The sequence below is a fragment of the Macrotis lagotis genome, chromosome 1 (genome assembly GCF_037893015.1).
Source record: "Macrotis lagotis isolate mMagLag1 chromosome 1, bilby.v1.9.chrom.fasta, whole genome shotgun sequence".
Taxonomy (NCBI): domain Eukaryota; kingdom Metazoa; phylum Chordata; class Mammalia; order Peramelemorphia; family Peramelidae; genus Macrotis; species Macrotis lagotis.
This window is the reverse complement of record NC_133658.1, coordinates 11,320,283-11,392,371: the sequence shown is the minus strand read 5'-3', so window position 1 is coordinate 11,392,371 and position 72,089 is coordinate 11,320,283. Positions and strand designations below refer to the sequence as shown.

Genomic DNA, 72,089 nt, shown 5'->3' with positions numbered 1-72,089 from the left:
ATTTTTATTAAAGATATTATTTGAGTTTACAGTTCCTCCCCATCTTACTTCCCCCCCCCCACAGAAAGCAATCTGTCAGTCTTTAATTTGTTTCCATGTTGTACCTTGATCTAAATTGGGTGTGATGAGAAAGAAATCATATCCTTAAAGAAGAGACAAGAAGTCTAAGAGGTAACAAGATCAGACAATAAGATATCTGGTTTTTTCTAAATTAAAGGGAATAGTCCTTGAACTTTGTTCAAACTCCACAGCTCCTTATCTGGATACAGATGGCACTCTCCTTTGCGGACAGCACAAAATTGTTCCTGATTGTTGCACTAATGGAATGAGCAAGTCCTTCAATTTTTAAAAGTTGTCTTATGCATCATGTCACCTTTTCTCTCTCTGCTTTATTTTCTTCTATTTGAATTTGATTCTTCTTTCATAACATGATTAATATGGATCTATGTTTAGCATAGTTACATATGTAGAACCTATTTCAGGTTACTTTTTTTTTTATCAGAGGGAGCAGAGAGGGAAGAGAGGGAGGGAGAAAATTATAAAACACAATAAAATAACCAAAAAATGATTGATGAAACATGATTGATGAAAAATGTCATTGCATGGAATTAGAAAACAAATAAATAAAAATATTTAAAATGAAAAAATAAAATAAAATACCTAAAACATCACCAAAGCAAACTAAAACAAAAAAGCAACTGATTTCTCCTCTGTGTATGTGGTTTTTTTTTTGTTTATTATCATTATCACCTTTCTAACAAAGGTAAGTGGAGATCTCTGAGATGGTTTAATTCATGTTAATTTTATTGGTGAATTGAACAATCTATCAATTGAAATAAATTATGATGGTTGTTTGAAGACCTAATTGTACATGTTCTTTCAGTGTTTATGTACTGGTCGTTCATAACTCTCTCTTTCAGATTCCTTTAAATGACTGTGCTTGTCTTATATATAACTAGTTACATATAGCTAGTACTATTTGACCTCCCCTCCCCTTCCCTTCTTCCCTTTCCCTTTCCTTTTCCCCTTTTCCTTTCCCTTTCCCCTTTCCTTTTCCCTTTCCCTTTCCCTTCCTTTCCCTTCCCTTCCTTAAACTCTTCAATTTCACATAATTAAAATCATCTATTTTGTCTTTCATGACAAGTTACTCAAGTAAGAAGGGAAGAAAGAGGAAGGGAAGGGAGGGAAGGGGATGGGAAGGGAGAGGATTTTCATATTAATTTCCATCTCCATTTGGAAATCCTAGAACCCTTTAAAAGAATTTTCCCTTTGTTTTCCTTTTCCCATAATATAATAGATCAGAAATCCAATCAATCAATTTCAAACCCTCACTCAATGGCAAGGAATTAATATAATGGCAATGAAATCAATCGGAATGTATCAAAATTCTTCTTGATCCTAAATTTTACTAGTTTGTGAATCATTCAGTAAAACTTTATACTTGGCAAAACTGCATTAGGTTCCTGGAGACATATGAGCCAATTGTTTTAATGTGGATTGTTAATTGAGCAAAAAGGAGCAATGAATTCAAGAAAAGTAGCTAACATTCAATTAAACCTGGTGGTGCACATCTAGATATGGTTGAACTTTTATACATTTTGCTTTTATGTGGTATAGAAATTATATTAGCTCAAATAATGTAACTCAAAAAAGAGAAAACCCAACTGCATTCAATGTAAGAATGAAGAGCCTTTCCTTTATGGAGAAGGAGATTGATTTGCTAAAAAGGGTGCTGTATTAAGACTCAAGAACTTTATCTCATATTTAAAAGAGATCATAAAACCTATATTGCCTCACCATAACTATCCAAAATTCTTTTTTTATAATCTTCCCTAATAAATAGTCACTCAGGCAAGGTTGAAGGTTTCCAGTAATAGGGAACACCTTGCCTTGTCTCAACCATCCCATTCATCATAGAGCTAATCTTTGCAATGTTTTCCCCTTCTACCCAGGCTTAAAGCTACTTCTATAGCTTCTACCTAGTGAACTTACTTTTGTCCTCTGGGACTGAATAGATAAATCTCATTGAGGTTCTCTCCTGTGTGGCCGCCTTTCAAATACACAGTCATTACTCTTGCCTCTTTTTATTTCCTCATTTTACAAACACCAATTCTTTCCAGTATTATACCATCCTGGTCAAATGGCAGAGGAGATGGGCAGGAAACTGGGCAATTAGGACACAGTGTTTGGCATATACATAAGATTTCCTGCTTAGTTCCAATCCACCTAGATACTTGTGGAGCCTGTTCCCATCTATGTGAAATAGAGGCGCACTTTGCTCCACTCCATGAATAAAGAAGTATTCTCCTTCTGACTCCTACTGGCTTCTTGTCTGGTGCCAAAAAAGTCTTTTTCTTTTAATTTTCCAATGAACTGAATGTGCATGCAAGAAGATTAAAATTGACAATCTGTGTGTGTGTGTGTGTCTTTCTTTGTCTCTGTCTCTTATCTCTCAACTCAATCTTTCTCTGTTTCTGTCTCTATTTCTTTCTTTCTCTCTGTTTCTCCGACTGTTTCTGCCTTTGTCTCTCTGTCTCATTCTCTCTCTCCTTTCAAGGAAAAACTAGTATAAGTTACCAGGAACAGGGAGAGAAAGACTGTCTTCCTACTCAGTAGTGTCGTGACTGGGGCAATGAGATTGGACAGTGGATAGAGCACTGGCCTTGGAGTCTGGAGGCTAGGAGTTCAATTCCAATCTCAGTTACATGACACTTACCAGCTGTATGACCTTGAACAAGTCACTTAACCCTAATCACATCCAGGGCTATCTCCTGTCATCATGATTCATATCTAACCACCGGACCCAGGTGGCTCTGGAGGAGAAAGTGAGGCTGGTGACTTGGCACAGCACCCCCCTCAATCAAATTCAATTCATGTGTTTCTCAGGGCATCCCCTCCTTGCTATCATAAATTTCTTTGATAATGAAGGGCAAAGCTCATCATCAAAAACATAATCAATCACGTGCCCATGAATACCTAGTGTCCCTATTATTTGTGTGTTTCTTTCTCCTAAACTCACGTGAAGCATATTTTGCTGTGGACCATCCAAAAAGACTAGTATATCTATTTAAAAAGGCTCTCAGGTGATCAGTGAGACAAGGGTATGCATCTAAGTCATCAGAACTTACCCTGATAATGAGACCTTTGATTCAATGACAACAGTAGCTGTGTCAAGTTAGGAATCAATTCATACCTCAGGAATAGTGACTAATTTGACTCAGCCCAGAAAGAAGTCAGTCTAAATCATCCTCAGATTTGTTTTCCTCTTTTAATAATCTAATAATAGAGTGCAGTGGGAGAAGCTATTAAAAATGACATCAAAAGCAAAATAAAGGATTGGACTGAAGGGGCCTTTGAGATCCCTTCCATCTCTGGATCTAAGACTCTTGTCTCTTACAATATCTCCAATGTTATATTGCTTATTCTCATATTTATTTCCCAGTGTGGAATTATTTTGAGCTTACATTCTAATGAATACCCTTGATCATTCTCAAATAAATTGTGTTTTTTTTTCTTCCTACATGATTTCACATCTTGGTGTTTTCACATTATTTCCTTGTTGGAAGGAAGGAAAACTTTAAATTCAAAACTTTTTTACCTCTCAAAGCCTTCATTATTTTTCACCTGGCTAAATCAAGGTAATACTATCTTCATAAGCTTTACCCAATAAAGTTGTTTTTAATTGCTTTATAAAGTTTATCATTATTACTTGATAAACTTTTACTACCATCATCATCAATCATTAGTAAAAGTATAGTATGTAAATTGAATTCCTAGTTGGAAGATATTAGGTTCATTATTTAAGGACCTGAATTTAAATCTTCAACTTGTCACTTATGCTTTGTTATTGAGTCATTTCATCTTTTGGGCCTCAGTTTCCTCCTTGTAAAGTTCCATGTTAGATTAGATTATCACAAAGTTCTCTTCCAAAGCTTAACAGAAGGTTTGGAACATACCGTTTTTAATAAGTGCATCTTGGTGATTAATTGATTCTAATTCTGAATTGACATTTAATTCTATCTCTAGAGTTTGTTGGTTCTGAATAGATGGAGCAAAGATTGGGTAAACAGTTGCATTTCAGTTGTCCACTGAAGGTCACCTGAGACCCAGAGATAAATATTCTAGACCAGACTGGAACTAACTCTTCTTTCTTTCAGATAGAACCAGCCACAACCAGTCTCTCAACTAAACCTCATTAAACTTGGGCAAAGGGATCTCCACCATGGTGTTATTATTTTCTATGAGTAAATAATACAATGAATAGAATGCTAGGCCTAGAGTCAGGAGAACTTGAGTTGCCCTCTGTTCTCAGCTATGTGCTAGCTATGTGATACATGGTAAACCACTTAACCCTCTTTACCTCAGTTTTTTCACCTGTAAAATAAGCTGGAGAAGGAAATAGCAAACTACTCCAGTATTTTTGCCAAAAAATTCCCAAATGGAGTTCCAAAGAGTCACACATGGCTAATCAACTTAAAAAAATAATGAATTGGTTGATGTGATACGGTAATTGATTTATGTGATTGGTTTATGGGAAGGAGACTTCTAAATCTAAAATTCCTCAACTTTATTTGTTGGAGCTAAAAAAATAAAATACGTAACTAAGAGAAAGAAGGTCAGACATCTTGTTTCCATAGACACTGATTCCAAAGTATTCTCTTTCATTAGTCACAGATCTGGTAGGACCAAGGACGGAGTGATGAACAGAGGACCACTACCACTCCCAATCATCAGAAAGAGGGATTGTAAGCTAAAGTTAGTGACAGCCAGATCCAAGCATCATCTTGGTAGAACACTAGAAAAATAAAAGATAAGGTACTATCAAGGAGATGGGAACATAATTTACTATAATGAATGGCATCAAAAGAAACTCAATGGATCTGGTTGCAGTAGCAGCCACAGCATCTGAATTTGTCTGTATTTGTTTTAGACTCAAGGAAAAAATAAAAAATAAAAACCTGGACAACTTGAGGTCTAAATGTAAAATGATCTGAAGTACAGAATGGGTAATTATAACATTGGGAATGTCTGGATACATGCTAAAAGAGAGGAAACTCTTGCTATCACACAGACATGCCATCAATATTCTCCATTTTCTACTCTGTTCCTTGAAACCTCTAATTTCCTTCAAAGTTTAACTAAAGTGTCACTATCTATATAAAACCTTAACTGATGAAACCCTCCATTTATTAGTCTTCTTTACCCACAAATCATTTTGAATTTACTTTGCACAGATTATATATTGATTTAAGGCATTCATAGAATGTAAGACCCTTCCAAGCAAGGACTTTGTATTTTTAGATTTCCCCATCATCACTAATAGTGGTTGGCACACAGAAAAGACATAAATGGTCTAGGCGGTAGAATTTGGGACTGGATATCAGGGAAAACTTGGACTTGGCCCTGCCTTAGAAGCCCACTAACTTTCTGATCCTGGGACTCCATTTCTTCCAGTTTCAACTTTGTCTTTGGTATTAGAAGAAAAGAAAAAAAAATGATGATCATAATAGTATCCAAGAGATGCTGCAACTGATGCTGATGGTGCTGATAATCAATCTGTATTGGACTTTTAGATTTGCAAAGTGTTTTGTATTTTAAGTTAACGTATGTAAAGCACCTTATGAGTCTGAAATTCTTCTAAAGATATAAGCCACTATTATTTGTTATTTAATGGAAATTGGCTGGATTGTCTTAGCTTAAAATGAACCAAATTTAATTGATTTTTAGATTCCAAGTTGTGGAGATTCTGGCATGTTAAGATTTGAGTCTAATGGGGTTGGAGTAGATACAGGAATCAACAATGGGGGTCATAGCATGAAGCAGAAACAAAAGATACCCCAAAAAATCCTTGAGCTACGTGGGGCTCAGTTACGGAAGACATTGTGCTTTGAAATGAGGGAAGATGTGTCCTGGCTGCCTATTGAGCAAGATATGTGGATGACTCAGACGACATTTATAATTGAATGACCCTCATTCAATTTGTTGTGCTCTTCTGTGACAATCTGCAGATTTGGCAGGGATGCTCACGTCTAGCTGGGAAAGGGTGAGGCAAAAGAAATTTTGCCCCACCCCAACCTCAAGTAAAATGGCAAACTGAGCAGATGGCAGCCAAAGAACTTATCTGTGGATTTATGTTTGTCTGAGTCAGGATTTAGGAACCCCGGATCTCTTTTCTGTTTTATTGCTGATCTGATCCTAGGTCACCAGAGAACAACCGTGAGATGAATGTGTCTGGGTTTGGAGCCAACCTTGAGAACTCCAGAGGTGAGGGATACTAAGGACCTCTGTCAGAGCTGAATGGAAACAGGGGAGTTTGTACATCAGAGAGAAAAACAGCTCAATTTTTTTAATCTAATTTGCCAAGAGAACTGAATCTGGAGGGAGTTGGTCACAAAGTCCAAAGCCAAGGGGAACTGTGAAATGCTAATTTTGTAGCCCCACAAACCATTTCAGTTTCTGGAGTTTAAATATCAAATTCCAAGGAAAAGAGAGTTGGAATCACACGTACCTAAATCTTGTTTGAAATCAATGTTAATGAGTGCATTTTTTTATGTATGCACTACCTATACCTGATTTATATTATAAAGTAAATCGCTTCCTATCCTGGCTTTAAACCTAGATTTCCTGATTTTTCTCAAGGACTATAAAGTTAGAGTTAAAATAGTCAACGCAATTGAGAAAAAGAAGCTGATCTTTCTCATTAGATGGCCCAGGAGATACTCAGTCTTTCATGTGGGTCTAGTACACAAGGGTTCTTGACCTAAAAGGGAGATGGAACAGAACTGAATCACACAGAAGCTGTTATTGTTCTCAGTAGGACTGGGATTCTAGGAGATTATGGTTGAGATCTCTGAGAAAACAGACTTTTAGTTACCTAGAATTTTCATTTTCCATTTAGCAATATGGATGTGGGATAATTCTCTTTGGGGGCTCTCAGCAAAAAGAACTGCACTTTTCATATATTGTTTAGCTCTGACCAACATGTGTCCTGGCCTCCAAAGAGATATTCCCTTTATTAAATATGAGCTTTGTTCTCAGTTTTTATTTAAATTTCTGTTTGTTTTGAAAATCTAAAAAAAAATCATACACAGTCCTGCTTCATTTTCTCTTTGGATGAAAAAAAAATACTTTTCAGAGTCAGGTAATGAAAAATGACAGGCTAAAGCCCATTCTTTCAGCTTGCAAAAGGAGGGAAGAGTGTCACTAGTCTCTATCAGGGAATCTCCACCTCATTCTCACATCCCCAGGCAGGTGTTTTATTTTTTCCCTGACCCCTCTGGACAAATGCAATTACTTCCCACAGCACCTACAATGTCAGCTTCATGGTCCACTAAGTATAATCCTCTGACTGAACTGACCCTTAGACTATCAGCTCCAAGACCTTTCTGTGATTGGATTTTTAATGAGCTTTAAGAAAAGCTGAGTATATAAGGAAAAGAAAGGGGAACAAAGATACCTTGGGGGCAGTGTTAATAATCTGAAGTTATGACAAGATTTCGTGAAACTGACAGTCTGTCCTTACTTCATCGCTTTAATTCTTTAACACAGAAATTGTTTAGTATTTTAGGAAAGATCAGGATTTTAATGTGGGCTTCCTATGTTCCTTACTCAGTCATTCCATCTCCCATTTCTGCGATGAGTACTAGGGATAGAAGGATGTAAGTGAAACCATTCCTATATTAGCAGAAATAAAATGACATCCATTTATATAAAAAGAAAATGGGTCATTTTGGGAAATGAGGGGGAAGTAGTTACAAGAATTCAGATAAGTCATGGATAGTGGCTACTATTCAAGGATCTTGGTGTTCAGAGGGTTGGAGGTGAAAGGGAAGATCACTATATGTGTATATATATATATATATATATATATATATATATATATATATATGTATGTATACAGAGAGAGAGAGAGAGAGAGAGAGAGAGAGAGAGAGAGAGAGAGAGAGAGAGAGAGAGAGAGAATGGGATCCTAACTGTTAAAAGCTATAATCCTATTGGGAGGGTTAATGTATGATGGTGTTAGAAAGGTAAGAAAGAATCCTAGGTTTAAAGGGTTTTAAATGCCAAATGATAGAATTTGTATTTGATCCTATCAGTGTTACTTTCTATAAGGACCAATAAATAATATTACAATATCGTGTCTTTGCTCCGGTGTGAACTGGATTTAGGTGAGAGAGAGTTTCACAAAGTGATCACTCTCTCATCTAGCATCATTGTAGTTTGGTGTCAAAACAGAAGTTTGGATGCTTAGCAATGACTTGGATTCAGTTGATGACCTTGGCATCTTCAAAGTTTGATCAAATTCTCAATTCTTCCCAGCACTGATTACAGCTGTACATGATCATTGGAACAAACTGTTGTCATGTTCCCATTCTGCCAGGTTATATGGCCCTTGGCTCATCGATGGGTTTGTCATCTATTGGTTACCTTCAACCTGGCTTATCCCCTCTGTCGAAGTGGCTTATCGGGGTTTGACCATTGTGCACACTTCAGTTCCTTGAAGCCACAGGGAAAAGTTGAGTACCAGACTGACACCAGTGATGAATCAGGTGCCCTAAAAAGGACAAAGGGATCCCTCAATCCAAAGGAGTCAGTCCTCCCCATACCCCATCCTAGAGGAAATAAGGAGTCTTTAAAACTAAAGGACCATATAAGTGACATAGTTGAAACTGTGCATCCAGAAGCGATCTCCCTCTATTTTATTTGATTCTACTCTGCTTGTATTAATTGAGGTCCCATGCTAGGAATATAGAGAGAAAGAAATGAGACAATATTTATAAATTCCTTTGTAAACTTTAAAGTCCTCTTTTAATTTTAGTTGGTAGAAGTAGTCACAGTCAGTCTCAGACACTGTCATCATCGTTGTCATTGTGGCTGTCTCTGTCCCTGCCCTTTATGTCTGTCCATGGTTTCAAACCTGTGTAGATGATTTAATCAGACTGGTCTCATACTATATCCATCACCCAGACCATTCTAAAAACCTTTCCAGCTTGAAGAGCACTGCCAATTCTCAAACACCACTGACAACTTTCTCCAAAGCAAGGCTGTGATCAGATGCCAGACAAGACTGCTGGAGAAAAAACTCCCCCATCACTTTGGAAATTCATATATTCTCCTGATATCTTTTCAGCTCAATAGCTCTGTCTCAATCAAGAAAAAAGGGAGGACTCTTTCCTAAATGCCACAGTGACCTTATTTCAAAAGTGACATTAGATTTTCAATGAAAGGCTGAGGATGTATAGGAATAAGTGATGCTCATTTTACTTGCCTCACTGTATGATATTAGTACACAGGCAGCATTCCAATTTAAATCAGTTTCTGTTCATGATCACTGCCATTCAGAGAGTGCAACCCAAATCATCCTCTTCATCAGCAGAAAAGAAATACTGCCCAAACTAAAGAAAAAAGTAATAAGGCTATAAAAGATGATGGGGAACTTTTCCAAAGTGCACTAAAGTAACCAAGTTCATGGTCATCTGCTATCTCCTAGAAAGTCAGAGGTCCAAAGATCTCTCTGAAGATTGTTAACTGAGTTTCATTGCTACTCACTATATGTCATACCCATTTAGATTGCTATGTTAGGATAACAGTTATAAATGCCGGCATTTTTTGCATTCAATAGGGACCAAAAGAGAAGTGGGAGATCATGAGATATGTGGGAATAGTGATTCTAACAGGTCATGGTAATTATGATATTGGATACTAATTTGAGTTTAAGACAAAGGCTTACCATACCCTCCAGTGGCCACTTGAAGTGGTCATTTCACCATGGACTATACCTTGCCCTAAGAATTTACCTGTTCCCAAACAGATAATGGTCTTCCTCCTCAGTTGTACTCCCTAAAGTTGGTATTTTTTTTCAAATAATTCAGGTTTTAATTTCTCCTTTCCTGAACTTTGTCATATAGAGTCAATAAATCATTTATTGTTAGTGGATGTTATTCAGATTCAGAATCTCAGGTTCAATGGTATTCCCATTGTACCTCATTCCCTCCAAAAAAAAAGAAAAGAAAAGAGAAAAGATGAGTTTCCCCCCAAAAAAATATATGCCTTGTTCATAGAATCTGTGTCACCATATGAAAGGCAGAATCCCAAGCTTCTAGACAGCAATCCCTGGAGACAAGTGTCTATCATTTCTGCTAAGGAAAGTGAACACTCCTGAACTATAAAACTCTCAGAATTTATCAGTAGAACAATAGTTTGTTGGGGCAGCTAGGTGTTGCAATGGATGGAGCATTGGCCCTGGAGTCTGGAATATCTGAGTGCAAATCCGGCCTCAGGCCCTTAATAAATGACCTAGCTGTGTGGCCTTGGGCAAGTCACTTCACCCCATTGCCTTGCAAAAACTTTAAAAAATAGTTTCTTGTAGGGCATGTTCAGTTTTTTGTTGTTTTTCAATACTAAGCACCTATCCCAGTGTCAAGTATAAAGTAACTATTTCTTAAATGTGCTGAATTAAATCCAGAGATAAGGGGAGATAGCTAATAGGAAGTCCAAAGCAGAGTTGCAAATCATGCCTCAGTCATGTAGTAGCAGGGTGACACTGAACAGGGTTTTAGTTTTTGCTAGACAATGGGGTGAAGTGGCTTGCCCAAGGCCACACAGCTAGGCCATTATTAAGTGTCTGAGGCCAGATTTGAACTCAGGTCCTCCTGACTCCAGGCTCAGTACTCTATCTATGCACCTGGACAATTTCTTAACATCTTCCAAACTCAGTTTTCTTTTCAGTAAAATGAGGGGTTTGGACTGAACAAACTCCTTTAAGTATCCTCATATCTCTGGAGCAGTTTCTTATGAGTTGAATTGAATTAACATAATGAAAAGAGTGTATGTGTGTTTATGTGTGATTGTGTGATTGTGTGTGTGTATGTGTGTAATATAAAAAGACCTACCTTTGGACTCCAAAAGAATTTTATTAACATTTATTAAAAAATGTTGAGTTCAAAGCCATTTCTCCTCATATTTTTGTCACTGAACTTCTCCCAACCTCAGTTTCCTCAGTCATAAAATGCACACAATAATAGCACCCTCTTTCTAAACTTAAGAGCATCAGTTGAGATAATATTTTTAAAAACACTTTGCAAATCTCAAAATCCTACTTAGATGTTTGGCATGAAATACTATTAAAGCTACTATAGTCATTTAAATATCCAATATCTAAAAAGTTTTTACAAACAAAAATAATCCTTTCTTAGTTGTCTCTTCCCTTCTGTTTCTGTTTCCTCAAATGTGTAATAAGGAGAAAGGAATAGATCGTCCCCAAGGTCTCTTTTCGCCTTTTATATTATGATCTTATTGTAGGATCCTTAAACTGTGTCCTTAAACTCTATGTAACCTACCATATCATTGGAAAATGCAAAAGATGGTTGAGGGGAAAAGTGCAGGATCTCCAGCACAGAAGCTCCAAGTTAGAACGGATAATTTCTCCTCTGTCTGTCTGAGATTGATTTGGAGTAAAGGAGAAAGAGATTTTGCTTTCCTTTGTCTTCCTTCCTCCCTTCCTTCCTGCCCTCTTTCCTTTATTTCTTTTTCCCCACCTTCCCTCTTTCTATTCCTTCTTGACTCCCTTCCTTTTTCCTTCTTTCCTCCCTTCTTTCTTCTCTCTCCCATACTTTTTTTACCTCCCTTTCTTCCTCCCTCCCTTTTCCCTTCCTTCTTTCCTCCCTTCCCTCCTTCCTTCATTCTGTCCTTTCTTCTTTTTTCTTTCTTCCATTTTCTTCCTTCCTTCTTTTCTATCTTTTTTCTGCCTTTTCTTTTCTTTCTCTCCCACTTCATCCTTTCCTCTCTTTTTCCCTCACACCTTCCTCCCTTTTCTTCATTTCTCTCTATTTTCCTTTCTCTCTCCCTCCCAATAGTCCTTCTTTTTTCCATTTTTAGGTCCTTTATTCCTTTCTTTATTCCCCTCTTCTCCTCAGCCCTCCATTCTTTCCTTCCTTTTGTTTCACCTGTTTTTCTTGTAGTGAGATAGATTTGTGATGTTTTTTGGCTGTTTGTTATTTGGGGATGGCAGATTTTGCGTTTTTATTTGTGTTTGACTTCTTTGTTTGAAGTAAAGCATTTAAGTATCTCTTCAAAATAGTATTTAAAAAGAAAAACCTGAGGTGGCTAGGTGGTGCAGTGGATAGAGCACCAGCCTTGGAGGCAGGAACAACTGAGTTCAAATCCAGCCTCAGACACTTAATAATTACCTAGCTGTGTGACCTTGGGCAAGTCACCTAACCCCATAGCCTTGCAAAAACCTAAAAAAAAAGACCCTGACAGACAGGTCTCAGTACCCAGTGTGTATATTTTTTTTAACAAATACATGACATTGAATCTCAACCAATGTGGGAGACAGCACTAACCAAAATCAGAAAATAAAATTGAAAGGATTATCTAGTGACTACAACAAATAATGAAACTGGAATTACAAAAGAGGGAATAACATTAAAAACGAATCCACTAATTCAAAAGGGAAAGAAGTTCCAGAAAATGTTTCCTAATTTTCCTTCTGGCAGGGGTTTCCATTGATATCAAGATCATTGATATCAAAATCATTTATTTTCAGACATTTGCTTCTTCCATTTGCTTCTTTGTTTTGTTTTCTTCTCTTTTTTTCAAAAGAAAAAAAAATAAATAGCATAAAGTTCATTTGATTTAATGATCCCGAGCACTATAGCTTCAGTGTACATCATCTGCTTGCCCCCACCCATTGTTTTCTGAGCTTGATGGTGTTGAAAGGAACCTTCACTGTTTAGAAAAGGGCTTTGAGGCAGAAAGTTAATCTTTCTTTTTTCACACTAAATTCAGGGATGAGAAGTGACACCTCTCTAGGTGTCAACAGCCTCTTCTGCTGATGAGGGGGCAGGGAGAGGAAAGAGGGTAGGCAAGCCTAGCAGGAATGGAGAGCAAAGGCAAGTCATGGAAAAAGAAAATAGGAGAAAAAGGAAAGCCAGAAGGGCAAGGAGAAAAGCACAACACATTAAGGCAGGGACAGAAGAAGGGGGAGAAAGAAAAGAGAAAGGGAAATTCTGGAGGCCCCCAAAATTCTTTGTCCTCTTGCTTTGTGTCAGTCATTGGACTGGAGGCAGAAAAGACCTGAGATACTCTAGGCCATCATTCTGATCTAAGAAAAAGGAAATCTTACTCAAAGGTGAAGAACTACTCCAGATTCAAGTTGAGGTTCTCTGGAGAGGAGAGACAGAGACAGAGACAGAGAGAGAGAGAGACAGAGACAGAGACAGAGACAGAGACAGAGACAGAGAGAAAGAGACAGAGACAGAAAGACCTAGACAGAGAGACAGAGAAACAGAGAAACAGAGACAGAAACAGAGAGAAACAGAGAGACAGACAGAGAGAATGGCAGGAAGGAAAAAGGAAGGAAGAAAAGAAGAAAGGAAGGAAAGGAAGGAGGAAGGAAGGAAAGGAGGGAAAGGGAGGGAGGAAAACAAATAAAAAGGATATAAACAAAACAATCAAGAAAATTTAGGGAGAAAAAATGATATAAAAGAGAGTAAAGTGAAAGATCATAGGATCAAAGATCTAAAGTGGGCAGAATCCTCAGAATCTGTCTCACCTAATTACTTCCTTCTGGGTAGGGAGTCAAAATATTCAAGAGTAGAGAGCCAGAGAGCAAGGACAGAAGTTGGATTTCAAGCACATCCTCTCTGAATTCTCAAAAGCTCACCTAGTCTTCCTCCCTCCTTCTCACTGTGCTGGAAATTGTATAGGAGAGAGAACCCACCATTGGGCCAGAGCATATTCCCTTCGCATTGAGTGTAACCATCCTAACTTCTTTATACTGGAGGTTCAGATGAGATCATCCCTATAAATCTCTTCACAAACTTTAAATCTTTATAAAATTTACTTCTTATTTTTGTTGCCAGGAAGATAATGGCTCATTCACTTTCTCTTCACTGCTAGTAAATTAAGCTTCCTGGAGTGGCAATGCTGTTTGGTGTTTCTTGAGCAGCATTAGACGCTGGTTCTAACCCTTCCCTTTCTTTCTTGATCTCTCTAGAGTCCGACCCAACTGGGGTCAGGTGAGTGGTGCCAGTGCATGGAGCAATGCATCTGGAGTCAAGAAGGTGAGCGAGACAATTGCTCATTGTATGACCTTGCTCAAGTCACTTAAGCATGGTTGCCTCAGCTTCCTCATCTGTTAAATGAATTGGAGAAAGGAATGGCAAACCACACCAGAATCTTAGCCAACAAAATCTCAAAAATGCTCATAAAGTGTCAAACATGGATGAAACAACTGAACTGGTCTAATTGACAGCTCCCTTAGCTGACCTCCTTCTGCTCTCTTTCACCCAAATAATCAAGCTATAAGCAGCTATTAAGCACCTACTGTATCCCAGATACTCTCCCAGGTATAGACAATACATATATATATATATATATATATATATATATATATATATATATATACACACACACACATATATGTATATAAAATTTTTGTCTCATTGAGGTCATTCATTACCTTTATTTTCACACTTGGTTGTCTTCAGTGTTTTATGTATTTAATTGCAAACCCTTAAAAACGATTCAGAGGAAGCATTCATAGGCTCCAGCAGTCTACTGAGTGGGTCAAGTACACAGGAAAAAAGAATTAAGAATCCCTCATCACAGGGCAGGTAGGTGTGCGATGGATAGAGCACTAGCCTTGGAATAATTGCCTAGCTGTGTAACCATGGACAAGTTACCTGACCCTGTAGCCTTAAATAAATATTTTTTTTAAAGTATCCCTGATCTTTATAAAACTATGGGTCTTGTGGCAGGGGGGCTAGATGGTGCAGTGGATAGAGCACCGGCCCTGGAGTCAGGAGTACCTGGGTTCAAATCCAGCCTCAGACACTTAATAATGACCTAGCTGTGTGGCCTTGGGCAAGCCACTTAGCCCCATTGCCTTGAAATCCTAAAAAAAACGAAAACTATGGGTCTTGTAGTCCCAAGACACAAACTCATTTCCAACCTCTACTTTTGTGTAAGTGGGATTATTCCTTGCCAATGCAGATGATACCAGCTCTGTAATGTCTAGTCTTTGAGAGACTTCCAGGATTCTAGAGGCAATGTGACTTAGTCAGGGTCACCTAGTCAATATGTATCAGAAGCAGGAATAAGAACAGCTCTTGACTCAAGGCTGGTTCCCTTTCCAAAACACCAATATCCACTGTATGACATTGGACTGGTCACTTGGTCTCTGGATCTAATGATCTCTAAGGTCACTTCTAGTTTGAAATATTATACATCTAAGAACCCAAAGACGTAGGGGAAGGGAGGACCTCCAGAATAAGTCACATGGAGAAAGGAATACCAACTCACAGTTTTGCAGTATGGGAAGATTTTTGAAATATTATTCTCATAGCAACGATGGAGTAAATAATAGGAAGGTTAACATCCTGTTGCTAAAGAAGAGAAAGCTGTCCTAGCCTAAGTGGTGGGTCCCTTTCCCCACTAAGTACAACTGTCAGGACCTGAACCCAGGTCTCCTGATGTCAGATCAGGTATGTTTCTCACTTTATTTTATTTATTCTTCTCTCAGTTTATTTGTTTTATGTTTAGTGGTGATCATTGGCACTATTCAAAGCTTTACAACTTATAAAGTGTTTTACATAGAGTATCGCATTTGATTTTACAGTAATACCCTTGTGATGTCAATGATACTATTATTCTTGTTTTACATATGAGAAACTGAGGCCCACATAGGGCAGATACTGTGACCTGCATCACATCGTTGCTAAGTTTCTGAAACAAGATTTGATCTCCACACCCAGTGTCCCAGTCACCACACATCTTGGCTATCTGCTTTTGCACATCCAGAGCAAGTAGGTTATTTTATAAGATCTATTTACAATACCGAGCATCAGATTCTTAATCTGTAAAATAAGGGCGGGTTCATAAGAGATTTAATTTTAATCTATGAGTGTATGACAGTATGAATGTATAATTAATACTTAAGAGGCTACATGGAATCAACCTCAATCAGAGAGTCTTTTGGAATTCTTCATTAGAAGAAAAAAAGAACTTTTAAACTAGCAGGTAAAATGGCTCAGACTCATCGAAGTGAGGCAAGAAGAAAGACTGAAAGAGACTGTGTCCCCAAGGTTACACACTGATTCAGTCCCAGAGCCAGGAAATGGAAAGGAAATGGTACTCTTCTGAAAGTATATTATAGCACAATCCCCTCTCATTTTGCCAAATATAAATGCATGGAATGGGGTAAAGAGTGGGGAGGAAAAAATGACTTAACTTCATTACGGGCAAAATTCATCTCTACGTATCATTGCAGGACCAAGAGCAAGCCCCATAAATAGGGCTGATTATTCTTTATGAGCCTTCCATTTTTCAGTTACTTATGTCCCCTTCATTTCGGAAAATCTCATAAATGTGCTCACCATGATCCGTCCAGACTCAAGGTTTTATACTTTCTCATACAAGGGAGGAATTTTGATGTTTGGTCCCAGTAACTGAGGTCTGAGTCAAAAATAAGGTATATATAAAAAAGCATGGACAAGGTGATTTATCTGTATGCAAATAGATTTTTAATATTCTTATTGGTAGCAGAATAATGCTAATTATGGCCTGCTCACCCAGTTTGTGAATGTGCTGGAAAAATCATGAACAAATTTACATAGAACATATAAAATGGGGGGTGGTCCTGAAGGCTTGCAACATTGTTTATGTTTTATGTTTATTGAGAAAAATTAAATTCTATATCTGGGTTAAAAAGTTAATTTCACAAATATGGAATAAAATGTTCAAAATTACACATCAGGTTATGTTGAAAGAAACGTCACTATGAATTAACAATGAGAAAATTGTCTCAAAAATTAATTCAAAGTTAGACTTTAGTATAAATCACAGAATATAAGAGTAAGAGGGGCCTTTGTAACTATCTGGTTCAAAATTTATTTTAAAAAATTCCTTCTAGGATATTTGATAAATGACCATCCAGATTTTACTTAAACACATCAGAAAAATATGAACCCATTCCATTGAGGGCAGTTGTCATTTTAAGGAAGCTGTGCTTGTTTGTTTGTTTTCCTAATAACAAATCTGTATGATTACTGGTTCTGCCTCATGGGACTAAGTTTCTGACTTTGAATCACCCTTTAATATAAATGGTCTTTAAATTGTTAAAGATTGAAGACAGGGTCCTCTTAAGATTTCTTTCCTTCAGGCTCAATTCTTTGAGGGTTTCACTATATTCATCCTCCTTAGTTGGCCCCCTATGAGTTTTCTTCCTTTTATTAATGTATTTTCTAAAGTGAGGGTCCAGGAAGTGATCCAAGCTCCAGGAATAATACCGCCATAGCTCTAAAGACTAAATTCTTCTTAATGAAGATGAAAATGGACTTTGCTTTCATGGTTGCCCATATCACATGGAGGCGTAGCCTTGGTGAGGTCTATATGATCACTTGCCCTGGTCAGACCAATTCTGAGTTATTTTTTTCTGGGACTAGAAATCGCAATTTGGAAAGGATGCTATCTCCTTGTTCACTCTTAACTTAGCTGAAATGATACTTCATCTTACCAATGCCAACCCCTATAGTCCTTGCTCATGGTCTCCAGTTGATCACCCCCACTCTTTATAATCTCCCAGTAGAGGCTGGCTCCTCTCTGTTGCCAACATGTCCATGACTATGGCCCTCCATCTCTCTCTCTCTCTCACACGCATATTCACATATATGGAAATACATGCATATTTATACACATATTCATATATATTTAGGAAAAGATTAAGTATATATAGCAAGATGCTAAATTCTGTACAACTATTATCTCCATTGATCTTCACACAACCCTCCAAGGAAGGTGCTGTCACCAGCCCTATTTGAGAGATGAGGAAATTGAGACAAAGATGAATTAAATTTCCCATGATGACCCAGGTAGTAAGCATTTGAGACTGGATTTTAACTTAGGTCTTCCTGTCTCTATGTGTCTAAGGTATGTACAGTTATGTACCACACATGTCCCTTTAGGAAGGAATTTTTTATAAACTTTGAAGTCTATGTTGATGCAAGCAATTGTTTGTTAAGTCACCTCAGTCTCCCCGGAACTGAGACCATTAGACCCAGACTCTAGATGAAGGCCTCCTGAGGTCAAATCTGGATTCTGACATTGGCTGTATATATGATAGGTTATTAGACTGCTGGACTTGGGGGTCAGGAAAACCTGAGTTCAAATCTTGCCCCAGACCCTAAGTAGTAGCGTGACCTTGGGCAAGTCATTTAGCCTTTCCTCAATTGTAAAAATGATACTCTTGAAAGATTATTGTGAAGATCAACTGAGATAACATTTGTAATGGAGTAACACAGTATCTGGCACATAGTAGGTGCTGTATCACACTTTGTCCTTTAATTTCAGTTTCCCCAGCAATAAAATGTGTATTTTATATTTTAAAAGGTTGATTTTATTGTTCAGGCACATCAATTAATGTCTAACTCTTTGTGACCCGATTTGGAATTTTCTTGGAGAAGATACCGGTATGGTTTGCTATTTCATTCTCTAGACATAAGGTTGTTAAGAGTTTCAAAGTAGATCATATTAAAAAAATATTCTTTCTAAAATTTAGCTTTCTAGAGATCTGTCAGTTATTGTTATTATTTTATTATTATTTTCAAGATTCTTTCTAGAGGTAAAAGGAGAAAAGATGAGGCACTTCAGATAATAAGCAGATGGCTCAGTAGCATCCAGACCAAGCTTTATCTGAACAAGACTGCTGTGACCGCATCCCCCGCAAGTCGCTGTACACTTTTTGTCTGGATATTGCTAATGAAGAATTGGTGGGGGATTTGGGGCCCCTATCTTGCATGCAGGTTGTCGTGACTCCTGAATAGTCTTTCTGTAAGTTTTGTTTTCTTGAAACTTCCCTAATAGTTTGCTTCTCTCTCTCTCTCTCTCTCTCTCTGCCTATTCCAGTGTCCTCTATGGAATGCTACAGACTTATTTTCTAAGGAGGAAGACTGCATATGTGCATGTCATAATTATGTTTGTCCTTCATTCTCAAAGAAGACCATGACATCAGGGAGGTGATGTCATGACAAGCACATGAAGTGGATTTGTGTGAGGGGGAGCTGTGCTAAGTCACCAGCCTCACTTTCTCCTCCAGAACCATCTGGGTCCAGTGGCCAGACAAGGATCAGGATGACTGGAGATGGCCCTGTCCTTCTGACTCCAAGGCCAGTGCTCTATTCACTGTGCCACCTTGCGGCCCATATATATGTGAATGTATATTAGAACATGTAGAAAATGAATATCAGATACTCTGAAGAAGCCCTAACACAGAATGGATTAAGAAATTCTTTTGGAGGAACAGTTAGCTAGCCCTGGGGTCAGGAGGACCTGAGTTCAAATCCATATTCAGACATTTACTGATTACCTAGCTGTGTGGCCTTGGACAAATCCCTTAACCCCATTGCCTTCCAAAAAGCCAAAAAGATAAAAGAAAGAAATTCTTTTTTCTCTCTTTAGAATAATGTTTACCCTATGTTACACATTTAATAAAATATCTTCCTTCCTTCCTTCCTTCCTTCCTTCCTTCCTTCTACCTTGATAGATTCAGGTTTCTGAGGACATACATTTATTAAACAATGTAGTACAATTGCATAACAAATTGGGCCCGGACTTTCCCACTTGGTACTGGACCCTGAATATAGGAGGACACTTATTTTGTGCATTAAAATAAGACAATGAATAGCATACAAACCATAATACAAGTTTAGATCATCTGATTTCTATTTGGAGAAAAGATCTGGAGTTTTCTAAGCTTTTTCGGGGCAGGGCATGGGAATGAGTAAATTTTGAGGGCTGGGAGGAAGAAGTGTACACAAGTACCACTCCCTGAAGTCAGAAAAATGAGGTTTTCCACTCTTCCTACATATCTGTGTTCAATCCAAAGTAATTGATTGAACAGCACGGGGCCAGTTTTCAGTTGGGACACGAGTTGTTTTAGATGTATAATTGTGAGGAAGCTCCTTGTATTAATCTTTAAATCTGACTGGGTTTCTGCTCTGCATAACCTAAGTTACAGCCTTAGTGTAGGCTCTCTAAACAGCAGATAGAGACGGTCCACCTTCCCAGCTTCACAAGGTTAGTTTCAAAAAGTATTTTCACAATCCTCTTAATTAGATAATATTTTCTCAGGGGCAGAAATTGGATTAGACCCAAAGTTGAATAGAAAGCAAATTGAGCTAGCTAGAGAACTGAGTAACAAAATGTAGTCAAGTCCCTCAGTATAGAAACATCTCTGTATGTGTGTTGAAATCCTTCCCTTCCTTCAGGGTGAAGTGCAGATGCTTCTGGTTCCTGCTTGTCTAATACCCTCATCCCTGCTCTCAGTGAATGACTTCATTATCCTATACCTCTTTGCCTTTCCTATGCATTTATCATATTATTCTTTTGTTTTAGGTTTTTGCAAGGCAAATGGGGTTAAGTGGCTTGCCCAAGGCCACACAGCTACGTAATTACTTTAGTGTCTGAGACCGGATTTGAACCCAGGTACTCCTGACTCCAAGGCCGGTGCTTTATCCACTGTGCCACTTAGCCACCCCTCATATTATTCTTTTATCAGTTTTAAAAGCAGCATAGGGTACAGTGGATAGAACACCAACCCTTGAGTCAGAAGGACCTAAGTTCAAATCCTGCCTCACACACTTAATCATTGCCTAGTTGTGTGACCTTGGGCAAGTCACTTAACCTCATTACCTTGCAAAAACAAAAAATTAAAGCAGCATGCCATAGGGACAAAAATACCAGGGTATTCTATCTCTGATACCTGCTGTTTGTATGATCCTGCACCAGTCACTTATCCTCTTCAAACTCTGTTTCTCCATTTCTAAAATTTTGACATTAATCCCTAAAGTGTCTACCCCAGGGCTATCGTAGGGTTAAAATGAAATTTAAAAATCCAAAGCACCTAGAAATTTAAAACCATCAAATTACATTTGGAAGAGGCACTGAGATAAATAACCAGGCTCCAGGACACATGAATAATCTTCCATTACTTAACTTCTCAATTATTCTTTATTTTCTAATATTAGATTTTATTATCGAATATTAGAAATGAATTATTCTCTAACTTTATACATGAAAAACAGATCCACTAGTAATCGTAGGGTCTTTTAAAAGAATTTTTTCCCTTTGTTTCCTTTTCCCAATGTACAATACATCAGAAATCCAACCAATCAATTTCAAACCTTCATTCAAAGTTAGAGTTTTCTCCCTGGAAATTTCTGCTAATACTGAAATCACAAAACATGTCCCAAATAGATCAGTCATTAGTATTGCTGCATAGTTCTTATCCCTTCAGTAGAATGTAAGCCTCATGAGGGTAAAGTAGTGTGTTAATGTTCTTTATTGTATCCCGAGAATGAAGCAAGGCACTTTGCTTATTACAGTTGCTTAATCAATGTTTGCTGAACTGAGTGGAATTGAATACATGATAAAACTTTTGTAGCCCTAGGACCATGCTCAATTTAACTTTTTAAGTCTTAAAGGAGATATAAAGCACGGGCAATTGGTTGCTTATTGGTGTCAGTAGGGAATAATTTTCTGAGAAAATAAATCAAGCTTTGTTGAACAGAGAGAGGAAGGAAATCTATTCTCTGAAGAAGTCTGAATCTCCAGATGTTCCATCTGTGAAATAACCTGATGCTGTTTTCCAGGCTGGGGGGGTGAGGGAGGAGGAACAGAAGTCTGTTCATTGTTCCTTTCATGTCCTCCCTTAAGCACATATCATTTTGGTGCAGGAAAAACTATGCTAGTATTTGAAGTTAGAGGACATGCGTTCCATGAGTTCAGTGCTACTCAGTACAATGTGACCTTGAAGCAATCTATCAGTTAGCCTCGATGGCCCCAAGTTGCCTCAACTAAATAGATTTAGTCTAGATGATTCCAAAGAATTTCAAATAATCAAGGATGTTTTATTTCACTTTTTAAAATCCAAACACAGATGTGTACACATCAACATCATGTTGACTACTGATTGCTGATCTTGTTAATCACCTGGAATTCTTCTTGAGAAATGAATTCAAGAAAATTCCAGGTCTTGTCCATTTCTAGGTTTGATTCCCACCTTCTCTTCCCAATCATCAACCTTAATTTTCCTGGTCTTTACTCTTCATATTGTTTCAAGATTCAAGATTACAGCATGATAAATCATGGCTGATCCTTTCAGTTATAACAATGTAGTTGGTAAATCTTGTTGGTAAATAGATTTTTTGTTTTTTTTCCCCTTAAAATGTGACTCCCTAAGCATAGAGAGAGGTCTTTATGTTTCTTTGTATCCCAAAACCTGACTAGACCCTAAATAGATGACTCTTGACTTGTTCATTTAAATCTCAATTAGGATCCAACTGGGTTTCTCTAAAGAGCAGACATCCAAAATTCTGAGATGAGTGGGAAGGCAGCAGTAGAAAAATTGGGCTTAGTCACTAAGAGATTGAGAAACAGGATATAGGAATGATTGCTATCTTTAGTCTTCTTCTGGCCTTATATACGATACAGATAAAGTTTTCCACCATCATCTCCAATTTACCTGCAATCAAAGTATCATGAATATATCTACCCTTTTTCAGTGAGAGCTTTCTTTTTTGGAACTGCCCTGATTTGTCTATTCAGAACATAGAACGCAGAACTGGTTCCTGGAACTATTTGGCTGTCCTATGTCTAAGTATGACCTAGAAATAAATTTCCCTATCTATATTTTATACCATTGGCATGTGAGTTATATTAACCTTTAAAAGACATGGGGGTTAAGCCGTCAAATCTGCTTCCTGAAGGCATTAATGAAACTGAAGCATCTGGAGCCAATTTTGTGTCCTTTGCAATGAGTCGATTTCCTTGACTCTGGTGGAATTTATTTCTGCATAATGTCTGAAGTGAGGAGATGCTTAATTCTTTATCTGTATCAGGATCTTTTCCCTGCACTGTACAATTGTGCTTGCAAACTGCTCTGTGACTAAACTGATCCAAATACCATCAGAAGTTTCATGAACATTAATGCGTTATCTAAGGTGGTTCATATTTATATAATTGCAATTCAATTCATTTCAAAAAATCTATATTTCAAATATTATAATGAAGCTAGTATCCAATAAAAAAGGAAAGCCCATCCCCTCAAAGAGTTTACATTCTAATAATGGTGTGTTGGTAACTTGATATTCAAGAGGATTCTAGGGTCATAGATTTAGAGTTTAAAGGGAAGACTTAGGGGTCATTTCAGTTCAAACCCCAGTTTGGATAACCAAAGACTGGGATTTGGAATTTATATGATTTGCAGAAGGTCATATGCGTAGAAGTATTGTTTCAGGGGTCTTCTTTAACATTTCTGTGAATAAAATGTATACAGATACAAATGGCAAACAGTAGAATTGCAGATGATGCAGAGCAAGAGAAATTATGAAATAAGCAATGTCAAAATGTTGATTTAAAATGAACCTAATGGTCTCGATTGATAGGTTTATTGTAAAAGATGAAATGGAGTAGAATGTGTGATGAGTTAGAGTATAGAAGCACAGGATATAACGTGGCCAGATAGTAGCTAAAAAAAGAAAGAAAACGTACAGAGGAACCTTCTCTTTCACTCAGTTGTGAGACGGGAGTAAATTATAAATAAACTTCAACAGTCATCAAACTTTTTAAACAAAGAAGGAAATTGAGACTGGCAGAGTTTAAGGGATTTGCAGAGATTGTGATACCTCCATTACCCAGCTGATTCTAAATCCATCACCTGATGATGATGATGGTGGTGGTGGTGGTGGTTATGCTGCTACCAGGTTACATCCATATAACACTTTCTGGTTTATAAAGCATTTGATAAATATTATCTCCAACCCTAGTAGGTAGGTCCCAGTCTCATCCCCCTTTTTACAAAGAGGTAAAATGAAAGTGAGAGAATGTACACACTTGTCTGAGATCACACAGCAATTACGTATATGTCTAAGATCAGATTTGACCTCAGGTCTTCCTAAGCCTAAGTCTAATGTTCCATTTACTAAACTTTGTAGCTGACTCTAGGTTCAGGACAGGATCCAAAGCAAAGAAACCAATAACCAGCACTCTGTGCTGGTCTGGCCACATCTGGTATATTGTGTTGAAATAAAGACACAGGGACATTAGTAAGATGGAGTATTCTCAGAGAAGGGTGAAAGAAAAAGCCACCCGAAACCATGTTACATGAAGAAAGACCAAAGTCCTTCTAGGTATTTATCTGTAAAATCAGGAAATCAACTGACACAAAACTTTTTGTGTCCTTTCTAGTGGGAAATCTATTATCTTAAGTTTACCCAAAAGAAAAAGAATACTTGAAGGAGGGAAAGAAGCTAACCATTCTGGAATAGGTGAAGTTCTGTCTTTCAGAAGAGGGATCAGAGTCATTGTGATATGAAAAGAAATAAGGAAAGAGGGAAAATTTTAGAGATTTCAATCCCATAAACAGAAGAGCAATCTAACAAAGAAATCTGTCCAAAAAGAAATTATCTATTTACTTGCTGCAAGAGGTCCTTCATCTCTCAAACACACTGTCTCCTCTTTACTCACATACCCTAGTTCAAGCCCGCATCTTTTCTCATTTGGATTATGGCATCATAATATGGGCTGCTCTCCCTGTCTCAAGTTTCTCCCTACTCCAATGCATTCTCTATTCAGATTACCTACAATGTAGTTCAGGTCATGTCACCTCTTTGCTCTATAAAAATCAACTTTTTATAACATTCCTTCATTTTCAGTGTTCTGACACTTCCTTTTATGAACCCCATAATCTGACTAGGCTGGTGGTCTTGTTTTTCCTGTTATACAGCACTTCATCACCCCTCTCTTGGCTTTGTATTCACTGATTCTGTTCCTGGAATATTCTCCTTCATTTCTGCCTCCTATTTTCCTCCATCTTTAGGAGAGAAGTCTGTCCTTGTCTCAATGTCCTCCCTGGGCTTCCTCCATTGCATGAACCTCCCACTATTCTGTATAGCCCTTAATCAAACATTGTCTTCACCCATAAGATCATAAATTCCCCAAGGTCAAGATTTTCTTTGTCTTTGTTTCCCTAGCACTTGGCAAAGCATTGGAAGCTTAGTAAATATTTGATGGCTTCTGCCAATAGGAGTTGGCAAGGAATGGATGGATAATAGTTTATCAGGGGGAATTTTTAAAAAGCAGGGCTCTAGAACCCTAAGGTACCTCAATATCTATGGAACTTCCTCTTTTCTAAAGATGAGGACATTGAGGCAAAAAGAGGTGAAGTGATTTCGCCAACTTCACAGCAAGTGAGTAAAAGAGGCTGCATGGAATTAGTGTTTTTGTCTCTAAGTCTGTAGCTCTAACCAGTGCTCCATGTTGCTTCTCAAGGACAATAGCAAGCTCCATTCTGTTTTTCTTGGTTTGAAATTTAATCTACAGAAAGAAAAAAATACAGTTCAATATTTTCAGCATGTCTTCAACAAGCCCATATATTGTCACCCCCTCTTGTCCCTCTTATTTTGTTTTTATAGTGATATTCTTTGGGGGGCTATTTTTTAACCAGAGGATGTCTTTTCTCTTATGAGTACATCTGTTCCAGCTGCTGTTTGTTCACTTGAAATCATCCAGCCTCCCTCTGTGACATCATCATCATTGCATCGTCTACCAACTGCAAAGTCACAAAGGGCAACCTTGTCAGTCAAATCTGGAGGGCATTCTAGCTCTCCATTCGAAAAGAAAACATGTGTGTGGAAGTGGTGGTACCTTTTTGAAAAAAACAGATTTAAAGAAATGTGTCTATGAACACTTCCATGCTTTGCTTAAAATGTGAAAAGACTTTTCAGAGACATGTCTCGGATAGGAAAATGACATATTCTTGAAGAATGCTCTTAATCAGCCTTTTAATACAAATTTAATATGGAGAGGTAGAAGAAACCCCAAATCAAGATTCCATTGGGAAGAGACTCCAGGATATTAGGAGTCTATTTAGCAAGATAGTTATCAGTGTGGGACGGCGAAGCATGAGAAGAAGGAACTCACCAGGGGTGGAAGAACAAAAACATCTAGATGTTTCTATGTTAACTCATTCTTAAAGATTTCTGAGAATCAGTATAGCATAATGGGTAGAGAGCTGACTTCGGAGGTTAGAATTGGATTCAAGTCTTGCCGCTACTATATACTGTCTGGATGATATTAGGGAATTCATTTAATTTCTCAGTGGGTCAAAAGTCCGAGTCCCAGAGAACATGGTGACCCACATAAGGGGGAGTTTTTTCCTCATCCCATGTCCTCTGTAGCAATGAAATGGCAGGCAATGTCTCCATCCCTTATCTTGCCAATTAAGCTCTAAGTTCAATCACTCGCACCTACTGAGGGAATTCAAATGCTGTTAATGTTTTGTTTTGTTTTATTTTTTAATTTCAGCAATCTGAGGGAAACTCTCAGTTGTCTTGACCTAGTTAGAACTCTTTTATCAATGACAAAGAGCAATGAGGGCACAGAAGTCATTTCTCAGAAAGAAAGAGATCAGAACACTCTGAGACTGAGATTGGGAGAGACCCCAACTTTAGATGGGGTACAGTATAGGTCAGCCTTGAGGAGGATCTTATCTAAAAGACCAAAGATAGAAGAAAGAAGACCATCTTTTAGCTTCCTATTTTAATCAATTACTTCATAAACTCAATTATTTCAAATTATTGAGGGATTATGAGCATTGCCAATGCCCTTTAAATTTCTCTGCCCTGGGGCACAGTCCCAGTTGTCCAGTCCTAGTTAAAATTCTGAATATTATAATCTATGATGGATGGCCCGAATCCCTGAATTCATCGCCTCACGCTTCATGGAATTTACATATATTCAAATTGTCCACGAAAAGACTCTATTTCAAGGAATATCAATAGTATAGATAATGGTGACACTAGATCTCTCTTACCAAAAGTTCTAATAGGTAAAGGGGGGGGGGAATGAAAAAGAGAATCTATGTGCCCAGAATTGTCCAGGGAAATGCAATAGAATGGAAGTTCTTTCCAGATGGGAATTTTCCTTATACCCAGTTCTAAAGGTACAGGGTCTTGGTAAATCCTTGTCAAAGTGTTTTTGCTAAAGCACAGGGGCGATCATGTCTTACCCCTACTCAATAAACTACAGTGGCTCCCTCTTATCCCCAGGATCAATGATAAGGTCCTCAATTTTGTATCAAAAGATCTTCACAATCTGGAACTAGTATGTTGGTCCAATTTAAACAGACTTTATGATCCTGCCTATACTGTATATCTCACTCTATTAACCTTTAGACTATCATTCATACAATTGCAGTAGCAAGAATTCCAACTCTGGAAGCAAAAGATTAAATCATTTATTAGTTGTCAAAAAAGTTCTAAACTATGGAAATAAATAAAGCAAGTCAGATGGTGTCTGTGCTCCTCAACCTTACATTTTAACAGGGGAGGGTAAGACTGAGCAAGGGATGGCTATACAGTTTTGAAAGGACTGGGCAGTACAGGGTGTATTGGTTCTAGTCAAGATAAGGCAATAGTAGGGGCGGCTAGATGGCATAATGGTTTCAGGATTGTCCTGAGTTCAAATCTGTCCTCAATTACTTAATAATTGCCTAATTGTGTGACCTTGGGCAAGTCACTTAATTCCATTGCCTTAAATAAATTTTTAAAATTTTAAAAAGAAAAGTCAAGAGGCAAATTATCAGATTCTGGGTTCTAGTAGTGAGCAAGTGATGAGGAGAATGAAGAGAATGGTTTGTGACATGGTTTGGAAATGCATGGAAAGGGCTTTCGGATCTGAAATCTAGGTTCACATACTACTCTTAATATTAACTATGTGTTTAATTTAGGACTGCCCTGGGACTCAATCTCTTCATCTATAAAACTAGTGGGTTGGCCTATATGGCTTCTAGAAATATGATTTCCTTTCTCTATATGTGTGACTGAAATGTGTTACCTTATCATCACCTCTTGACTGCCATTTTATTTCAAGATTCTGCTCATGTGGAAGTGGTAAAAGCAAACCTTTCATATGAGGTTTATTCTAAATTCCCCTATTTGAGCTGTTACTGATCTTTCCTCTGAATTCCTTCATATTCATTTTTTTATTTTGTCTATATTCATCCATTTTTTTGTTTGTTTATTCATTTATTTTTGTGTATTTTCATTTATCTATTGTATCCAGAGGACAGTTGCTTTGTAACATGATTCTACCAACTATATGATTCAACAAATTCATTCTAATGAAGCAGTTTTAGGCATCCACTACAAAAGTCTAGTGTTATAAAGTTTATAATGCTAAAAATACTTGACATTTATATGACAAATTAGGATCTGGAAAACTCTTTATAAAATATATATACATATATATATATATATATATATATATATATATATATATATATATTAAACCAACATGAGCTCCACAACAAATATATGAAAATATATGAAATCATATAATTATGATTGTCTCCATTTTACAGATAAGAAAATTGAGGCTCAGAAAAACTAAAGGTTCTAATCCAGTTGATACAACTAGTTTTAGGGACAAGATTCATGGCCAACATCAGATCCATATTTCCATAACCCAAGATCTCAAACTCTGGAATTATAGACTGAAGACATAGTTTTGAATCCTAGATCTCCAGTTTTTCCTTTATGAAATCTTGGAAATACCCCTTATCATCAGAACCTCATTTTCTCATTCCTATAACCTGAGTAGGAATGGACTTGATCTCTAAGATCCTTTCTATCTCCAAATTCCTAGAGGAACATATGACCTTATGGAAATTCTAGACCAGTAGAATGATGAAACAAAAAACAGATAACCGTACTAGCCAGTTGCATAATGAGTAATTCAAAGGGAGACAAAATAAATGACTATGTGAGACATAAGGAGGGAAATGGTATTACTAATTACATCAGAAAGAAGCTCATAATTCATAGACTTGTTACATCTCTGGAAGCAAAGAATAGAGTTAATTCAGTATTGAAGACAGAATATCAAGATATCAAGAGTTTAGATTCAGATGGAATTCAGATAACTAAGCATCTCATCAAAGACACTATGCCCCGTGAAGAACTACATGAGGACTCCCCAAGAAAAGAAAGGTTTCAGAAATATTACAGGCAGAAATGAGCTTTGACCACATTCATCCCCTCAATGTTAAGCACTACAGTATCATTCTATTCCAAGGTTGTGGTCACTTTTTCATGAAAACAGTGTGTTAGTAGAGGAACATGGATAACCCTTATACAGGGAAGTCTCAGGGAAGGATTCTACATACTCTTCTTGCTGCATCACTTTAGTAAATGACTTTGTGTTCAGCTAATTAGGTCTATCGTTATTATTGTTCTGTGTCTGACTCTGCTTGACGCCATTGAGGGTTTTCTTGGCAAACATACCAGAGTGGTTTGCTATCTCCTTCTCCACCTCATTTTATAGATGAGAAAACTGAGGCGAACAGGATTAAACGATTTACCCAGTATCAGAAAGTTGGAAAGTGTCTGAGGAAGGATTTGAACTCAGGAAGATAAGTTTTCCAGATTCCAGACTAACTGTCCTATCCACTGTGCCACCTAGTTGCCCAATTATATCTATTGATTGAGTATTAAAGGGATGGCAGTCAGAAATCTACCATTTTAGGATTTTAAACCCACAGACTAAACATATTCTTAAACCTAATGTTAGATTGGTTTTTTTGTAAGGCGATGGGATTAAGTGACTTGCCCAAGGCCACACAACTAGATAATTATTAAGTGTCTGAGGCCGGATTTGAAATCAGGCACTCTCCCATGCTCTATCCATGGCGCCACCTAGCGGCCAGATTATTATCACCCCCGTGAAACATGCTATGTAGTCAAAGAGAACATTATCAAAAGAAAATCAGTTTGGGAAGAAAGGTTAGATGTCAGAAAAGTAGACAGATTTGAATGGAAAGGAGTGAATAAATTCTAAGACAGCAAAGGGCTCACTACTGAACAGATAGGGGGCCAGTGAACACTCTCTTTGAATACGACTAGATGGTACTGGTAGGATTTCTTCAGGCAAAGAGAAAGAGAAAGTGGACACTGGGCACAAGGAGTAGATATAAATGGCATTGTGGAAGATTGATACAATGAAGGAAGAAGTGATCTAATACATTCATATGATTTATTCAACTAGAAGTTAAGTTACAAAAAGGACCCAAAAATTAATGGGGGAAAAAGAATATATATATTCAATTATCTTTTTTGAATGAGAGGAACATTTTTGTAATAATTAAAATTTTTTAAAATTAAAGTTTTAATTTTTGAGTTAATTTTTAATTTTAAAATTTTGAATTGAATTGAATAATTCAAAAAGTTGAATTTGTTAAAAAAAAAAAAAAAAGCAACAATATAAGTGGATTCATCTTGCCTAGGGAAACCACTATGATTTCTTTAAGATCAGGGTTAATTTTAGAAAATCTGCATATAGAGTGTTCTGTTATAGATATGGGAGAAATGTTTCTTGCCAACTATCTCACTGTTTAATTAAAGTATTTGTTCTAAACTATTGTATTCCCTGGTTGTCTTTGAAAAGAAAAATAATAGTAGAGATACAAAACAATAGAAGAGCCATAACTTTTTTTTTTGGGGGGGGTGGTGGAAGAAGGATGAGCTATTGACTCACACTTGGGTTTAGAGAGACCCCCACGCGGATGCTTTTCCCTAGATACTAAAGAAATATTCCATAGATGTTCATGTTTTATCTTCAAAATGCAGTATTACAGGGAGGGCATCTATTATTAAACCCATTTTACAAATGAAAAATGGAAGATCACGGAAGATATTATTTGCCCAGGGTCCCAGAGTGATTAATCAAGAGCTTGTCTCCATGTCTTCACTTCACCTTCATAAGTCTTTCCAATGAAAGCCATGTTAGTGCTCATAATCTCAGTGGTGCGGGGCCCATTGGAATTGGCTGAATCTTTTTGTTTTCCCTTTTGCCCATTAGAGATTATATCAAGACACTGGACAGATCATTAAAATTAAAGATGAAAACCAGGGATTATGCTCTTTCTTCTTATCTTGGGGAATCTGGGCTGGTTTCTCTTTGCTGCTTTTTATTTTATCCCCCAACGTTGTACATTCCTTCTGGATTCTGTTAGGAGCAAATTCCATTATCCCCTTTGTCTCAATGTAGGAACTCTTCTTTAAATTGGTCATATTTATCGATGTTTAACAATGCAAACCAGGAAAGGAGACAATATTTAACAAAGTTAATGCTTCAGGGGTTGTGGACTTTCATGGAATCCTTTCTTTGGACAACATATTTGGAAACAAATATTCCTAGACATGGTAAACAGGAAATGTATCCTCTTGTTTGGCTTACGAGAAGATGGAAAAAAAACAAGCAAACAAATGGGAAAAATAGTCCAAATGGATCAATGTCTCAAACAGACAAACACACTAACCATGTTCAAGGGAGTGAGAGGGAAGGGAATCATACCAAAGAATTTTTTTTTTTAGGTTTTTGCAAAGCAAACGGGGTTAAGTGGCTTGCCCAAAGCCACACAGCTAGGTAATTATTAAGTGTCTGAGACCAGATTTGAACCCAGGTACTCCTGACTCCAAGGCCGGTGCTTTATCCACTAAGCCAACTAGCTGCCCCTGAATCATACCAAAGAAAACAGAATTCAAGGCATGAAGAGAATTCCAAGTTTGATAACATGATCTGCTCTTCTCTGATGAATCTCATGCAATTCATCTACATGCTATTTTTGTTCCTTTTTGAATCATTTTCTATTTAATTTATAATAATTTGACTATTTTCATAAAGCAATATATTTGAACTATCTTTCTCTCCTTTCCAGGCCCTCTACAACCTAGCACGATCTGCTCTTCACTGATGGATCTCGTGTAATTCTTCTACATACACTCCTAACTTCAGCTGATTTAGACCCTATTAGAACTCTGAGTGTCCACTGACCACTGACAGTGCTTTTGCCCATCTTTTTCATTTTGGCAGGATTACATTCCCTATCTCATTCATTCTTGACCTCATATGTATTGTACCAAATCCAGCTCCACCATCACTTCCAGGAAGCCTTCATTATTCTCCTTTCTTAATAACTTTTCTGCTTAGGCCACCCATCAAACACTGTTTTTCAAAGAAAGAGAATCAGTCAGTCAACAAAAAAGTATGAAGCACTTATTATGTGCCAAACACTATTGATACTTATGAGCAGTGTGACCTTGGGCAAGTCACTTATCTTTGATTGCCTCTCATCCAGGACCATCTCCAGTTGCCCAGATTAATATCTGGCCACTAGATCTAGATGACTCTGGTGGAGAAAGAGAGGCCAATGACTTAGCACAGTCCCCATCATTGGAATCCAATTCACATGCTTGTCAGGGCATCACCTCCCTGATGTCATGGTCTTCTTTGAGAACAAAGGACAAAATAATAGCAAATAAGGACTGAATTGTACTGTGGAAAGAAAGGCAAAAACACTCAGGTACTGCTCTCAAGAACCTTACCTGGTCACCTAAGTAATGCTTAGCTGTAGACAGACTACATAGAGTCTGGGGCTTGAAATCAGAAATCTCTGACTTGGAGTACGACATAAATCATTGACCAGGGGCAGCTAGGTAGCACAGTGCCAGCCCTGGAGTGAGGTGGATCTGAGTTCAAATCCAGAATCAGGCACTTAATAATTACTTTGGGTAAGTCACTTAACCCCATCGCCTTGCAGCAATAAAAAAAAAAAAAAACATTGACTACCTGAGAGACTCTAGGCAAGTCATTTCACTTCTCTGAGATGAATATCCTCATCTATATAATCAGGACAACAATAACCCTTATTTCACAGAGATTAAAAGTGGAATATTCTTTGAGGTCATGTGGGGAAGATCATTCCTATTCAATAACATCAGGGGAGACTTCCTGTAAAGACTGCCTTTGTGGGACAGCTAGGTGGTGCAGTGGAAAGAGCACTGGTCCTACAGTCAGGAAAATCTGAGTTCAAATGTGACCTCAGACACTTAATAATTTCCCTAGCTGTGTGACTTGGGCAAGTCACTTAACCCCATTGCCTTGTCAAAAAAAAGAGAAAGAAAGAAAGAAAGAAAGAAAGAAAGAAAGAAAGAAAGAAAGAAAGAAAGAAAGAAAGAAAGAAAGAAAGAAAGAAAGAAAGAAAAGAAAAAGAAATTCTCACAATTTCTTACAATTAATTGCTTCTGTCTAGAAAACAAAGTCTGTCTGTGAAAGGTTACATAGAAAATTTTGGAGATCTTCCTCCTGTTTTAAAAATACTTATTTTTAATTATTCATCATTATTAAAATCAGGGGTTTGTGTGTTTGTGTGTGTGTGTGTGTGTGTGTGTGTGTGTGTGTGTGTCTATCTGTGTTTCCCTGAGTACACAACTGTTTGGAAAACCAGGATGAAAGTCAAACATGATAACATTTCCTTTCCTTTTATTCATGAGGCCTCTGGAAACTAATGAGATTTATTCTGAGAATGGCTTTCTAATTGTGCTTTAACTGTGTGGTGACATTTTATAATGTCAGAAGGATTTTGCTTTAGGCAGAGTGATTTTGGTCCCTGCAGAAAATTAATTACCACTTTCTGAATAAGCCACATTTTATTTTATTTTATTTTTTCAATGAGCAAAGAAAAATTCTCAAGGTTAACCTGCCTTCCAATAGTGGGACATCTTGAGGATAAAGGGGCAAAAATGCACATCTGAAGTTAAGTCTAGTTTTATAGCCAATCTTGCCCACAAAAACAAACCTACCATGGGCAAAAGTAGAGGTGATATATTCACAGGTATCGAAAATAACTTGATGTCTTCAGAAATCTTACAGACTTTCACAATGTATGTCTGTTGATCAAATGATTCACTCATATTTTTTGCATCAAACCAGGACTTCTTTTATTATCATAGTATTATAGGTCTCAGAATAGAAGAGACCATCTAATCTGGTCCCTTCATTTTATTGAGGCTTAGAGAAAAGAATTGATCTACCTAAGGTCACAAAGCAGAAAGTGATAGAGAAAAGTTTCAAACCCTGGTTCACTAAACACAATTCCAATGCCTTTTCATGGTATATGACTTAGATTTTACTTCCAGTCACTTGTTGTTTTTTCACCTTAATTAAATGCCCTCAAATCCTCTGTCCACTCTCCTTTTCATGGCCATGAAAATTAGACTTGGAGAGTCAGCCTATGTGGTAGCTGGGCTGAGTGGCCATAGGTAAGTTATTTAACCTCTGAGATCCCCAAAGTCATTTGTAGATAAGAGTTCTGCAAGATGGCAGAGACCTCCCAAACCTGAAGCTTCCCATACTAAAAAAGTAATATGTATGGAAGAAAAAAATGGAACCCCCAAATTTAAAAAGTATCAAGTAATTTTAAAATAAGAAATCAACCTTTGTTTTAGTTTCTCTTAGTATTTGCATCAAATTAATTAATTGGCATCAGAAACACATGGATTTCCCTCATTAATGACTTGGAAACTTCATGAGAACTAGGAATGGTATTAAAGACATACGTAAGAAAACCACCTTAAGGAGATGAGTCTCTCATTGAGTATTTCATTGGAGCCAGCTTTCACTTAAGAATTTTCTTTTCCCTCTTAGATTCCATTCCTTTTTGCAAATCACATTCCCTCAAGTATCTCAGTGCAGGGAACTGCTTTCATTTGTCTACATATTTGGGGGGTCACTTTTATTTTATGATCAAACAATTTCCAAAAGGTCAGGTATTATGTAACATCCTTTTGGAGTAACTTTTCTTTCAAATCCCCTTTAAACTGATTATTTGAGTTCCAAGATGACACCCTTCAAGGCTACAAGGGTAACCAAGAGGGTTTTACATTACTAGTAGTATTGATGATAAGCCCCCATCAGGGATGCTTCAAATTAATTATAATCTCAAGTTAATTAACTTTTAGAAAGGGATGTTTAAATGCAATTGCTTTAGAAACATTTCCAAAAACCATAGGCACACTCTTCCTTTGAACACAGTTTCCCTACTGAATATGGTTTCAAATTCAGAAAGCACATGTTTAAAAAGGATAGTTTTTTTTTAGGTTTTTTGCAAGGCAAATGGGGTTGTGGCTTAACCAAGGCCACACAGCTAGGTTATTATTAAGTGCCTGAGACAAGATTTGAACCCAGGTACTCCTGACTTCAGGGCTGATGCTTTATCCACTATACCACCTAGCCACCTCAAAAAGGAGAATTATTGGAAAAAATTTTTCTTTCTTCTTTTAAGCCTCATGAAGGTAGACTTAAGTGTAACTCCACTTAACTCTGATAGTCAATGCTTTTGAAACTCTCTTTGTTAGGTTTGTTCTTAGAGTTTCTCCCAAATCCACGTGTAGGTGTCCAAACTGCTTCTGGGAAGATAATGGGAACTCCACAAGTTCTGATCTTTCCTTTCATAATATCCAAGGATATTATCTTGTCAATGTAGAGGAAAAGGAAAAAAATAAATAAATCACTTCCCTTCCCATAAAACAACCATTTTCAAGTATAATTTGTGCTTGATTCTACTAACATTTTGTAGATTGTTGCTGAAATGCTCAGTTCTGAATCTGCTTATTGAGGTACATACAAACCTAGACATATGTCAGATATGTTCAGTCAATGACAATCACTTTCCTATGTGATATCATTTATATTTATCCGATAATCAAAACATGTTATTCCTTTCAAATTAATTGAAGACTTCTTCATAACTAGCTTACACACCTGACTGATTGATTCAATCAATTCTGGGTCTTGTGTGATTAGATTAATTTTAATGGAGAATTGAAACTCCAGTCTTTCCAATGAAATCCTATGGCTACTCTTTGAAGAAAAGGAAATGAATAGCAGAGCTCTCTCTTCAACACATTGCTTTCTATTGGAGGCCTTACCTGATATATCCAAATGAAAATTAAACAAATTGATTGATTCATTGATATAACCATGGAGTCATAGGATATAAAGGTGGAGGGGACCTTCGTGGCTATCTTGTTTTGCTCCTTTTTGTTACAGCAAAATAAATTCAGAGCCATAGTTTTCAAGTGCTTTGCTCAAGATCCATCTTCTACTGAACTGCCAAGTTGATATTTCTAAAACACAAGTCTGACCAAGTCACTCCCTTCCTCAGAAATCTCAAATGGCTTGCTCTGACCCCTTGGAAAAACTACCCACTCCTCTTGGACTCTTAAAGGTTCTTGAGGACAGAGGTGCCCACTCTCAGGACTTGGAGGACTCTGAGTTGGTATCCAGTACTCTTGGGCTGTTGACCTGGCCAGGGCTCTTGACCTGGCAAAAATGGCAAGCTGATGGAGAACAAGAACAATGCCTCAAGTTCCAGAAGATTTTCCTGGGCCAGATCATCATCTTGCAGCTCAAGGTTCTGTTCAAGATTTGTGATGACAGGGGCAGCTAAGTGGTGTAGTTGATAGAGCACCAGCCCTGGTGTCAGTGGTCCCTGACTTCAAATCTGGACTCAGACACTTAATAATTGCTTAGCTGTGTGACTTTGAGTAAGCCACTTAACCCCATTGTCTTGTAAAAACCTAAAAAATCAAATATTTGTGGTGACATCCATGGCTAATACTATGACCTCTCAGATGATTTGAGTATTGGGGATTTCTTCCTGAGAACAACTAAAGTCTTCCTGGGGCACTAAAGGGAATCAAGGCAACAGTCCTTAGAAATCATTTGTCTTCTGTTGGCCTACAATGTCAAGTATCCAGAAAATATTCTGTCTTCCGCTGCAATCATAAGTATGCCAGCATCAACCACTGTAGCAAGAGATGCCAAAATATAAAACTCTGGAAAACCATCATGGATTGATTCAACTGTCACCATAATAGATGAAAAGCTATTCTGCTTTCACAGAGCACTGCAGTCCTACAGTCCATGGAACAGATCTGGTTCATCATGAGAGCCAGAGACATAGCAGGCCAAGAGCTGCGGTGCGACCTTCTATTCAACTTTCCCAATAAAGGTGTTCTAGGATAAGGGACATGGCCGTGGCATCTCCTTTACTTCTGGAACAGAAACCAAGTTCCGGCACAAGGATGAACTAGACTTCATCTGCCAACAGAACCAGGTAAAAGAAGATGGCCATGAATGTGTTGCCAAGCGGCAGCTACTAACACTCTTCTCTGCCCCCAACTACAGTGGTGAGATTGACAATAGGCACCATGATGAACATGGATGAGCCCAGTGCTAGAAGGAAGGGAAACTTTCAGGGACAAGACTCACCAGGGTGGCCCCTTTGACCAACCCTAGGCTCTCTGTCCATTATTGTTGGCATCTTAGATGTCAACAAGAACAAAGGCAAATATGAGCGATTCATTGATCTAAATTGTGGTAGCCACCCTATCATCCTACCCCAAAACTCCCGAAATACCAAGATATAGGAATAGCTATTCCTGGGTCTATCCACAGATAATTGTTCAGGAATTCTGGCTCCAGATAACCATGGGGGCGTCTCATTTTCTTTTATAAAACAAAATCAAAGAATCTAATCTTCTCTACACCTGGACTTTACTTCCCACACCCTTCTATCATCTGAGCTGGATCCTGGATGGCTGAAATGGAGGAAGGAATAGGAAGGTCCTTTGAAAGCAAGAAAGAAAGTCTGAGCCTTATTTGGACTTTGCTACCATGCCACTCAGGCTGAGAGATTGTGGGAACACCAGACTCTGTGCCCTTATGGTCTTCTTTGAATAAATGTCAAATCTGGAATATAGCAACAATAATGACAAAGATTTTTGCCGTCTTACATTACATTCCCTTACCAAGCTGCCTACACATCGTTCTCCTACAGATACTCCTTTCAGAGCTGACCTGCTTGCTAGTCTGTCTACATGTTTTTCCTTCTTCCATCTTTGAATTTGTACAATATCTGTAAGTTCTGGAATATTGTCTCTTCTCCCCTTTACTACAAAGAATCCCTAATTTCTTTCCAAATAGAACTTGTCTTGCCAACTACAGGGATTGGACCAGTAGCTCATTGCCATGCCCCTGTAATTATTTTGTGTCTGCTAAGTAAGAAGACGTATTCACTTTTCATTGTTCTTTTTGAACCCCACTAGAATCTAACTTCCTTGCACCTACTTTCCAGAGTAGTTTTAAAGGTAAAATGAGATGATGATAACATACATAAAATGCTTCTCAAACCTCAAAATACTATATAAATATTAGCCCCTAAGAACCCAAGAAAAGTACATCTATAAATGCAATTAGTAAGAATGGTACATGATAACTGTGTGTGGGGTGAGGGGCAGGAAACCACACTGGGAGAACAGATTGAAGAAGCTTTACAAAGGGAGGCAATATTTAAACTGGGCCTAGTAGTAATGGCAGAATGTTTTATATAAAATTATTTCTAAAATCTACTTGAGATACCAATTTGCAAATTTTATGATGAAATTAGGCAGTGTTCTGCCATATTCCTTTGTCTGAATCCTTATGGATTTTACCTGGTATCATCAAGATTCAAAACACTGAATGGTGTGATATTTAGAATTATGGAAAGTCATGAAAACTTGGCTTTGAATCCCATTTCTGTGTAGCAATGGAAAAATCACCTAACCCCTTGCAAATTTAGCCGTGTTACCAGGGGTCCCTACCCTACACATTGCTATAAAGACGAAATGAGACAATATGTAAAGCATCTAAATGAATTAAAAGAGTTTTACAAATACCAATTGTTATTGTTTTAAGTCGTGGTCACAGAATCCAGCTCTCCTTGGATATCATCTTTTCCCTTGATTCTTGGTTCTTCCTTTTTTTGTCTTTCTTTTCCAAAAATCACAATTTTCCCCTCTAAAAAAGGGAACATAATGTCTGGCAAAGAACAAAAGTTCTTGATTTTCCTACTCCGAAAGTCAAAGTCATTGGAAACATATCCTACTTTCTTGTGACTCTCACTTGTTTTCACATGAGTCAGCAGAATTGAGTAGTGGTAGGTGGGTTGGCCAAGTCTTGGCAGGCACAACGGTGCCTCTCATATACATACCCCAGGAGGCCAACACACCCCCAAGCAGCCAAGCAGTCTGACATATGGCCACCCCTGCACCACTCAACCAGGAGTGAGCAACCTCTCCTCTTCCAGGGAAGTGAAACAGAATTCTTCCTACATGCCTCTGCCTCTGGATCTTTCCCAACTACTTTGAGCTCTCTTTAGGTAGAAATTTCATTCTTCCGTTTTCTCCTAAATTCAGTTTATTAGAAATTATGATTGCAAAATTGTTCACATGACAAAAGTATGCTTAACATGAACATATCTGGGTCAAGAATACTAAAGAAATGAAGTTCCATATTTTGCTGAAGGACAGCAAAATGACCTTGTTTCACAATCTAAAACTAAATAGGAGGCTCTGGTCCCAGAGAAGAATGGCAGAAATGCATCTGCCTCCTTTCTGTGAAATAACAGAAGAAAATAATATATCGTCCAATATAACTAATATATTGCTTAGTTTTCCTCAGCAGTTTTTTTAAATGATGTTTGAAATCTTTAAGAAAAGTCTCACTGAATAGAGGAAAGTGGAGGTATATATATTTAAAAAGACATTAATAAAAATATTTTGAAAAAAGTATTTTCTTAGAGATTGAAAACCCTCATTATCTTTTTGGCTTCCTATTTCTGATGCTCTTACACAAAACCTAGTAAAATGGTGAGATCTGTCTGCCTTTTCATGAGATTTCTTTGAAATTCATCTTCACTGAAATGGAACATTGGATAGGTCTGAAGTAAATGGTCAGGAAAAGTAATGACCCTGAAAAGAAACCATCATTTCCATTCCTAGTGGACTTCCCCACTCTTGTAAACTACAAGTTTTCTTTTCGAGCAATCAAAGCAGCATGGACATAGCTTAGAGGCTCCTGGGCTCTGTGCCATCGCTCAATGAGACCTCAGGAAAAGGTAGGAAGATTGGAAACCTCACTGGACCAAATAACCAATATACAGGTTAAGTAAAATGGAGTCCATGGGGGGTGATTGTGAGCATTTCTATGGTCAAGCAATGAGCAATTCTCAATATGTCCTTTATTCCTGATCTGGGTCAAATTTGGATAAGAACAAATATTACATTGTGCATCTTACATTCAGATTCCTAAGTAGCTATCCACACATTCTCAATGCGTCCTTAGGACGACTAGAAATTGAAACCACAGGTAAGTTAGGAGAGATTTATTTGATCTGCGACTCATTCCATCTGTCTGTCAAAGTGTCCTTCAGAGAAAGATCTTGCTATCTCACCACCTGTCTTATTCTAAGAGATATTAAAAATGTGATTTTTAGCAACCATATTCTAGATCTGCAGAAAGGAACGTGGGTTCATGTTCTTAGAATTTCAGGAAAAAATATTACCCCAGGGCTTTTAAAAAACTCATTGAAAGCAAAATTCCTTCTTCTTCAAGTGTGATAATCCAATGTCCTCTCTACAGATAATCAAAAATATGAGCTTTTCAATACAAAAATTGTACACTAATCTAATCTCCATCATACTGGGACAGAGAGAAATTCTAGTGAATATATAGCACAGCAGTTCAGGAGAAAATTATTCCAATGGGAACCCAGACAAATTTTATCATATTTTACCTGAAAATAAATAATGAAAGAGATGGAATAAGTTTAGTTTAATTGAGCACATAGGAGATTAGAAGCAAGAGACCTGATTTGAGACCCACAGAAACACATATTTTCCCCATTCTCGAAATGGTGGATGTCATGGAACATTTATGAGATGTCTGGCTATTTAGAGGAAGGCCTTCAGAAAATGCATCCAGTACCAAAATTTGATGAGAAAATAAGAGGAGAAACATGAGATGAAAAGATAAACAAGGGTTATGATCTGTGCCTTATCAATGACATTACAGCTCCATCAAGGTCCTAGAGTTCACAGTATATATTTGGGCATACATTCAAACAAATTTAATTATAGTCCAGTCAAAAGTCAAATACAACAGAGAAAATTAATCAACAGAATTATGCATTAGGTTCTTATTTAAGTTCCTGGTGTTAACCATTATCAATCTGTTATATAAAAAAGAGTCTATGTATTCAAGAGATGTATGAAAAGGGGTGGAGAGGAAAGTATGTATTAAGGATATAGAAGGTGCTGGGCAACCATAAACTAAAGAAAATAATGAGAGTGTCTGCCTTCCAGGAGCTTCATTTATTAAACTCATTAGTCACTGGCTATTATTAAATGAACATTTCTAATTTCTTTACATTTCTCAGGCTCAGTCACCATTAATGCATCACATAATTAATTATGAAAGGCATATATATATATATATAGATATAGATATAGATATAGATATAGATATATTTGTAGTAGAATTGAGACATGAAGAAGAGCCAACTTTCCAGAGTTTTCTCTACAGTCCCCTAATGACAGCTTGGATCTAACTGCCTTTTTTCTCCTCTTCCTTTACCAGATTCAGAATACCAAGTTGTGATCAACTATTAATTCTAGATAAATGCATATATTCTTCATCAAAATCACATGTAAACTACATAGATCATAACTTAATATTTTATACGTACAAATATTCTGCATGCACAGCTCCATAATAAACTGGACACATTCATTGTACATAAACTAAAGTCTTTAAAAAAGATTGGAGAGATTATACATGTAAACTACGAGCAGCAAACTATTCTATTCTAATCATAGTTTGGCATAATTTTATTAGTTATTATAAGTGACAGAAAAAGAAATGAAAAGTTGAGATCATGATCCTAGGAGCTGTGACTGTCCAAGTGATATTTCTCCTCTCATAAAAGTTTTGTTTGCCAGTGACAAGGGGTAGGATGGTTAGAATCCAAAGATAGAAATGGAACCCTGGAGTTGAACAGGTGAAGAAAAGCAAATACAAAACATGATATTGACAATATCATATTTTCAACCCAAATACTGATTTTTGACAAATACAATTAAAATGGGAATTTTAGAAATATGAGGATTTTTAGATGTTATCAAGGAGGCAGTTGAGTGGCTCAGTGGATAAAGTGCTGTTCCTGTGGTTAGGAACACCTGAATTCACTTACTAATTGTGTGACCTTGAGTAAGTCACTTAACTTCTATTTGTTTTAATCCACTGTAGTAGGAAATGTCAAACAACTACATTGTCAAGAAATTCCCATGGACAGTATCATCCACAGAGTCCCAAAGAACTGGACAAGACTGAAGAACTGAACAACAATATGTTTTGTTTTTTACTATCTCATTTTATACATTGGAAGGTTGAGGTGAAGAGAAATGAAGGGACTTGGTTGAGGAGAATTGCCACTATGGTCTCCCCCTTGGCTCATCTCATCTAGTTTAATCCAATCCAATCCTAAAACCCACAATGGACCAAAAACAGGGTAAAGTTGCAAAGTAATGTTGAAGGCCAACAACAAAGGCAGAAAGAACTGGATTAAAAATCTAAATAAAATTATCATTAACACTCGCACAGGAGAAAGCAAGGGCTTGTATACATCAATATTACTCTCTCTTAGAGATGGAAGGAGTTCAGTCAACAGATTGTTAGATGATTAAATATCCTCTCTACAACCCACTTGGAAAGGAACCTTCCAGGTCTTGAAGACTTTAAATGAAGAGGAGCTCACTACCCCCTGAGGAGACCTAGTTTGCTTTTTGGATAGCTATAATAGTTATTTAGGCAACAATGATGTGTGCTCTATTAATGAATAATAAGGATAGCAGGAACTTTGTCCTTGAATTATATCCTTCATTATTTTGGTACTTCTGAGTTTCCAGGCATGTGCTTATACTCTGGAGAACTTAGATGCTAATCGCTCTATAGAAAATGAAGGTGGTTGGTCTAAAGGACTTCTACCTGTTCTAGTTCTAAATTGACTAATCTTTGCTTTCTCTTAGACAACTCTTCTCTGTTTTCTCCCATTAACTCTCCAATCCTAGAGTCTACCAAGGAGCTCTATGTAGACCTCTCTGGGCACAGATTGGATGCCGCAAGGTTGTGAAACAGGTATCCCTTGCTTCTCAAATATAACCAATGCCCATCTTCTGACAGATATGCACACCACTTCATTGATTTTTGTTTTGGTGCTACTTCCAAAGATCTAAGATATTTAGTTAAAAGAGACCTCACAACCTATCTAGGACAACTCAAGTACAGGAAGGACTCCCAACAACAACAAGAAAAAGAAATCATTTCCTTTCAGGAAAGAACCCATTTCACTCTGGGATGTCTCTCATTCCTGGAAATGTTCTTTTCTTTTTCTTGACATCAAGGCTACATTATTCTCTTTTTAACATTTACTCTTCCTTTGTTTCTTCCTTCTAATTACAAATGGAACAGCAAACTCCTCTTTCAAATGACAGTTTTTCAACTATTTGAACATACCTCTCATATGCCCTTAAGTCTTCCCTTCTGTTGTCCAGTTGTGTTTTAACTCTTCATTCTCCCAGGGACTATAGAGTACATGAAATTTTCTTGGCAAAGGTATTGGGGTGATTTGTCATTTCCTTTTCCAGTGGAGATGTCGGCAGAGGGTAAGTGACTAGCCCAGGGACCCAAAGTGTTGGAGGCCAGATTTAAACTCACTTCTTCCTGACTCGAGCACCAGCACTCTATGCACCTATCTGCCTCCCCTACTTGGAGGAAAGATAATCTTTTTTTGTCTAAAATCCCCATAATGCTTGCTTTAAAAAAAAGGACTATAAGCCTTTTCACTTTATGACTTATTAAAGGTTTTCGTCATTGGTGTAACTGTCATGTGAATTTAATCATTTTGTTACAATACACTCTTACCTAAAGAACCCAGATATTGATATTCTGAGAAGTTCAAACCCCAGCTCTTCTAATTATTACCGGAATGAGTTTAGATAAGCTAATCAATCTCTCTTGACTTCAGTTCATCATTTGTAAAATGACAGGATTTAGTTGTATGACCTTATTGGAAATTCCCACTAACTCTGACCCTTTGATCTTGAGAATTTCTCATTTGGGTAGTTCACAACCTCATATCTTTAGAGACATGAGAATGCCATGATTCTTAATTATGTAGCATCAGTGAGGAAATCTTGGTATTACAAAATGAACCTAGTGTTTATAAATATATTCTACTTATATATTTGTGAAAAATATATATTTATACATATAATTTGCTTATGTTTTGTAAATATATTTATAGATTTGTGATAAATATATATTTACACAAGTTTGCTTACATTTTTATAAATATATTTAATATATTGTGATAAATATATGTTACATATATGTATGTGTGTCTATACACATACATGAATGAGTATAATTCACACACATATGTATTCACACATATACATGTGAGAGAGAAGTAATAGAGCGACATTGTAGCAAACTTCAAAGATGGGATGACCCAGTTTCAAGAATTAATTCCACAATGTATTGGCTGTGTGACCCTGCACAGAATACTTAACTTTTTAATGCTCCATACAATTCTGAGATGTCAACTAGCATTGGTAAAGATTTGCTCACCTGGGATTATGCTATACCAATTGAATGGAAAGGTCATTACCTAATTTTTGGTTTTATATCACCTACATTTTCTAATATATCCACCCCTCTACCCCCATTCTCATCTCCTGGCTTTCTAATCTTACAAATTTGTCACTTTACGATCACAATTATCTCATACATAGGAATGATCTTCAATTATGATCTAAATATTTAGTTTGGTGGTTTTTTCCTCCATGTTCTAAGTTTTATGATATGTAAGGCAATGTGTATGGGGTTTGGTTTCCACAGGAATGTAAGGGGAGATTCTTAGTTTTATATTATAAAGACTGGGGTCTTCCTATGTTGGTGGCTATGGGAACTAATTAGATTGTGACATTGGCCAATGATTGGCACAAAGGGGGAGAAACCATGCTTTCAAACTGCATTCAATACTGGAAATTATCCTAATTTGGGTCCTTCTTCCCTTGAGAGAGGAGGTCCTTCTTTGCAAAGGTGAATTAATAAAAGCCATTTTCATCACTCTGGACTAAGTATTTATCATGATAAGCTACTGCTGACATGGTATGAGATATATCCTAGTAAATTTTGGTAATCATTTGGATATAAAAATAATTGAATATACTCTTACCCTTTGCTTAAGGGTGCATTTCATTCAGGAGCATTTATAAAAGTCAGCAAATAAACAAAAGAAAAATAGAGCAGAATTTTACCGCAGAGGAGTCAAAAGCTATTGGAGTCATCCTGTTGTTATACTGAGTACATCCTAGAGATTGGGTCTTATAGGTGCTGCTTGGTTTGAACTTCCTCCCTACCTCCATCCCATAAAAAAGAAAAGAAAAAAAGTCACCTCTAAACCTGATTTAAAAAAAAAAAAAGAATAATGGAATAAGTTGCTCAAGTAATCCATCCAGCCCAATGCCTCAGATTGTCTTTCATTCTTTTATTATGCTAAGTATTGAATAAATAACCTTCCCAATGCTTCAGTGAGGCCTTTGTCATTAATGCTGTGTCCTAAATCTGTGCTCAAGGACTACACCTGAAGAAAAGCAAATTAATTAAGAGCTTCTAATGAGCATAACAGCCTGTTCATTTCACCAAAAGAAATGTGAATGTTTCAGGGAGAAAAGGGAAGAAAGAAAGGAAAGTTACAACCCAGGAAGTAAAATAACAAAGAACCAGTTTATCCCACAGAGCACTGCTACCTTATATTCATTAAAGATGCCAGGAATTTTAAGAAGAGACAGACAGAGAGACAGATAATCAGGAAAAATACAGAAACAGAGAAAAGTAAAAGAGAATTTTGGTTGTTTAAAAGGGATAATAAAATTTAATCAAAAATAATATATTTTATAGAGAATTAGAATTTTAGGGGTGGCCAGGTGGCACAGTGGATAGAGCACCAGACCTGGAGTCAGGAGTACCTGAGTTCAAGTTCAACCTCAGATATTTAGTGACCTAGCTGTGTGGCCTTGGGCAAGCCACTTAACCGCATTTGCCTTGAAAAAAAACTAAAAAAAAAAAAAAATTAGAATTTTAGTCCAGAGAAAAAATGTGTTTTTGAAACAGAAAAGTTTACAAATTGCCCTGAAATGAAATTGAATTTTTTAAGGTTAAAAGAACCTATTTCACCCAAACCTTAGAAATGTGGATCTTATTTGTGGGGAAAGAGGCTAGCCATATGTAGCATAACCCATCTGGTGGCATCTGCCCTAAGAAGGCTGAGATGAGATTAAGTGATTGTGGCTTGGAGAGTTCATAGAGCCCACTTAGGTATTCTATAACTTTCTGTTCTTCTAACTCCATGTTAGCAGAAATCTTTATTTTTTAATTCTCAATTGCCTTAGTAGCTAAAACTAAGAATGCCTTCAAAAGACTTTTTTCACCTTCATCTGTTAACTTTTGCTTTTTTCCCTTGGTTTGATTCATTCAAATGAAATGATGATGTCTGGTGAGAGTCAATGCTGTCCTTCAAGTGTTATCATTAAACCAGATCTGCCAGAAACAATAGCTAAATTTTCAGATAAACAGTGTTTACACACTAGATGTTGGCAAATGTCATAAATGAGGGCTTGAATTATTATTTTGCTAATTTTCTAGATTTAAGAAGGTGATGGAGAAAGCAATCTTGGTACAGATTAAATTGAAGGATGCCCTAGATTCTCTGTTAGAAGGTTAAAAAACATTTCCCCGTATATTCTTACAGAGAGCTACATGACCTTGTGAAATCAGGTCAGTGCTTTGCCACTGTATTTACTACTTTCTGTTTTAGGTGAAATAAGGACACGAGCATCTACTCAGTGCCAACTATTACTAAGCATTGGGTTGCACACTATGGGTAAAAAAAGAAAAGTCAATTATAGGCCCTGTTCTCAAGGAACTAATGATGAAGAAAACAAACTAGTAAATATGAAAAAACAAACTGAGGAATATAGGGCATTTGGTTTCCACAGAATATTAGAGGAGATTGTTAGTTTAAAAAATATATACATTAAAAAGAGTGGGCTCTGCCTGTGACTATTGTGCCTATCTATAGGTATATGAAAATAAAACAAAAGGGGAGACAAAGGATTCTAACTCAACTAATCACAAAAGTGGGAGAGGTCTCTCAACCTGATCAGACCTGAGATTAGATTAGGCTTGCTCCAACTAGTCAAGAGTTGACCTAAGGTCCCTGTCCTAAGCAGGTTCACATACTTAATGCGATCCATATGTATTGCTATACACTTCCCCTATGAGGAATGAGGTTCATCGTATTAATTAGGTTGTACCCTGACAATCAGACCAATGACTGACTTGGAGGGAAGGAGAAAGCATTTCAAACTTCATATAAGATTTTGTTATAATTCAGGACCTTTTCTTCCTGGGGGAATGGCACTTTTTTGGCAGAAAAAATAATTAATAAAATAATATTAATAAAAATAATTAATAATTTTTTATACATTCAGACTAAGATTTTGTAGTTATGAGTCATTTATAACATACAATAAATGGGAAATGAATAATGGAGGAAAGGCATTAGAAATGAGAAGTGGAGAAAGACTTCCTATAAAAAGTAGGATTTTATCTGATCCCTGAATGAAGTCAAGAAAGTTATTGTAAATAATGACAAGATAAGAAATGTGACTATATATGTGTTTAATGAAGTAGGATGGAAAAGGAAGTCTTACAAAAAAGAGAAGGGCAGGGACCAGAACAGTTACGGCATTGAAGGTAGTGTCAGTATCAATGCCCTAGATTGAGAAATTGAGGAAGAGATAAAGCCTGGCAGCTTGCTACCAAATTCATGGAGGAGAAGAATAAATGGAGAATATCTTGGACGTCTGTAGACGATAACCACCAGGATTTTGATTGAGTGGACCGAAATAATGTAAACTATGCACACTGATAGTCAATCAATTAAATGCAAAGGGTGATCTGTCAAGAATGAACAAAAAAATTGGGAAATGCAATTTTGAAAATTAAGAATTAGAGAGGATGAATGTTTATAGGTTACCCAGAAACCTAATACCATACATCATAAATGCTTTCACTGGAAAAAAATCGTATCTGAAAGTATTAGACATGGCAAGTACTGAATAAGAGTAAAAGTAATTATATTTTAAATGACAGGAAATGACTCATTACCGATTTGGATGTCATTTCTGAGCTGGCTTCTTTGTACAGTCAGATCAATGACTTGTTAGAGCAAAAATTAAAATTAATATAAAGCCAGAGGAATGAAAATGAAATAATTGACCCATTAAAATGAGTTAATAATATGAAAAAAGGTATAGGACAAAAATGGGTGAAGTATAATGAGTAGTTGACTAGAGAACACCCTGTTCTTGGAGAATTCAAAGATTTGCCTTCCACAAACCTGTCAGTTAGACAGCAAATATTTATGAAGCTCCAACCATCTAACTAGCAAAAGAGTCTTTCATCACCTTCAACTATATCTTCGGTTTCTGTCTCTCTTGGTTTGATCATATGTCTGGAAGTTTAATAATAGATGTCCCTCATTTTCAACAATGACCAAACCAATCTAATTAATGGTGATGTGATTTGCACAATTATGTTTGTTATAGTAAGGGGTAGGTTGTGCAAGGCATCCTTCTCACCTTCTGTAACTATAATGACTATGCCAATCTTTTGAAACCGATGAGGTTGGTAGCCTTAAACAGAGCAGCTGATGTCCTCTCTACCTATCTGAAAACTCATGGTTTATATTTTGCAATGACAGTCATCCAAAGTCTAAAAAGAGCAAAAGTATTTGCCAAGAACCATCCCCTGACCTATTTGAAAGAAAACAGGACTATTGATGATGGAGTGGATGCTTCAGAAATCTCTTGGTCTTTGAATTGGTTTCTCTTCCTCAGGTATCAGTGAGGCACCTGGGCACATCATCAATGCTTGGCAAGTACCAGCATATAATTTCTGGTGATAGAATGCCCAATATATCCAAACTAGTCTCTCAATGGATTAATCATCCATGCAGCCTCTCTCAGAGATTCCAACTTCAACCATGTTGCCCCCAGAACCTAAAGACTGGTTTTCTGGAATCTGCCTGCTGGATCATGGGAATAATGCCAGTAGATTGGGCTAGGCATCGTTTTTGGTCAGAACTATCTTATTTGATCTTCATGCTACTAATTTCATTCTTGATTAATAAAAACATTTTTCTTGACAAATGCTTTTGCTCTTTTTTAGACATGAATGTCTGTTGCAAAGTATAAACTGCTGTGAGTTTTCATATGAGTTGAGAGGACATCAAGTCATCTGTATGAGGCTATAATCTTTTTATTATTGTTCAGTTGTTTTCAATTCTGCATTTGGATTCTTCATTTGGAGCTTTGGCAAAAATACTGGAGTAAATTAATATTTCTTTCTCCCACTCATTTCACAAATGAGGAAACTGGAGTGAACACAGTTAATTGACTTGCCCAGGGTTCAAAGGTAATGCCTGTCTGAGGTAATATTAGAACTCAGATTTTCCTGAGGCATTAACTTTTTTCCGGGCCTTAACTAAAATTCAGTGTAGTCTACCAATAGCTGTCGTGACTGAGTCAAGTGAGAATTCCGTCTTAAAGAGCTACTTTTTTGATCCAGGGAAACCCTATATCAACTGGGCATCTGAGATATCATGTCCTTCCTATAAGGGACTGTTGTGTGTAAGAGTACTGTAAAGCTTCATCAACTGATCACCTCTAGCACAAGAGCCTTATTTACTGGTTGATTGTAGAGTGCCACTGGAGTGGGCATAGACCAGGAACTGGGGAGGATATTTAAGTACTTATATTTGATCTAATAAATGGAGTATCTGGAGTACTTGGGGATCTTGGAGAACTTGTCATTCTTGTCTCCCTTGTCTCCCGCACCATCGATGTTCACCTGGATATGGATAAGCTAGCCGACAGGGACCTAACACATCCTGAGCAGCTAGTCTAACAGGAACACAATATCTTCAACACGGAGAAGAACTCTACTGGTTATGTCCCACTCAAAAGGAAAAATGGCAGGAAATTGCTAAGGAGAGAAAAGGGATTTCCAAATTCAGAGATATGTTTTAGTCGTCCATGTCTCCTACCTTATTTTCAGTATCTTTATGCATCAAGTTTAAGATCATTTTTACAAGGGACCTTATGTCTTGTTGAGTCATTTTGTGTGATATGTGTGTGTGTTTTTCAAACACTAGATAACTATGGTCATTTACTACTATTGTGTAAATAATTTATTAGATCAATCCACCCCTCTATTTCAGAACTAGTCAGTTCTAGATTATTTTAACATTTCATAATTTATAATTCAGTTTGACACCTGGTATGGCTAAGCCACATTCTTTCATATTTTTCTTTTCATTAATTGTCTTGATCTATTTGACGTGTTCTTCTTGAAGATTTTTTTTCTAGATCTATAATTTTTTGGTGACTTGATTCACATAGCATTGATTAAGTTAGGTAGAACTGATATTTTTTATTATATTGACTCAGTCTACCCATGAACAATTAATATTTTCTTCCAGCTTTTCAGATATGACTTTTTTTGTGAGAAAAAGTGTATTGCAATTGTGTTCATATACTTTCTAAGTGTGTCTTGGCAGTTAGACTCCTAAGTATTTCGTAGAGTCGACAGTCATTTCAAATGCAATTTCCATTTCTTTATCTTTCTTTGGGGCTTGTTGGTAATATTTAGAAATGCTGTTGATGTGGCTTTATTTCATATTCTGCAACTTTGCTAAAGTAGCTAAAATTATGTCAACTAGCTTGTTAGTAATTCTCTAATATCCTCCAAGTATAGGATTATATCATTTGCAAAGAGTGATAGCTTATATCCTCATTACTTATTCAACTTTCTTTTTCTTCTCTGTTTTCTATGACTAGAATTTCAAGCGAAATATTAAATAAAAATGGTAATCATAGGTGTCCTTATTTCACCCCTGATGTTATTGAGAAGGCTTCCAGTTTATCTGAGGTTTTAGCTGTTACTTTTTATTTTATTGAAAGCTGTATTTATTCATATGCCTTCCATTATTTTTCATGATGATATGGGTACTTTTTCAAAAGTTTTTTCCTAAATCTATTGAGATAACAATTTGATTTCTGTTGGTTTGGTTCCTGATATCACCAGGTATGCTGATCATTTTCCTACTTTTAAACCAATCCTGCATTTCTGGTACAAATCCCACCTGATTATAGTGAATGATCTTTGTGATACATTCCTATACATTTGACTTTCAGTTAATTTCAGTAATTTATATTTTATAACTATCTAACTATTTCACTTAATAATTGTTTTCATTTCATCCTCATTTGTGGCAAATTCATTGTTTTAATTTTTGAGATTGATTATTTAGTTTTCTTCCTTCTTAAAATTAAATTAACTAATGGTTTATTTATTTTATGGGGTTTTATATGAAATCAGTTCCTAATTTTATTTATTAGTTCAACTGTATTCTTACTATCAATTTTATTAGTCACCACTTTCATTTTCAGAATTTTTAATTATTATTTAATTGATAAGTTTTAATTTGTTCTTTTTCTAGTTTTCTTTTATCATATGACTAATTCATTGGACTGATCTCTCTCTATTGGATTGAGGTGTGCATTTAAAAGTAGAAATTTGCTTTCCCTAAGATCTGTCTCATTGTCATTCGCTTTCCTGAAACTGTTGTTTCTATGATTCATTTTTATACCCTAATTGTTTTAGTATTTTGATAGTAATTTCATTGATTTTTTCCATTGATTTTTAATCATTCTTTTTATGACTTTTATTTAATGAAATTTCTATTACACTGTGATTTGAAAAGAATGCATTTAATATTCCTTCTTGTGATTGTAAGGTTTTTATGTCCTAATACATGACCAATTTTTGTGGAAGTGCCTAAAAAAAGGCATAATCTTCTCTATCTCCAATCAACTTTTTCCAAAAATCTATCATATTTAATGTTTTCTTAAAATTCCATTTTTTTCCTATATTTTTATATTTTTTCTTATTAGATTTACCTAATTCTGAAAGGAGAAAGTTGAGCTACTCCACTACCATGATTTTTACAATTTATTTCCCCCTTTCACTCTTTTAACATTTCACTTAATATTTTGGGTATTATACTATTTGGGCAAATATGTTTACTATTGCTATTACTTTGTTTTCTACAGTTTCTTTTAATAAAAGGTAGTTTTCCTGCTTACTCTGTTTAAGGAAATCTACCTTTGTTTTTGCTTTGTTCTGTTTTTATGCCTGCATTTTATTTTGTTTTGCTCTGTTTTGTTTTTAACTCAGTTGAAGAATAATAGATTCCTTTCCAGTCTTTTACCTTTATTCTGTATCTCTATGTGCATGTTCCTTGTAAAAAATCAAGCCAAGCCAAACCAAATAAAAACATATCATAGGAGTCTGTTAACTTTTTCCCCCCTAATCAACAGTTACTTGCTTCTCTGTTATGGCTGAGTTCAACCCATTCATATTCACAGTTATGATTACTAAATGTGTATTTCTTTCTCTCTAGCTTTCTCCCACCTATTTATCCTTTTCTTATCTTCTTTCACCCTTTTCCTCCCAAAAAGTTTTTCTTTTCATGACCACCTTCTCCAGTGCTCCCTCCCTTCTATCAGTTAGCTCCCTTTTACTTTATCTCTTTCCATGCTACTTTCCTATAGGATAAGATAGATCTCTAAATCCAATTGAATGCTTATACTATCCCCACTTTTTGAGCCAATTCCAATAAAATAATAGTAAAACATTGCCTCAACCTCCCTATTTTCCCCTCCACTGTAAATACTGTTTTGTGTCCATTTTATATGAGATAATTCATCTCATTCTGGCTCTCTCTTTCCTGTTCTCCTAGTGTATCCTTTTCTCTCACCCCTTTTTTATGATTTAGGATAATATCCTATTATAGTTAACTCACAATCATACCCACTCTCTATGTATATTTATTCTAACTGCCCTAACAAATAAAAAGATATCTTTACACATAAGAAGCAAACAGTTTAACCTTATTAAATGCCTCGTGATTTCTTACTTTTTACCATTTTTATGCTTCTCTTAAGACTTGTATTTGAATGTCAACTTTTTTAGTCATTTCTGATATTTTCAACAGGAAAACTTAAAAGTTCTCAATTTTGTTAAAGTTCATTTTTTTTTCCTGAAGAAAAATGCTCAATATATTTCTTGGGTAGGTGATTCTTGATTTTAATCTTAGATACTTTGCTTTCTGGAATATCTCATTAGAAGCATTACTATCCTTTAACGTAGAAGTTGCTAAGTTTTGTGTTATCCTGACTGTGACTCTGTGATATCGGAATTTTTTCCGGCTGACTGTTTATAGTGGATTCCCATTGAACTGAGAATTCAGGAACTTAGCAATAATGTTCCTTGGAGTTTTCACTTTGGGATCTCTTTCAGGAGGTGACATTGGAGTCTTTCGATTTCTATTTTACCCTCTGGTTCTAGGATATGAGGCAAGTGTTCCTTGATAATTTCTTAAAATGTGCAATTTAAGTTCTTTTTTGTATTATGGTCTTTGAAAAGTCCAATAATTCTTAAATTAGCTTTCCACATTTTTTTCCAATGAGATTTCACATTTTCTTTTCATTTCTTTTTTTGCTTTGTTGTGGTTTTTTAGATGTTTCATGGAGTCATTTCCACTTTCCCAATTCCAGTTTTTAAGAAATCATTGCCTTCAGTGAGCTTTTGTTCATTTTTTTTCCAATTTTGTCAATTCTACTCCTTATGAATTCTTTTCTTAGTGAACTTTTGTACCTTTTTTTCTATTTGTTCAATTCTGCTTTTTAAGGATTTCTATCTTAGAGGAATTTTTTATCTATTTTACTATGCTTAAACTTTGGGCTAAAAATATAAATGAACACTAATTTGTCATCAAGAGTTTAAATTCTTAAAAAGGAAAAAATACAGAAGAAGTAATGACCAAGAAAAAGGACTTTGTTTAAGAATTTTACAGTGATCCTGAATTATTTGTAGTTGTACATTGTTGAAATATCTTTCCAGGAAGAATGAAAGAGTGGTTTTGATCTTGGTTTACAGTGCAGATCTAGAAGAGGGTAATCAAGAAGTGTGAAGAAGGTAAAATTTGATTCATGGAATTTTGATTCTGTAAAAAGAATATTCAGCAAATTAGACCCCAATCAGGAGAGCAAAGGGATGAACATCAAGGATGTTGATAAGGAGAGAGTGAAGAAAACAGCAAAGAGAAAAGACTAAAAAAATATAAGAAAGGACATCAACACCAATTAAAAATAAATTACATAAATAAAACATCAAGAACTTGTCAAAGGTGGAACCATTTTTACAATTCCTTGACAAAAGACTACCCCCCAGAATATCCAGAGATAATCTCAGTAGGAAACTGGAAGAAAATCATAAACAGATAAAAGATGGAAAAATCTGCAAATCATAATTTTGGTAGGGATTGAGATGGCAAAGTTTATTTCCCTCTCCCAATAACAAGAGCAAGTATTCATATAGTCCATATTATGTGCTAACCTAAATATTTTATAAACACTATTTATTTGATAATCATTGTGGGAGGTAAGTGTGACTTGCCAAAGAAGCTAAGCAGTTCCTGAGGTTAGATTTGAGTTCAGGTCTTTTTGACTTTGGTCCTAACATTCTCTCTACTATGCTATCTAGTTATAACTCTGACAAACAATTTTCACCATCAAATCATGAAGCAACCAGACTTGAATTCTAACATCCTAGTCTACGATGTGCTCAAAAATGCTGAAATAACAAGGAGAATAAGGAAAAGAAATGATTAGATCAAATAAAATATATAAAGAGAAAGTCTATTATAGACATACACACTTCTAAAGACATTGAGAGATCAATTTAATCAATATTTAATATCAACAAGCAAATCTGAAGTACAGAAATATAATAAAGAATTTGAAAGAATAGCTTTATTATTATGATCTAAAAGATGATTCTGGAAGCATCAAGACTGATGTATCTGCACTCCTCTCTATGTAAGATCTTATTTTTTTATTCTTATAGCAAGAGCATTCTTTAAAAGTATTTGAATGGAACAAGCATTTTCCACAAGTACTTCTGCAGTAGATTGCATCTTTACCATCCCATAAATGACTGAAAGATCAACAACAAATTTTCCTCAATCAACCAGCCTTTAGCGAGTAACTGAAAGGAATAGAAAATGTACTTTTCATAATCCCATTCTCCTTAAAGTTTGACAATAAAAGGCATACAATTTGGTAAGTGTAGAAAATTTGTAGAATAAAACAGTTTTACAAGCTCACCTTCCACAGGGTATCTCCTCTACATCTTTGGATTGTCAGTATCAAGTGAGACATTAATCAGAGTGATATGTAATCATCCAAACATTTGCTGCTGTCAAAGAGGAGATCTACTGAGGTGAAGAGCAATTTCCTGAAAATGGAAAGGTCTTCTAGAAACAGTTTTGGACAACATTGTTATTGCTCATCAGACCTTGGACCTTTACAGAATCTTCTGACTCAGCTCTATAAAAGATTAAGAGAGATTGGCCTAAGAAATGGATGGATAGCAAAAAAAAAAAAAAAAAAAAACATCTCATAAGATGGTGAGCTTCTTGAAAACAATGATTGCCTTTCACTTTTATTTGTATCCTCCAGACTTAGCATAGTGCCTGGCATAGTAGATACTTAATAAATGCTAGTCAACTAAGTAGAGATTCAAGGAACTTGTAATGGCTAGTCTGATGAAGAGACAGTTCTGTGGTTATGACAACTGCCTTCAAACATGTAAAGACCACTAAACAGGAAGATGGTTTAGACTTGCTCTAATAGGAGGAATGAAAGTTACAGGAAGGATATATGGATGTAATGTCAGGGGAATAAAAAAAAACATATCTACGGCTACTCAAAATTAGAATATGCTGCTTTGACACATATAGTTTTCCCTTACTAGAACTTTTTCTGGAAAAAATGTTGGGTATGTTGCAGAGTAGCTTGTTCTTCAAGTGTCGATCAAGTTGGATGATAAAAAGGTTGCTCAGTGTTCTAGAATTCTGAAATTCTATGAATATTTGCTATCCTGAAATCAATACTTGGCAAATACGGATTAAAATATGTTGGACCCCATGCTTCCAATATACTGACTCATTTAGTTTCTAACAAGATAAATCATTTTCCCTTAAGTTGCAAAGTGTCTATGTGTGTATATATAAAATGTTTACATGTATGCATATATGTAGAGGTATTTGTGTTTCCATATGTACTGTGTATCTTTATGCATTATGCATCTTTGTGTGAGAATGCACATAAACCTTACAACCATTCACTGTATCAATATGATAGAAGCCTCCCAGATGAGCTCATAGAGTTATAGAAAAAATTACAGTAGAGTGTGCATTTATTACTTAAGTTTTTTAAGGCTGATTTTCAATTAAATGTCTTTACTACTCCTTGTGACTATTCATGGACAATAAATGAAACATTTCAGAACATTGCATTAATATTGATGAGTTTTCCACATGGCTGGTTGCTAACCAAAGAATTTCAATTTGTGAAACAGGGATAATTCTGGCAATGAATTATGCACTGGTCATTCTCTCTTAATAAAATAGAATCAAGCTGGGTGTTATAGCAGAATGATAGACCCAGGATCTACAGTTCTATCTGAGCCAGAGGGATGCTGAAGTGATTGTGTACAGCCCCCACATCTGGATACAATGGCAGTTACACACACATACACAGAAACTCACACATATATAAATAAAAAAGACGTACTCATGTGGATCAATTCTCTTGTAATATCAATCAAAGAAGAAGAAATGAAGAATGCTGCCTTTTGATTTAGAAGACCGAGGCTTAATTAGAGTTCATCCAGTTACTTTAGTGCTAGATTGGAACTCAAAAAGGTTTGGATTCTGCAAAAAATCATGGCTCTGGAACATTCTGTGTGACCTGTGACCAATTATTTTATCTCTTTAAATCTCAGTTTTCTTCAACTATAATAGTTTAACTGATCTCTATGGTCATTTTCAAACATAAATGTCTATTCATTTGAACCCACAAATGTGGATAATTCTTCACATTACTTATTGCCTCAACATGAATCATCATCATCATTATCATCATCATCATCATCATCATCATCATCATCATACATGTTCTACCAAACACAGTGTTGAAATAGACTGGGATTTGGAGTCAGAGAACACTGGTTCAGATCTTGTATCCCCTGCTCATTGATTATGTGAAATAAGTCACTCTCTGACCTCAGTTTCCTTATCTATAAAATTAGGAAATTGAATTAATTGATCTCTGAGGTTCATTCTAACTTTAAATTTATGAAATTATAAATAAATGATAAATATAGAAAGATATGTATAGATTTTATATATCATTATATGTGGCTATATATTTACTTATGTATGATTATGTACATTTAGTTTTTTATGGATATATAATTATTGATGCACATAATTTCTATATTGTGTTTTTGTGTCCTCCTCTTGTTTTTTCCACACTCTCAAAATGATTTTTAATAACCATTTGTCAAATGTCTACTATAAGTGATCAATTCCTACCAATTAATGAGAACACATTTATTAAGCACCTACTATATATGCTAAGAAACATTGTAATATGCATGGGTTACAGAGTACAATGAAGTTTTGCATGCATGCATACATAATACAAACATGCATACACACATACACATGTGCATACACATATATTCATACAGGCATGGATTTGTGTTTGTTGGTTGACCAGTTGGTTAGTTTTTACCCTTTGTTCTTTTTTTTTGTCTGTTTGGTTTTTTTTTTGCAAGGCAAATGGGGTTAAGTGGCTTGCCCAAGGTCACACGGCTAGGTAATTATTAAGTGTCTGAGGTCGGATTTGAACCCAGGTACTCCTGACTCCAAGGTCGGTGCTTTATACACTGTGCCACCTAGCCGCCCCTTACCCTTTGTTCTTGATGAGGACCAAAATGACATTACTATGTTATAATCAAATTATGATGTGGCTGATTGTGGCTGATCAGACCAATTTGAACACAGGAATGCTCTACTACTTGTTTGGGCACAAATACATTTGGGTGAATTCTCTAAAGTTGCCCATATATGTGTATAATGCACATACACAAACACAGAGACACATATATAGACATGTATACTCTCCATGTATCTCTCTATGTACACACAAGAGAATATATATGAATATAATATTGAAGGATGAAGGCTTAAGCTGAGATCTTCCCTATCAGCTGTCATGGTCCAAGGAAAAGGAACTTTCCAAGCCTTCTAAACCAAAGCTTGATGGATAAAGGCACTTTCCAGGGCAGGGAATGCTGGGGAAGATTCCTAATAAATATGGCCCTGGGTGTTTACCTCAGGACACCTGGAGAAAGTGATTGTACTCAAGATCTGATGATGTTTTGACCAAATCTCCTTGGATCACAGAGTTCAGTCTTGTAAACCCTTGACTCTATGCCACTTTTGTGTGAGCACTACAAAAATCTTATTTGGGGAAGTTGGCTTTGGAAATCAGTCCCTTTGGGGAGGATACTCTCCCAATAGAGATCCTGGAGACTGTGTTGTGATTCAACTTTCCCAACCAGTCAGATTTCCAGGCACTGACCCCTCCTCATTTGTGTAATGTCTTTATCTCTTACCTTTCCTTTCTTTTATCTATGCTGATGGTTTCCTCCATATATACATATATATATATATATATATATGTAATTGTGTATCTCAGGTTATAATTATATTAATCTTTGATTATAACCTCAGGTTATAAGTATATTAATCATTAAATTCTCATTCAAAGACAAGTCACAGTGAGTGCGGCATTGTGGGGACATAACTGAGCACATTCCATAAACCTTCCTATTACAAATATATATGTATGTGCTTATACTTTTTTTTTTGGTGAGGGAATGTGGTTAAGTGACTTGTCTAAGGTCACATAGCTATTAAGTAGAAAGTCTCCTTGAACTCAGTTCCTCCTAACTCCAGGGTCAGAACTCTATCCACTAGGCAACCTAGGTTCCCCTCCTTATAAATTCATAACTTATTTACAATTCACTCTTCTAAAACATAGATCTATTTGAATCATTTTTCTACACAAAGAATCTTCAGTGATGCCCTATAGTCTCTAGGATAATATATATACTCTATAGTCTGGAATTTACTATTGCTCACAATTCTAAAGCCTGGCATCATTTTTTCCATTCATTTTCAGATTACTCCTTTTGTAACTTCCTCATCTTATGTTAACTTATTCCCCAGTACTCCATTTCTCAATCCCTGCCTGGAAATGGTCTGGGATCCTCTCCTTCCACATCCTGTCTCTTGGAATCCCTAGCTGCTTTTATTACATTGCTTGGGGGCACCCTTCTATAGAAAGCCTTTTCAGATCTCTTCCTCAATCTTCACCTATCTATCTTTAGTGTCTGCCACATCTTGAAATGAATTAATGCATATTTTTTACTTATCTGTGCTCAGAAATGTATAATCACAAGAGAGCATAAATTCCTTGCAAACAGGAGCTTCTTGTTTTGCCCTGGTATTCCCAGGTCATCACCTAAGCTATTGTATTGTGTTATATTGTATACTGTACCCACTGAACATTGTCAAATTTGGTCAAATGATATCTTAAAATTCCCCTGAATCCAAGAGTCAAGGACCATAGGGGGAAAATTCATATTTGCATGAGAATGTCCCTCATAATATTCAAATCAATTCACCTACATCTATTAATCATCCCCTCTGGTGCAAGCACTATCAACTATATAAATTTAAATAAGACACAGACTCTGTCTTTGAGTAGAAGAGAGAGGCAGCTAGTTAATATTTATATATATAAGATAAAACTAGACAAGTAGAATGTTGCAAAACCAAATTGGCCTTCAAGAAAATTATAGGGGCAGCTAGGTGGTGCAGTGGATAGAGCACCGGCCCTGGAGTCAGGAGGACCTGAGTTCAAATTCAGCCTCAGACATTTAATAATTACCTGGCTGTGTGGCCTTGGGCAAGCCACTTAACCCCATTTCCCTTGCAAAAAAAAAAAAAACTTAAAAAAAGAAAAGAATACTATTATAAGGGGAATAAAGAATATTTACAAAATCTCTCAGAAAGATCTATATATTCTTCATTTACCCATCAATGCTTTCTTTAGCCAAAGGAAAAATTCTTCCAAATACATGTTTTGTCTGCCATTGGCATGTCAAATATGAGTAATTTTAACATAAAAGACCATTTTGATACACATATATATGGTATTAATGGTGGCAAATCTGCAATCCTAGCAAGTTCCACCTTGTGACCAAAATGCACTAGAATTAAATTCCCTTGATAAGGGGTAATTAGTCAAGAAATCCAAAATCATTTTGTGTTAAAAAGGAAATCTTTTTTTTTATTTCATAGCCATTGTAATATTCTCTCAGAAGCTATCCTTTTTTCTTTCCAACTGAAATTTAGCTATGTATAATTTTCCTTGAGAGAGATTTTACAAAACCCAATTTGACTGATATATTTGAGGCTTATCTATATTTTATGACTATTCAATATCAATCATAACCAGGAGTTCACAGTAGCTTAGCTAATATTTTGTGTTGTTGTTGTCATTCAATTGTTTTCAGTCATTTATAACTTTCTGGCTCTATTCGAAGTTTTTCCTGGCAAAGATTCGGGAATGGTTAACCATTTCTTTTCTCCAGTTCATTTTACATATGAGGAACTGAGGCAAATAGGGTTGATCAAGTCACTTGCCAGGGTCACACATTTAGTATGTGCTGGCTTTGAACTCATGTTCACACTTATAGATTTGCTTTGAACTCAGGAGATCACTTCCTGATTCCAAGTTCTCTAGCCACAGCACCGCCTAGCTGCCAAGATGTATATGATCCTATCTAATTATTCAACCCTCTTTTTCAAACTTTTCAAAGGTGCTTTGCTTAAAAATATGTAAAGTTCACACTCTTTGGTCAGGTCTGGAAAATGCTTCACACTCTAACTCATCCCTCTCTAGTCATATCTTCCAAGAGGTACCCTTCACTACTTTCCTACAAAAAACTCCTCTCCTCACATTTACTAACTGTATCCAACTGATATATATTATTTTTACCATATTGACCATTTTTACTCTCCTTTCTGTTTGAAATGCGCTACAGATCAATCCAATCTCTATGTATATAACCCCATTCAAATGGCATTTCCCTCATTAAGTCTATCCTAATCGTAGCAATCAGTAATTCAAAAAAAAAAAAACCCACTTCATTATGGCTACTTTTGTAAATTCACTGTATTAAAATTTGCATTATATTTCTTATGTATGTGTTTTATTTATATTCTACCTGCAGACTACTAAAATGTGAATTCCAAGGGAAGACACATTACATCTCATTTATCATTTTCTCTTACCTAATCTGAAACACACAATTTTATTGAAACTTGTTGAATTAAATATTATCAATATTCTAAAGATATTTAGGTCAGTAGACTTATAGATTTATATTGCTATCAATTTGTGCAGCAGATTTTGTAGAAAGAGGAAGATATGAGTATTTCTTTAAAGACAAGAAAGATGCATTCCTAAGGGCATCAGCGAGTGAAGTGGACCTGATTTTTGATTCTACCAGTGGACTAGGTTTTCCTTAAATATAACTACTTGGAATGCTCTCTTTAGTAACACCAAAGTAGGAATAATGAAGCAATGTATTATTTTACATGCAAAGAATGGTAATAAAACATTCACTTATCTTTATTAAATACTCAAAAACTAATGCACAATTTAATATATTTGGAGAGAGTCTTACAATATAGTCCAATGTGTTTTACACGTGAAAATGTTTTCAACACACACGAATTTAACCTTGATTTTGATTAGAGCTGCCTAGAGTTAAGGAGAAAAAAATAAAAGGGAAATAACTAGCCTTGCATGACATGCTTTTTTTTAACATTCTGTCCTTACTCCCTTGTCTTAAAATTCCTAGTTTGATTCAACACACAACTCAAGTCCCATCATCCAAGTGAGGACTTTCTTTGTCCCTACATCTACCAGTGCCCTCTCAAATTACCTTGTATATATTTTACAATTTGAATATGGCTATATTTTGTACATACCTAGTTATGTGCACATGATCTCCTCTAATGGAATACATGCTCTTCCAGGACAGGAAATGTTTATTTTTATTTATTGGTTCCTAAACACTTAGAAGAATATTGAATAAATTCTAGGCAAATGATTACCTCAAGCTTTCTATGACTGTCTGCGCTTTAACTTTGGAGTTTTGGACAGGCAGTCCGAATGTTCATTCTGAGACAGACTGTGCTGAGATCTGGAGATGAAATGACAAAGCAAGGTCAAAGAGCTCAATCATTCAATAAACATATTTTAAACTTAATGAAGTTGATTCAAAGATTTCTAAATCCAGTGCTTAATCTCTGTTCTGAACAGCAGTCTCACATTAACAGTTACTGATTAGACATCTCAAACTGTATGTCCTATAGACATTGTTCCCTCTCAAATTATTGAGTGTTAGGGATAGAGAAAGAGACCAAAATTAATCCCTGTTGTCAAGGACCTACAATCTAATGGGGGAAAGAACATGCCAGCAAATATTAACAAACCAAACTACACACACACACACACACACACACACACACACACACACACACACACATATATATATATTATGTGATAAATGACAAATATAGGATGATGCTAAAGCATTAGAATCCAAGGGGCTTTGGATGGACTTCTTGGAGAAAACAGGATTTTAAGTGAGATCCTGACATCAGGGAGGTAATGCCATGTCGAGCACACGATTTGGATTTGAGTGCGGGAGGGACTGGACTAAATCACCAACCTTACTGTCTCCTTCATAGTCATATGAATCCAGTGGCTAGATATGAATCAGGATGACTGGAGATATCACTGAATACGAGGCTATCAAGGTTAAGTGACTTGCCCAAGGTCACACAGGTAGTCGCTGTCAGGGGCCTGGGGCTGGATCCCAACTCCTGACTCCGAGTCCAGTGCTCTAGCCACTTCGCCACCCAATGGTCCTTATTGATACTTACAGATATCCAGAGAGGTCAGTAGTCAGAGGAGAGGAGAGAGACCATTCTAGACATCGGAGCCAGGCATGCAAAATGTTCAGAGCCAAGATATGTAATGTTATGGAAATCAGGAAGCTAGTGTCACTGAATTGAAGAGAACATGTCAGAGAGTAAGAAGTAAGGAGACTGGAAAGGCAGGAAGAGGCTAGGTGATGGAGGGCTTTGAATGCCAAACAGAGCATGTTGTATTTAAGCTCAGAAACAATAAGAAAACACTTGTGTTTATTGAGTGAAGGGAGGGATGACATGATCATTTCTACATTTTAGATAATTTGCTTTAATGAGTAATTGGAGAACAGATTGAAGAGGTGATGACTGTGAAAGAGATGATATGACATATTGTTTAAGATAACTTGGATTATGGTGGTGTCGTATACATAATTGAGAAACGATAAAGTTTGGGGAGAGATTTGAGAGGAAACAATGTCTATAAGACATACAGTTTGAGATGTCTAATAAATAATTACTAATGTGAGACTGGTGTTCAGAAGAGAGATAAGCACTGGATTTAGAAATCTTTGAATCAGCTTCATTAAACTGATAAATCAATCCATCAAAGAGGATCAGATCACAAAGACAGTACAAGGGAAGAAAAATTCTCTTGGTGCGACACCTGGGGAAACAGAGTTAGTGAATTTAACACAAAGGAAGATTCATCAAATAAGAATTAGTACTGGCCAAAATGATGAAAAATACCTAGGAGGTATAAGTGACAGGAAAACCTAGAGAGAAGAGCATATCAAGGATAAGGGAGTGATGAGCAGTATCAAAGACTGCAGAGATCAAAAAGGGGAAGACTGAAAAAATGGTCATCAGTTTGAATAGTTAGTTGACTCAGTGCATAGAATAATGGACCTAGAGTCAGGAAGATGTGAGTTCAACGGTATTCTAAGATGTTTATTACCCTGTCACTGTGGACAAGTCACAACCTATTCTTAGCTCAGTTTCCTTGATTGTAAAAGGGGAATAATGATAATAGCATTTATCTGGTAAGGGTGCTGTACGAATAAATATAATATTTGTAAAATGCTTAGTATAGCTTCTGGTATGTAATATTCACTCTATAGAAATGTTCATTCCCTTCTTTTCCCTTTCCTACATTGAGCAATTAGGATATTATTGATATATTGGGAAAAAACATATTTTCAAATAACTGAAGATGTTAGTTACCATATTTTGGAGACTTTGCAATCAAGTAAAAAGAGAATTGGAGGCTTTAAGTTTACCCTTGAAGAATATATAGGATGACAGAATCAGAGCAGCTGAGCATCAAAAGCCCCTCAGTCCCTGACTGTAGACATTATAGAAGTTTAGTTGGGTACTTGACATAAGTCTATGTAACTGCCTCGTCTTCCTTCTCTAGCTCTCATTTTTCTGGAAAAAAAATATTTATGCCATCACATAATCTCAGCCTTGGAAGGCAACTCAGTTGTCACTTCCTCTAGGTTTTATTTGGATAATTCATTCTATATTGATAGGTAGATAGATAGATAGATAGATAGATAGATAGATAGATAGATAGATAGTTATGGATGGATAGATAGATGGAGGAGGATATAGATCTGAAGATGTTAATATCATGAATAAGGTTGCTGAGGTATAGGAATCTGATGAGACATGGGTTGACTAAAAGTGACCATTTAGTCTTATTTTAAAAATAAAAAGTAAGAAAAATAAAAAAGAATAAAAAGAAGCATCCAAAGCAATTTACTCTGCTTTTGGACAACTGTAAATTCCAGGAGGCAACTATTTGACCCAGTGAATAAAGCACTGGGCCTGGAGTCAGAAAGACCTGAGTTAAAACTCACCTCAGACATTTACTAGTTGTATGACTCTGGCCAAGTCACTTAACCTCTATTTGCCTTAGTCTTTGGAAACTGAAATAGCAAACCAGTCCAGTAGCTTTTTCAAGAAAACACCATGGACAGCATAAGGTGATGAAGACTTGGACATGAGTTTATACCAATTGATAGGAAGTTTTCTATGATGTATGTATGTATATAATTTTTTACTCAAAGCTTAAAAATGGCCTCTTCAATTCTTCATTGTTGTATGTAATTCTGCCTCTTGAAAAAGGGAGAAACTGCTCATTTAGAATTGCTGTAGAGTATGAGAGCTGCTTCAGTTGGGGAAACATCATGAGTTCAGAGATTGCAGGGCGACTTCTATTGGGGTATTGTTTAGAATCTCAGTCAAGTTGAAATACAGTGCCTTTGGAGAAGCTGTAAAAAAATAAGTCTGAAGTATGGAGTAAAGTAACTTGATGGAAGCTAATGCAATGGCTAGAAATTCAGACCTAATCAGAGACAATGATGCATAAAGGTAAGGAAGTATTAATGGTTTGAAAATAGAGAATATTTAGTCATATGAAAAAGAGAAAGAAGAGAAAGAAGACAACACAAAAGAGAATTAAGTTTACAATGTATGGGAAGATGTTAATGATGATGAAAACGATGGAACTGGTAGATGAAATTATAATGGAAGTAATGACAATGTTGATGACATTAACAGAGTTGATGACAAAAATGATAAAGTGGATGATGAGATGAGTAGCATAAACATTGGTGGAAAATATAATAAAAATGATGTCAGTGGTGTTGAAGTCTATCACATAGTAGCTTAATAGATTCTCTATTTGCCATATTTTATGAGATTGAGGAGGGTTATAAAGAAGATGATTTGAAAAAGTAATGTAATGAAAGGATTATTTTAGGAGAAGGTAGAACTTGGGATTTTTCCTGGAAAATATAAGATGTTTGAAATTCAAATGCATTTAAATTTATTCAAGATCATTATTTGTCTTTAATAAAGGTAGAACATCTCTAAAATTAAGGGATTAATAGCCATAATGATAGAACAGTGGGCAGAATTTTAAGGCATTAATTTACTCATTATTCCTCCATGCTGTGGACATTAGATTATCTGGAATATTTGGTGACTATCAATTCCCAGAAACACTGAAATTACAATTGATATTTTATTTGATTACAAATGAGAATTTCTATAACTTCAGGTCCCAAGTATTATTTTCTCATTTGAAATATTTATGAATTTTCAATGTAGGTAGATTGCAGTTGGATGGGGTCTAAATTACTTGGGGGGAAGGGGGTCACTCATTTAGAAATAGTAATTAAGGAAGTATAGTCATTGTGTTTTAACAAGCACGGATATGTAAAAATCTAATTGGAAATGTCAGAGAATCCTTATCTCATTTTCCTAATCTGCCAAACCTGATTATTCTCTCTCATAAAAGGAATCTCATCCCACTTCTCAGCTGAGTTTAATATCATACTATGGCACATTGCTGAGATTTTATTTTATTAAAATTCATCAGTTTTGTAAAAAGGATTGCAATCTGCTAATCACTGATTATAAATCATCTTTTCACAAAGATACTTCATTGAAGAAATAAAGTTTAACATAGACTGTAAATTCTGATAACAAAAGTACATAAATACACGGACCACTAAGTTCCTCACTTGTAGAAACACACAATACTAATAGTACCTGCCCTCATGGAGCTGAATAATTTAAGTGGGAGCTAAAATACTATGCAAATAAGTATATAAGGCACAGTAACACTGAATGCTTGCCAAGGTGCAAAAAAATGGACTTTGAATTTGAGGTGGGGTGAGGTGGGTAGTGAATAGCATTACAGAAGAGAAATAGAGAAATATTCATAGAGGAAATGACACTTGAGGTGGACCTTAAACAATGAGTGTTGATACTCATGTAACACAGAATAACAAGGCTGAACAAGACCTCAGAGGTCATGTACCCCAAACCATGTCTCTGCCCTGAATTTATGGAAGATTAAGTCTGCTCACAAATTTTGAAGTGGGGATCTCACTGACTCCTGAGGAACTCTGTTTCACATTGGCAGAATAGTAATTGTTAGAAAGTCACAAAAGACTCATAATGTAGAGCTGAAAGGAACATAGAGATCTTTTTGTTTTGTTATGATTCTGTTTTCTTTTTCTTATGAGATCCTCTCATTTTACAGTCAGGGAAAGGGACACTCAAGATCATTAAATTACTTAAACAAGATAAGATAGTTAGTAAAGGATAGAGACAAGAATTGAACCTAGGCCCTTGAACTCCAAATCCAGGACTCTGTACTCTTTTAAGTCCCTTCATTAAATAATTTTCTTCCTACCACATCTTATTTTTGTCTTTCTACAATTCTCCACACCCATCTTTCATCATCCCTTTTTCTCCTGTTTCTATCTCTGGTGTTGAGCAAAAAAATGTCAAATCCTTATTCTGAATAACTTTTTATTGAATCTGTTCCCATTGTTTAGCGGGGATCAAGGAGAATCTTCCTTTGTCAATTCATACAACCAGCAGTTTCTATACAACCTATAAGACATTGCTGAACCCCCTTGATTCTAGTGCCTTCCCTATGTGATTATTATCAATTGTGTATTACCAATTATTACCATTGCCTCCCCTGTGTGAGATCCATGAATACAGAAACTGTTTTTATGTTTCTTAGTATCTCTAGTTTCGCTCAGTATATGGAACATAGATGACTTAAACTTTAGAGAATTCCTTGAAAGTTTTAGCAATTTGTCCATGGTCAACTATTTAGGGCATGACAAATGGGATTTGAATCCATATCTTTCTCCCTCTGAGGCTAGGTTTCTATCAATAGACTAGGTTGCTCTTTTTTTAAAACTAATAGGCCTCCCAACTTTCCTGTCCTATTGGAATCTTCTCTTCTCTATGTCAAACATATAAATTCCAATACTCCATGATGTAATCTTCCTAGTTCCCTCCCCCAGGGATATTATTTTTCTTCTTAATAGATAATGCCTAGAGTTCCATACAGTGTTCCACAGGTGATTTGATCAGGGCAGAGAATGTTCAGTAGAATAATTATTTCCCTAGTACTGAAAAATAATCCTCTGAAATTTGATTAGCTTTCAGAGTTTTCATTGATACCATTGATTCTCAATAGTATTTTATTTTTTCAATTATGGATAATGACAATTTTAAAAGATTAAGTTAAAGTTTCCTTCTTCCTCTCCTCCCTCCCTCAAATGGTGAGCATTTTAATATAGATTGCGTATGTGCAATCATGCACAACATTTCTACATTAGTTATATTATGAATAAAGAATCAGAGCAAAAGAAAAAACACAAAATAATTAAGAAAGTCAAAATAACATGTTTTGATCTGCAATCAGACTTCATCAATTCTTTCTTTGATACCATTCTCTAACATGAGTCCTTTGCAATTGTCTTGACACCATTAATTCCTTTTGAGCTTTGGATTGTCTAAATTTTCAGGTCTTCAATAATTGAACTACTGTATGAATGGACTAATTATCTAAGATGATATATAGAAAAATGCTAATTTTTGCAAATTGTTGACTTGCCTACTTATTCCAACATAAATGATAAGAATCCTCTGGAATAGAAATGGAGAAGGTGCTAAGATGCAGGGCCCCCATTGAGCAGTGCTGCAAAACACTTCGTGGTGGAATGAAGGAGAAAGTATATAGAAAGATATATAAATATTGACTTTGTATATTTTTAATTGCAGTTATCTTGTAGCATGAATATGACATAGCTACAAAATCACTTTTGAAAATCACAAAAAAGATAGTTAGAAGGAATCAAAATATTCCCTAATTCAATTCCCCCTCATATTTAGATGGGGAAATTGAGGCCCAGCAGAGAGAAAAATTATGTATCACCTTATTAAAATTGTGTTATATAAAAAATTACTATGAAGAGGACCAGGTCTGGGATCCATGAATTCTTGCACTCTGGCCCTTGCTCTTGCCCATAGATCAAAATTTGTCAATCAACAGATAGAAGACCCATTTGAGTATGAGCAAGGGAAGAGTAGATTTAAGACAAAGGGCCCATATTATTAATTAACTCAATCTGTATAATGCATTATATTAATGTATTGTGAGAAGCTAATGTGGCACAGAGTTATTGAAATCTCCAAATATTTGTCATTATTACCTACAGTATAGGTTGACTCTGGGATGCTGTGTAAGTCAATCACGAACTAAAGTTTCAGGCAATTCTCTAAGACTATAAATTCTAAAATATTGGGAATTTGGGAAAGGATTCCCTCTCTGAGAATTCCATTGCTCCATTAATCTGTACCCCCAAAACATATATAGTGCTATTATGACTACAGAAATATAAATTCATTTAATATTATTCTTGAATTCATAAGATTTTGATGTCATTATGCATTTTTCAATAAAATTAAATTGGGCAGGCCTCATTTGGAATGCTGTGTTCAGTTCAACACACGATATTTTTGAAGGCCATTGATAAGTTAGAGTGCTCATGGAAGAAAGAAATGATAATGTTGAGATCATATGGGTGATCAAATGAAGGAACTGGCTAATGGAGGTCTCTTAACATCATCTTCTTCCACTGCAAAGCAGAGGCAGATAGTTAGCAGAGTAGTTAGAGTGCTCCATCTGGAACCAGGAAAACCTGAGTTCAAGGTGACCTCAGAACTTTGGCAGCGATGCCAGTTAACCTTTGTCTCCTTCTGTTTCCCCATCTATAACAGCTCCTTCCTCCCACAATTCTTCTGAGGATAAAATAAGATAGTACTTATAATTTTGCAAACCTTAAAGCATCATATAAATGTTAGCAATTATTAACTAAAATAAGAATAGCTGTTTGCTTTTCATGAACCCTGAAATGTGGAGGAAATGAAGTCCTTTGTAAATATTAAAACACTATAAAAATGTGAATCCTTTGGCCTAATTGATAGTGTGAAACTCCTAATCAGAAATGACCAGATTGTAATCCTGTGTCATATTTACTGTTAACTTAGGCAGATCACATAATGTCTCTGAGTCATATTCTCCTGTTGTACAAAATAACAATGATAATTATTATAATTAGAATATTATTATTATTCCTGTATTCTCTATATTTGAAGATTGTCATCAAGCTCAAATGAGATTCTGCCTAGAAAGCATCACAATCTTTAAAGTGCTATTCGTCATTATTATTTCAATGGGTTTTTATTATGTATGTAGATATTTCCCTGCTAATAGAACTAATGATCATTGAGGGTAGGAGGTGCCAGGCATATAGCATATGCTTAATAAATGCATATTGAGAAATTGATCCATTTATTCCATCATTGTCATTCCCATTTTATCATTATTTTGTGAGGGATTGAGCATTTTTCTTTCTCTGCCTGAAAAATTGGAACAATGCCACCTGCTCTCTCCCTGCATTATTACTGATACAGGCTATCCATGTAATAAAACAATTTTCTGTTCAGAAAGAGAAAAACTCTTTGGGGGACAGAAGAAACCTACAAGTGCAAATAATGATCACTAATAGGATGTTCTTTTCCGTAAAAAAAAAATTTACTATTTTGAACAAAAGCCAAGAGCAGAATAGTTGCATGTTTTAAGACTCCACTGAGGACATGGCCAGGATAAATTTGCCCATAAAAGCCCATATGCCTCCAAAGGGTTGGAACACTATCCCTGGAGGCCAAGCTGGGTCACTCTTATTGCAGTTAATGAGGTGCATCCATTTGAAAAGCTGTCCTGCTTGGAAATGTGCATGAAGTACACAGCAGGGTAAGGACTGAGTATGATGAACAGTGGGAGAGAAAGAGATCTCATACAAGAGTGTATCAATGGGTATGAATTTCCAGTATGGCACAGGTGCTGCTATAGGCAGGAACAGAAGGTACCTGCTGAAGGCAAGTGGTTTGTTTTGTTTTATTTTTCCTTTTTTTATCTCAAGACACCTCTTGAGTATTCAAGTGCATCTGGAAGTACCTTCTCAATGACAACTGGAATGCTAAAAAATTGACTTTAGTTGCAATGGATGTAGAATCCAAGATAGGATGTTACAGCTTCATACTTTTAAACTGATATTGAAATAATCATTTAAAAAAGTAAATCCAAAGGTTCATCTTTTATTCCCTCTAGTTAAAGGAACTTTATTTATATAGTTCAAATTAAGGAAGGAAAGACGATATAAGCAATGACCTTTCTAAAGTATAATGACTTATCATACAGGGGAGTAACCCTGCAATATGGATCCTAACAATAGTTCTTTGTAAAATTCCTTGCACTCTGTTAGCATAAATTTAACATTATGGTTATTGAATTATTTTAATTGGAAAGTAATCCCATCTGATGGCAAGTTTCTAAGATTCTAAATACACTGTGGCCCATAAATGTCCATGGAATAGAATGGAATAGATTAGAATCATTCTTTCACTAGCTTTTGGTCAGTATATGAAACCCATACTTTGCTGTTTCTTATTCCCCAAGGCTGGAAAAAAAAACCCAGGGAGTCTGCTAATGAAAAAGAAGCATAGAAGTAGATATCAAAAGAGGCCATGACATCACCTGATTTCGAGAAAAAGTGGTGACATTTTTTTCTATTATCTCATTCTTTTTATAGTATTTTAAAATTTTATTTTTGATTCTGAATTTAATGAACATCTCCTATGAAAAAAGAATATTTCCATATACAAAGTAAAGTTGAAAAAAAGATTATGTGTGAAAGTGTGAATCTCTATTATATATAGTTTGCTTTTTTTTAAGTTGTGGTAGGAGTTTGGATGGACTCCTGGGGCTATCACAGCTATTAGGGCCTTAGTCAGTGCTCTACCCCACCCCTTGGTTCATTCCCTACCTGGTGCTCTACATGACTGATTCTTTGAATTACAAAAGCATTGACCTAGGGGTAGAGATGGTCTTTAGAAATATTTTCCCTGACCCCCATCTGACTGCAGGGAGCTTCTTTCCTTTCCTGGCTGTAGAAAGGAATTCATGTTTTATATCTTTTTATTCTAGTATTATCTTCTTTAACACTGTAAATATTAAAGTAATTTGGCTGGATTTTTATGATCCACAAATGCCTATTGCATCTTAAACAAGAAAACCTTGAACTTCTAGTCTAGGCCATTGATCCACAATAAAAATGCATAATAAATCAAACAATTTTTTCAGAACTATCCTGATTCATGGTGCTTCTTTCTAGAATGAATTTTGGATGAGTAGAAATCTGAGTTCAACTCTTGCCTCTAATATTTACTATGGGCAAAGCCCTGAGCAAGTCATTTAAACTCTATACAGCTCAGTTTTCTCCTCTATAAAATGTAGACAACAGTATCTTCA

The 72,089-nt window shown here is 36.1% G+C and overlaps 1 pseudogene; it reads left to right on the top strand.

Moving 5' to 3' along the window:
- Nucleotides 1–34,101: 34,101 nt before the first annotated feature.
- On the top strand, nucleotides 34,102–37,187 carry LOC141506420 (serine/threonine-protein phosphatase PP1-gamma catalytic subunit B-like; annotated as a pseudogene).
- The last annotated feature ends 34,902 nt before the right edge of the window (nucleotides 37,188–72,089 follow it).